At 23.7% G+C, this 72,089-nt stretch overlaps 3 protein-coding genes across 3 annotated transcripts; 2 read left to right on the top strand and 1 right to left on the bottom strand.

Annotated features, from left to right (window-relative positions):
- The first annotated feature begins 397 nt into the window (after positions 1-397).
- LOC128957821 (homeobox protein Hox-B5-like) lies at positions 398-4,817 on the top strand. Its single transcript, XM_054303639.1, has 4 exons — positions 398-957; positions 1,602-1,827; positions 2,269-2,295; positions 4,297-4,817. Exons 1-4 carry the CDS (start codon positions 432-434, stop codon positions 4,610-4,612), a joined length of 1,095 nt encoding a protein of 364 aa, XP_054159614.1. The 5' UTR covers positions 398-431; the 3' UTR covers positions 4,613-4,817.
- An 11,879-nt stretch (positions 4,818-16,696) lies between these two features.
- On the top strand, positions 16,697-17,176 carry LOC128957926 (ubiquitin-related modifier 1 homolog). The gene has a single exon (XM_054303745.1). The coding sequence runs from the start codon at positions 16,814-16,816 to the stop codon at positions 17,126-17,128; it is 315 nt and encodes a 104-aa protein (XP_054159720.1). The 5' UTR covers positions 16,697-16,813; the 3' UTR covers positions 17,129-17,176.
- A 13,734-nt stretch (positions 17,177-30,910) lies between these two features.
- LOC128957810 (transcription factor LBX2-like) lies at positions 30,911-51,924 on the bottom strand. The gene is made up of 3 exons (XM_054303628.1): positions 51,110-51,924; positions 31,153-31,351; positions 30,911-31,093 (listed from the first exon to the last, which is right to left on the bottom strand). The coding sequence occupies exons 1-3, from the start codon at positions 51,891-51,893 to the stop codon at positions 30,916-30,918; spliced, it is 1,161 nt and encodes a 386-aa protein (XP_054159603.1). The 5' UTR covers positions 51,894-51,924; the 3' UTR covers positions 30,911-30,915.
- Between the last annotated feature and the right edge of the window lie 20,165 nt (positions 51,925-72,089).

The following is a 72,089-nucleotide window of genomic DNA, read 5'->3' as shown; positions in this document are numbered from 1 at the left end:
TGGTAGTGAGTTAGACCGCACCCAATAGGCTGTCCAAAGATGAGGAAAATTACAAGTTTTGGTCACAGTTTACAAATGTTTTGCACTTTTGTATTTTGTCGGGTCTTAAAGTATATTCAATTTGAGATCCGATCACATATTAAGTTGTGTTAACGCTTTAAATGCTTTCAAAACAAGTGTTTGTTTAACAGAGAATTAGTTTTATTAATAAAACAAATTGTTTTTTATTCACTTAAATAATCTGTTAAATAGTGATCTCATATAAAATGACATTTGATTTCTATTGATTTTTATGTTGAAAACAATTAGACACTTAATGTCAAGTTTTTATTCATTACTTTGAATGTGATTTTAATTATTTGTGAAATAACACATCTATTGTATTGTTTTACATTTTATTTGCAAATATTGATTATTTAGTATTGAATTCAATGGTAAAAAGTAATTACTCGGAATCAATGCCGCGATCAGTGACTTCAAGTCCTGTTGATTCAGAAGCCAGTATTGACATTAATGACGATGAAGAAGATATGTCTCGTTCACCAAAACGGGAATCACTTATCTCACCTGTTATGCATCCAAACGGTTCAGTCAATAGTAGTAAACCATCAAAATTGTCATTCAGTATCAGTCGTCTATTGGGTGCCAATACTGACTCTAATAAATGCAATCAAAGCGGCCAAACATCTGAAGGAGAATCAGAGTCGCCGTCATCCCTGTGCTCTCAATGTCCGTCAACAGACAACAACGGTATAGGAGTCTCATATCTATCGTCCGCATCGCCGGACACTAAATGTCAATCACATCGCATGACAGTCAGTCCATACGACCACTTATCAGGATCGGCATCTGTTATACGAGTGCCCGCACACAGACCACCGCCAACTATGCCTTATACTACACATTATCCCTGGTTAGGGCCCACACCTCCAACACTAATTAAAGATGGATTGCAAAGTATGCTATTATTATTAATGTATTAATTTTCTCAAATATAAATATTAGATATAATTTTCTCATCATATAACACAATAAATACATATATTGTAGTATATATTCAATAAAACAATATTTATTAGCAACTTGTTTGCGTTTATCAATTTTCATTAAACTAATAACACTTAAACATTAAAACAATGCAAAATAACAGTAAATATTTTTAATAGACAATACATTAATATAGATATTGTAGTTTCATAAATACTATTTTATTGTATAATTATCACAAAACACTATTTTTATATTTTTCACAAATATTTCTAACAATTGCCACTTAAAACAATTTTTTATAAATAAATAGCATTTTATACAAAATAATCATAACAATTAATTATTATTATTAAAATTTATTTTGCAAAAAATGTATTCATCACTTTTGTCAGTTAAACATAATTAAAAAAGTAAATTTACAAATTAAATATAAAAATTATAAATAAATTATTTTGTAATTAAAAAATATTGATAACAAAAACGTTGATCAATTTAAAATTTATAAAATAGTTGCCAAAAATATATTAGTAAACACATAATACTAGACTCGTAATAATAATACTAATGAATTATTAATTAACAAATAGCTAAAAAATTGTTTGTTCAATTAGTGCCGTTCCCATTAGGTGCTGGTTTACCACCTGTGCCGGCTCGACGCATAGGTCATCCCTATCAGAACCGAACGCCACCAAAGAGGAAGAAGCCGAGGACTTCCTTCACTCGGATGCAAATCTGTGAATTAGAAAAGAGATTTCATAAACAAAAATATTTAGCATCAGCTGAAAGGGCATCACTGGCTAAAACACTTAAGATGACTGACGCTCAGGTTAAGACATGGTATGTACTGTTTGTATTGACTGTTTAGTTATTGTTATATCAAATTTAGAAGTTTATATATTTAGTATTTCACACTATCGTAAATACGTTATTTAAAATAGTTTTAATTATAATTTAATTCAGTGGTAAACGCTGTTTAAAACAAAATTTATTTTTTTTAAACAATTTATGTGTTATAAGATGTTTTATATTGTATATTAAATTTATTTAGATGATTTCCGTTTTTAAATAACTAATTTTGAAATTTTGAAATATAAAAACTAATTTACTTTATAATATCTATTAATTTGAAAAATATAATATGATATTATAAGGAGCAGTTAACATATTTATTATTGTATTTTATTATATCAGTTCTACAATTTAATGAAATGCTAAATACAGCCAACAATTTGCTTTTAACAATTGTCTAATAATATATTTTTTCACTGTTTTATTTAGGTTTCAAAATAGAAGAACAAAGTGGAGGTGAGTTTCACTCAATTGTTTTTATTATCCATTTTAAGAGTCGACTCTATATTATAGACAAATAATTAAAATTTAAGTTTGTGTTAAAAAAACACTAAAAGTCAAACTGATAGAGACTGTCTATAACTTGAATTCATTTTGAAAGGTGCGGTCCTTATATTATATATACAGTATATTAAAGCATTGAAAGAAAAATACAAACTTTTTTATTATAATGACTTACATTTAGTATATTTTTGTTTATATTGATGATCTCAATAAAATGAGCCGGGCATAGGCATAGACATAAGTATAAAAGTAGACACAGGCTATTAGATGCCTAACCTCTATATTAGATATTCCTGTATATTAGTGGCACTCATGGAGAGGACCACTGAAAAAGACAACAAGCAATGCCATCACTTTTTGCCGTAATATCATTTAAAGTAATATTAGCACAATATTTAAAACAAAAGTCTTTAAATCGATTTTAACAAAATTATAGCTTTCTTTACTCAATTTAGTAAAGGTATGAATGTAAAGGATATGGTGTTTATATTTATATTTGCAAACCCCAGGGGTTAGTCAAAGATTTAAACACTTGATGTCTGCCGTAAATATACCGGTATACACACTTGTGTTGTATCGCAATGTGTGACACATACACGACTTGTGCAACATTTAGTCGAAAAGTTTATGTCAACTAAATTGAATTGACAGTTATTTTAGAAAATTATATAGAGATTAACATAAATGATATCAACTTTCTTATTGTATAGACTTTTGTTAACAAATGATTGTATATAATACTATACTGTAGTAATATATGTAACGGTCTAAAATGCGGCTCAATTAACCATTTTAAGGTTTATCCTTATTTTTGTTCAAAACCATTGAATAAATATCATATTTAGTAGTAGTGTTTGTATTATGTATTCTTAACTCTACTGACAGACTGACTGACTCTCGGTTTGTCTATTGATTTGAAAGTCTATTATCTAAAAGTACAGACAATATATAGTATAACATTTACCATTGAATCGGGTCTTAAACTTGAAAAAGAGGCTATAATTTAGTTGAAACACACATTTAAAAGACTAAAGTCTCTAAAAGTTATGCTAATATGGCCTCAAATGACGAGGGGGTGAGGAGTGAGAGCAGTGGCACCAAATAAGTACCACTAATATATGGCTATAAGGCATAAGACATTTCCATTACACTCTATTACAGCCATTAGTGCCTCATTTCCTTTCAATAGACCCGAACTTAACATTTATTTTAAAACAATCTTAAATACATTATATTTCAAGATATAGACAGCACTGACATCAAAAAGTCTTCAAACAAAATTTTAATACATATTATTGAAACAATAATATAAACTCTAAATATTTAAACGGATTGACCATATATTTTAAATTTTTTAAAAATATCATAATAATATTATTAAACATTATATTTTAATATATAATATTATATTTTCAAATTTGTCAGTCAAAATACAAATGAATATTAAATGCTTTTCACTAAAATTTAAATGCTATTCAAATAGACAACATAATTAATAAGTAAATTAAGTAACAGTGTATATATTGATGAAATTTAGATTTGTTTGTTTAGATCAATTGAACTTAAATAAATCAAAATAAAATAAATTAACTTTTTTATATTTATCAATTTAAATACCATTGAATACAAACTGATAAAAAATATAATTTTAAATACAAGTTATAAAAGTCGCCAAATAGGCGCCCAAATGATTGTCACGCGTGAGTGGTATCTTAAAAGTATTTGTCTTTTATTATCTTTGAAATCACAAAAATGTGGTATTTATAATACCTCCCAAATTTGATATTATGAAAATCACTTAAATTTGCTTTTTATGACTTAAACAAATTATTTAAAGTATATAATATAACATTTAAAATATGACACAAAACATCACTTATCAAAATAATTTGTTAGATATGTACTTAATATATCAAAACTAATCAAATATATCTAAACTATAATTTGTTTTAGGCGTCAAACGGCTGAGGAGAGAGAGGCAGAGAGACAGGCAGCCAATCGGTTAATGATGTCATTGCAGGCCGAGGTTTCCAAATCAATGTACGGATCGGGACAACCGGGTTCTGACCATCAGGCGGGTATGGCAGCGCACGCGGCTGCAGCACAAGCAGCGGCTGCTGTGGCCGCACGTGAATCGTTATGTTTGAGCAGTTCCTCACTTCATGCACTACAGAACCTGCAACCATGGGGTGGGGATCCACATCACGCTATGGTAACTCATCACCAGTTAGACAGAACACCCTTTCCATTGACACCAGCCATGTGTTAGTTATATAACACAGACATCACATGAGTGTATGTTTTTGAATCACTAGTCGATTACAAATCAAAACACAGCTCAGGACTCACTCATTGGAGACGACACTTGAAGAAGACTTCAAACTTTACTTTAATGGTCTCAATACTACTAATACTGTATGTTATCAATACTGTACTATAGATGCGCTAATAGTAAGCGATAGCACATCATTAGACGCTACTGTTTCATGTATTATATGATATATTTTATAATATATAATACAATAATGTATTCCACTTAACAATTACATCAATTGCAAACATTTTACTTAAATTTAATGTACAAATAATACATGTATAATGTATAACATTATAATTGATATCAATTATAATATTCAGAATGTCTTATTATTAATTTATTATTATTTTTTATCATTACATTATTAATATTACATAAATCTTACTATAATCACCTAAATAATATAGTAATATTATTATTAAGTAATATCTTATATTTTTGTCTTAAAATAAATTGAAATTATAATATAAAATAAACATATTATTAGAGCCATATTATTAGCAAATAATGAGTAAAAGATTGTAAACAAAATACTCAAACCTGATCTGTATTTATATAATATATAGTTACCAAATAGTAATGTATAATTCCTGTAGATTTTTACAAATTAAAGTGTTACTGCCTGTATATTCATTATATAATATAATTATTTGATATTTATTGATATCAATTTAGGAGTAAACTTTTTATGTTTAAACATTATTTAAAGTTTTCAATTATAGACTTATATATAATTTGTTTTTAAATAATTGAAACATTGTGACAGTTATCTATAAGTTTTATTAAAATATGTATTTAATAATAATTAGTATGACGTGTATGAAATTGCATGTTTTAAATTATAAAAACCAAAAAATTGTTTTTTATTTATATTATTGTATATTAGAAAAAATATGCTAATATTAAATAACAATTTTCAAAATCTTAATATGCATTTATTTTCTGTGATGTATTACTACATAACCAGTAATAATAAACAAAAAACTATTATTAATAATAATGCAATTATTGTTGTAAAATATAGATTATGCAATTATTAAATTCAAGTTTTGAATTAAAATTTAATCAAATGTTAATTTTTAGCAAATAATTTGGTAATCAAATTTATGCTTAAGTCGCACAACATAAATATAGCTTCAATACATGCAATATGATTGGTTGATGATTATGCAAATTAATTTTACTTATTATTATTATCATTAATTTTAGGAGTTGTTTGAATCGATTGAATTATTTTAAAATTTATATTAATTTTTGTTTAATATAAGGTAGATATTCAAAATAAATTAATATCAACTTGGTTTTCAGATTATCTAAACATCATTATTTAATTAAATAGTAATTTTTATTTATAAATATCTAAATAAATAAAATAAACAATAAATGAGATTTGTCTAAGAGTTACAATTTAATAGATTAATAATAAATTTGTAAAACTAAGCTCTGAGTTAAATGATCGACAAAACAATTATTTTGATCGTATCTACTAATAGTCGGAACTGACTTTTGTCACTAAATAAATAAATATTAATATATTTTTAATTTTTATTGCAAAAGCTTATAAAAATGATTTGTTATTAATCGCGTGTCAAATGTTTATTACTTATTATAGTTGCGGTTAATATAGCGGCGACTCATTAAAAATGATATCATATTATTTAGTGAAATTGCAATTTGCCTTAATTCGTATGTAACACTTGATAACACTCGACAGCACATACCGTATAAAATATACAGTGCTTTTGTAGGCCTGACTATCATATGGACTGCGCTTCTCTATCATTGCTAACTCATTAAATAAATGAATATTTTTTGAGTGAAATACGTAAATTTGATGACAAAAGTCACCAGAGATACAATAACTATTAACATTATTAGATGTACTCATATTATAATCAACTATTGCACTGTCACCACATGCATACCAGTCTTATGCAATCATTGCTGAATATATATATACAGTAAATACTGTATATAATATACTGTATATATACAGGTATAAAGTAAGTGTGCGCTCATATTATACAATCGCTAAAAACAGTCTGAATATATTTGAGGCATAATTTTTAGATTAATATTACAAATAGAAATGATTTTTCAAATGACATACACTTTCAATCTGTTTAAATGCAATTATGTGTTGTCATTATAATTGACTTTTAATAAAAAGCATCTAAAAATCAATTAAATATTTAAAATTGAATATATATTTAAAAATTGATTTGTTTATAATAGTTAAGTTTATTTTAAAAATCATATTTGTTATTCAAAATATAAATACAATATTTATTTGTTTATTAGTTTGGCATAAAATATATGCGTATAATATGAGATCACCCATACACCACACCATTGCACCCACCGGTGCTCTACCAGTGAGTGTATATAAAAGTGAGTAAAGAATCTATGGTTTGACAAACAATTGATTGTATTGTTGATGACTTTCACATTAAAATAATCGTCGGCGCGTAAAATTAGTTTGGCTTTTATGTTATCACTCAAATACAATTGTTATGCTTCACAGAGTATGGACCACACCTGCCCACTGCTCACTCACAGCACCGGCAGCTTTACTATGTTATGCTATGCTATATCAGTGTTGACTAAACTTTATTAATGCCCCAAAAGACGAGTCACTAATTTGCCAGAAATTAAAACGAAATCATGTATTCTGGTTGTGATAGCGCTATAAAATGCATATTTAAACCATACTTACTATAACTACATTTAATGTTTATTATATTATACTGTATACACAATTACAGGTATATACAGTGCAAAAACTAGTTATATATTTGATGGTCTTTTCAATCAAATAAATACCAAGAGTTTTGAGTCTCTCTCTCTCTCTCTCTCTCTCTCTCTCTCTCTCTCTAAGGCACACACACATACACACACACATAGACACACACACACACATACACACACATACACACACACACACACACACACACACACACACATACATACATACATACATACACACAATCACTCTTTTTGATGGATTCATAACTTGTAATTCAAACCTCCAATTTTTAGTGATCATTGCATCAAATAATTGTCTAAAATAGATAATTGAGGTTTATTTTTAGTTTAACTTATATAGTAGCTGTATTCATTATATTATATACTGTATTATTATTAAGTACTGTATAATAATTTTTAATGTTTTTGAGAAAATTTAATTATTTTCATTTAAACATATTTAATTCTAAATACAAATAATAATTATTTGATAGTTTATTAATTTACAACAATTATTAAAAAACTAAAACAACGCCTTTAATAGTAATTAATAAAAAATATAATATCAACTAACATAAAAAAACTTGTGTTCAAGGCTTAACTTATCATTAAATATGTTTATCATTTGATATAATATTTTTTTAATGAAAAACTATTTATTTATTAGATGCAAATCATATGAATTAAAATCTTATAATAGTATTTATTGTAAGTACTATTATAGTATAATAGCATTGTTACAGTGAAAATAGTAAAAACAATTAATTAAAAATACTAAAACATTAGTTTAAATTTTTTAGATAAAATAAGATTTTGTTCGTAGTTAATTTTAAGTTGATTAACTTTTTATTTTACAATTTTATCAAATTATTTATTTTTTGTTAATAAATATACAGTTTAATATAATGAAATGTTTATTTTTAAAAATTAACTAAATGCCTATAATTATAACATTTCATTGCAACAAATAGCTATTGTTTTTATAATTTGAAAATCAATTTAACGCTGCATATACTTAATAATTCATTTTAATGAGTGTATACTGTATATAATGTATAAAAGTGATGCGAAAGTAATATCATAAAGATTTGAACAGTTGTTAATTCAATGAAAAGCCCTCTCATAGCTTCCCTAATGTAATGATAGCCTCAGAGATATTTAGGTAAATAGAAAAGCTTATAGAAATGTGGAGAAATTTCAAGAAACTTTCTTTAAAAAATCTAACATGAAAATCATATAATAATTTATAAAATTTAATTATTTAATAGTAATAAAGTATTGTTTAATAATATGTAAATTTTAATTGTGAATGTAAATTCAGTTATATTAGCAGAATTAGGTTAGGTATTGGCAATTTTGTAAATAATTTATATTTATATATATATATATAATATTTATTATATTTTAATTTAGTTTTATTTTTATTCAATTTTACTTATATAATGAAAATAAATTTAAATCTTGATTTAAATTAAACATTTAAAAATTGTTGAAAAGTTTTATAAGAAATTTATATTTTCTTAACTCTATTTGAAACAACATTTAATAGTAAATGAAAATTAATTCTTATTTGTTGTCTTAAGGCTCATTCATTTCTCATTTTTTTGCTATTAGTCGATCATAAATGTTGTTTAAAAACTTACTGTTTAAATGGTTAGGACTGACTATATTGTATCGTATATATAAAATGGTTTCTTAAAGAGAGAGAGAGAGAGAGAGAGAGAGAGAGAGAGAGAGAGAGAGAGAGAGAGAGAGAGCTATGTGGAGAATTGGCACCAATGATATCATTTAATTTTAAAACTTAAACGTTTATTTAAACTATGGTTCAAGTGATGCCTATCAGAAGCTAAAAAGGTCTGAAAAAATAAAAAACAACAGTTCCCAAGGTTAGGGTATGTTAGGGTAGGTTTGATAGGTTTGCACAATAAAATGTTTCTTCGATAAAAAACGGTAAGAAAAGTATAAGTAGGCGCTACATAGTAAAAATACATTGAGATAAAAGTTTAAATTATATACAATATATATATATAAATTTATATAATTAGCCATTTTTAATTTGGCAATCATTAAAAAACAAAGCTATTAAAAAATTATTAATAATATATTATGTATTTTGGTGTATGCATTAACACAACTTTATCTTACACTAGATTTTATAATACTAACTGAACTGAAAATGTAAACTACTGTATATTAAATTTGATTTTTAATAGTTAAAAACTAAATATTTATTTAACAATTTTTAATGACTAACATTATTGTTAAAATTTCTCAATTTAAATCAATTGTATAATTAGTCAATTTTTGTGATAAATAATTAACAAAACTATTATGAACTAACATATTGTGTACTTTTCTAAACTTGATTTATATCTTTTTATTAATTAAATGTTATTTAATGTTTTAGTTAATTGATACTTAAATATATGAATTATTTATATTACATTTAAATCCTTGAATTTTAATAAAAAACACTATTTTTAATATCCTCTAAATTGCTATTTATTTTAATAATAATAATAATAATTATTATTATTATTATTATTATTTATAAATTGGTTTATTTAGACATAATCAAACAGCGCTAATTTTTAAACAATATAATTTTAACAACAATAGAAAATAGACATTTTGTATGTATTATAAAATTTGAATTATCCTGGATTATTCTGCATATTTACCAATTCTATTTATTAAACAAATATATAATTAATTATACAATAATATTTAAAATAAAATAATTCTCTAAATTCATAATTTATTTGGATATTGTGTTTTATATAAATTAAGAAATAAATTTTAATATAATTTTGTTTGAAAATTTGAAATTTGTTATCTAAATATATACTCACAATTAAGTGCTCTAATGCACACTAATAGCAGCCACAAAATGAATGTTAGATAATTTTTTTATACTTTATATATGTGATAATCGTCTAAAATAGTGTTTTAATTTATAGACTTTTTAAATTTATATAATATTAAGTATTATTATTCATAAAAAGAAATAAACTGAATGTTTTATATCATCTTTTTCTTTGCTTAAAAAATCCTAAAAATAAATTATTATATTATATTGTTAGTTTCCTATTTATATTACAATATATTGTAAATTAATGTTAAATTAGTAATAAATTAAAGTTTCTGATATTTTAACATTGTATAGTAACAATGTTAAAGTATCAGGAACAATTTGTCAGATAATAAATAAATTAAATGCATTTTACTATATGTTCATATAATTATAAGTCGTTTTTATGTACTACAAAATTAATTTCTATTAAAATTTTACTTAATTATTATTTTATGAAATCCCCATATAAATTGATAATAACTCATAATTTGTTTTTTAAAATTAAAATTCAAAAAAGTCATAATATATGTGATAAAATGTATTAATATTTTTCAATTTAAAAATAAATTAAAATGCTGTTACTAATATTTAAGTACTATTTATAATTTTATTGTATTACATAATAACAAATGTGAGGAAAACAAAATTAACTTTGAGATGTCATAGACAGGCATTTAAAAAAGTTATTTCTTATAAAAACTGATTTTAGATTATAAATCAAAATCAATATTTGTATAGTATGTAATTATATTAAATATTTAAGTTTGTATAATATAAATTTAATTAGTAAATTTAATTAATTAAATACTTTATATAAAAATCATAAATCTAAAATGCAAAATTATAAACTCTTTTAAATTTTTACAAATAATAAAAACTATTAAGATTTGTTTGTTTATAGATATTTTATTATCTTAATATTCTTTATACTACTATCATAACTAAAAATAAATTATTAAAACTGATATTAACTAAATAAAAATTATATTTACTACTACTATAAAAAATAGATAAAGTAAAATCAGTATAATTTAAGTTTAAAATAAAAAACATTGTTGATATACATAAATTTTTATAGTAAATGTTTTATTTGATGAACTATTACTAAATTAACATCAAATTTAAACAGAAAATATTAGATGAAATAATTGTAATCTAATAAAATGTATTGATTATAATTATAATTTATGAACCGGTCATCGATATGTTAACTAAAAGTAATTTAAACTTCAAATTATTATAAGTTTTTTCATCTTATTTTAAAACTTAAATACTTAAAAGTGCATTACACTCACAACTTGTGTTTTATAATTTTATTAACTAAATTATTAAATATAATAATTATGTTTATTAACATTACTGTATACTTGAAATATCAATCAATTTATAAGTTATAATGTTATAAAGTTTTATTTTTAAAACAAACATCATCAATTTTCTAATAGATATTGTTAATAAAAATGTATAATGAGTAAAATTGTTATGATTTACATACATTTTTAGATATAATTTTAAAAATATATTTAATTGATTAAAACAATTAACTTTATAATTTAACACTTTATAATTAAAAAGTCAAAACCTTCTTTAAAAAATAAGTTTCATTTGTTTTAACATTTTGAGTGTATATTTTCAAATAAATGAATTTTAATTATCAAAAATAATTTATTTTATTTATATTATAATTAGTTATAGTTTACATTTATACTTTGCATATTTTTTTAAAATTTAAATACTTAGCTCCGTTATTACGTATTGAATATATCTAACATTTAATTATTATATGATAATAACACTTTAAATTATTTGCATAAATAATTTAAAAGTTAATGAAAGGCTTGTTTTTAAATTAGTTTAATAGCAATTTTATTGGACAATCATTAGATTGTTCAAAGTTTTTATGCAAATAATATTATTATATATATACTGTATATACATATATAAATAAAAATATTATAACCAATCCTATAATATTATACAAATAATTATAATTTAATTTATGAAAATTATGATTTACATAAAGTTAAATAATAAACACAATTATTAAAATAATATTATTTAAATTAAATTGTTGATTAAAAGCAGATAAAATTATATTTGAAAGTTGTATTTAAAAAATGATAATAGTAATTTATATTTAAATCAGCAATTTTATTAATCAACATTATCTTAAATTATATTATATAATATGAACTTTTCATAAATAAATAATTTTTTAATTAATAAAAAACACTCAAAATTTTAATTAGTTATATAATAATATCATTATTGATTTAAGTTATTTAAAAACTATTTTAAAAATATATAATATAATTTAATATATATTTTTTAATTTCTTAAAATTCATATATTCATATAGGAGATATAAATTTAATATATATATATTAAGTGTACTAATATTGTATTGATATATCCAAAAAGTTATTCTATATTTATATTAAACAAGGTTCATTTTATATAAATCTATTTTTTAGAATGTTTTTTAAAATATTTTATTTAAATAATTAATTTTAAATAGTGGTTAATTGATTGATAAGTCTAAAAGTAATTAATTTAATATTAATTTTATGAATGGGAAATTTTAAAACAAGTTTATAGTACTGTATAAGCTAAAAATAAAACACTAGAGTAAATAAAAGACAAATTAACTAAATATAAATTAAAGCTTAAGATCAATAAACTCAATATTAAATTATTCAAAATAAGTTTTTTTGTGTTAATTTTCAATGAATACAATTTTAAAAATGTTTTCTCATAGTATAATACTGTATATAATAAATACAGTATTGAGTAAAAATTAAAGAAATGGTTTGAAAGTATGTTTCTCAGCAAATATAATAACATAAACGTAGTCCAAGTGGTGGGTCAGTCAGTCATAATTTGTGACTAAATTAGCGTTGAATTATAGGTCTAACCCTTTGTTAAGCTGTTGTCTCATATTATCAAACGTTTGCTATAAAATTAATTCTTCGTTTACTTTGTGTTGTTATTTAAAGTTTGGTTGAGAGAGCAGTAAGGCGTCAGTCGACTGATGTCTACCGCAATGGAGGGTATGGTTTGAGTGGCAAACCTAAGGTTAAGTGAATTCAAGGTAAATGAAAGATAAGAAAATTACGAGTTTTGCCGTCATTAACGTGATTATCAACCTAAAGACGGCCCTATTTCCGGATCTTTTTGCTCTCTCTCTCTCTCTCTCTCTCTCTCTTTATCTTAAATGAGAGGCAAATTGAGGAGAGAAAGATAGATAGATAGATAGATAGAKAGAKAGAGAGAGAGAGAGAGAGAGAGAGAGAGAGAGAGAGAAAAGGCCTCACAAAATGAATGGCAAATTACTTCAATGGAAACTATTGAACATAAAATACATGAATGGTTTGCTTCAAACAAACAATCGGCTGAAATCTCTTTGAAATAAATGACTGTTTAAATCATAAGTAGTAAAATAGTAGTGAATGAGCTGATGGATGAACAGTATGTTTGTATTCATTTTTGTAGACATCTCTGTGTAGTGATGAACAAGTGCTTCACTTAACAGCGCTTTTCAATCAGTAAATTACAAGTCGGGACAACCCTCTCATCAAACAACTCACTGACGACTAACTTCTCAAATATAGATAAATACAATCACATAATAAACTAAACATTTTTAGACATCATATTGTAGTGAATGTCTCGAAAGACATTTATAATTTGTTTTCATTTATTACTATTGATTCAATACATTTGACAAAATGTTGTGTGAAATCTTTTATCTAAAGTTAATTTTGTAGTTAATTTTATTTAAAAATACAAAAACAAATAAAATTATATTATTATCATTTAATCTTTTAAGTTTTATTTTAGATAAATTATACTAACATTAAAACAACATGATTTAATTAAATGTTTAAATTTAATGTAGACTAGTATTATCAAAACACATAATACTATTTTTATGACTATCAATATTATTTTTAACAAACAATTTATCAAATATTAAAAGTAATTGAATTATAAGCATAATTTAGTTGGTTTCCATCGATAAATAACTACAATTTAACTTAATGTCTAAATTACTTATCATTGCGTATATATTTTCAATAATCATTTGAAGATTAAAGTCAACAAATCGTTAAGAGAAGAGATGTCCTAAAATAGATGACTCATTGCCTACTTTATAAAAATTCAAATTTTTTTTATTTGCCTTTTCGTTGCATTATATTATATCATATAAGTCTCAATCTTCCTGTCGGTGTCCCTCACATAACAACTTAAATATTTCAACGCTAAAACTTAAGACTATTTAAAAGACATAAAAAAATTCACTTTGTATTTGACTTACAAAACAATAAACAAAATGAATTAATATTTTTGTTACTTAACTTTAAAATTAATATTACTGATGTTTATAAAATAATTAATATTACTTCATATAAGTTCATAAATACTAATGTTTATATAATATTGTATTTGAAACCAATTGCAATATATTATTTTTTCAATTTTTTAGTTTTTGTGTATAAATTATATTTTTAAAAGTATTTTTATCGCCAAATTTCAATTTATTATATTAACCCAAAAGCCGACAATATTATTGCTTTTGCATTATATTATATTTTCTAGTGTATGTATATGTGTGTGTGTGTGTGTGTGTGTGTGTGGCGTCCGTTTTATTTGGTTTGTTAAACAATTGATAAAATATGATATTTATTACTATTTTAATAGAAATGATAAAATCGGGAGTGAATGGGGACTGTATTGTATGGTTTTGATGTATGATAATAGAGTGTGAGAGACAAGTAAATCGACAATATATGAGAGATAGAGAGTCTATGTTTAAATGTAAGGCCCAGAAGAGTATCTGTTAAATGGCTAAACATTAGTAAAACATTCAAAAGACTAACACATATATAATCCCCAAATGACTGTCTTTCTTAATAAAGTTGTACCACTTTTTATAGTGGGAAAGGTATTTGACGCCAAACACATGCACTTACATAATACGGATGATGCCAGTGATGGTTAGGGCTTAACTGTTTGTCTAATTTCTCCCGAGAATTACATCCAAACAATAGATGAAAGATTTGGTTGCGATCAGAGCCGACAGCTCTAGTGATCCCTTGACTCTGATAACTGTGCTCTCAATGCTCACTATATTTGCTATGTTTTCATATTTAGCCTCACATTCAATGCATCGCTTAATGTTAGGGCAAACACAGCAATTAGTTTTCATAAAAATACACTCAATATAGTTGTTATACTATTATATACATTGTGTTTATTACTATAACTTGTAAGTGCTTTTGCCGTAAATGAAAATTAATAACTAATTCAATGAACACTCAGATGAATGACTTAAATGACTGCAATGTGTTATAACTTAATGTATTAAATACGACTATAAAGTAAAACACAGACTTTAGTCATAAAATGAAACAAAAGTGTTTCAAACAAATTATACATATTTTATATAAAAAATATTATACTGTATATTAAGTTAATATTATTAACAATGAATTAAATTTATTACTTTTATTACAGTACTTATAATCATTGATTTGCAATTAACATAAATTAATATTGTCATTACAAATATAGTGCAATGCATTAAACTACTGTAAAATAACAAACAATTTTACATATATTTCAAGAAAATTAATTTCTCTGTAATAATATATCGATTAATTCAATTTGTAAATAAATGTATTTTTATTTTTTGCTAATTTATCGCAATATTAGTTAAAATGTTATATTCTATACATATAGTTATTAGATGTGTAAACTAATTTTACCGGATAATACAATTGTGAAATTGTAATGCAATAGCAAAATATAATATTTATCATATCATACATGTAATTATCAATATTAATAAAAATATTTAATACATTTCTATACAAAAATTTAATCAATTATTAAATAATCTTATAGTAATTATAATACATCATATAATTATATATTGATTGAATATATAATTTTAAAATGATATTGTATTAATAATATAGTTTTGTTTTAATTAAAATTAATTTTATGATACAATGCTAGACAATAAAAATGTTATTCAAATATCTGATTTCCGGCGTCTTATACCTGATCTGTTAACTCTAAACTTTATAATTTATATATATTTAAAACATAATACAATCATACTTTCCATTAATTTTCATTACTAAATATACTATGTTTTTATAGTAACGTGAAAACTACTTTTACATTTCCGCCAAAATCTGTTAACTTTATTGAAAGTGAGTCCAACTTATGATTTGTAAATTTAATTCAAATATTATATTATAGTCTAAATTAATACAATAGACATCTATTGTATTGAAATGATTTCAATTGTAATATCAATGATAACTAACTGAATGTCATCACTGCTGTCACCTATAGTTCAAACATTTGATAACATAAAGCAATAATTGATACTATTTTGTAAATAACAATATTTTCATACTATTTGTGAACATAAGCCCATAGAGTGCACACATAAAAAGGTACAAAATTGGAGTTTTGTTATCAAACAGTAATTACTTTCAAACGTGTTATTGATTTTAGTGTTGATTTGATTGTCATCTGAGATGTCGAGTGAAGACATTGTCGAAGTGTTGGTCCAATTGAGCGGAGGAACTGAACTACTGTTTGGTAATACAAGACAACTAACCATCAAATTAGACAAAATTGCGGACAAGAGATGCGATTTACAGCAATTGATTGATTGCCTGAAGACCGACCATCTGAAGGAAAGACCCGAACTGTTTGTCATCGGAAACACCGTTAGGCCAGGGATTCTGGTTTTGGTCAATGATGTCGATTGGGAACTGTTAGGTCAACTACAATACCAACTCAAACACAACGATAGAGTGCTCTTCATATCGACTCTTCACGGAGGATGACCTCAACAGTCGTAACATTTTTTAGTGATAATATCAACAATTATTTGACACCAATTGTATCACTAATTAGTTTACAATATTTTCTTGTATTATATTATTTCACAAATTTTATTATATTTTTGATTTCAAAAAAAAATTTAATTATCAAATAAAAGCATTGAATTTAAATAATATTTTTTTTAAAAACTATTTATGATAAGTGTTTAAAATGTTATTATATTTTAAAAATAAATATTTTTTATTATTTACTTATGAAAATAATATATTCAATTATAGTAAAAATACAATGTTTTTGAATGCAATTGAATTGAATTACTAAAAATATAATTTATAAACTTTTCAATTATAAAACTGTAATATATTGTCAAATTGTTTAGTGAATTCAAAAATGTTTAATATGAATGTTTAGCGCTGATGGGGTTAAGGGTAAAGGTAGGGGTAGGGGTAGGGGTAGGGGTAGGGGTAGGGGTAGGGGTAGGGGTAGGGGTAGGGGTAGGGGTAGGGGTAGGGGTAGGGGTAGGGGTAGGGGTAGGGGTAGGGGTAGGGGTAGTGATGTGGATTACCTCTAACCAGAAACCAAGATTTAGGACATTAAAAATGAAAATAAATTGACCCATTTAAGGCATTGCCTTAACTGCGGTGAGACATGGGAAGCTTGCGGTCAGTAATTATCTCGAGAACCGATGGTCAGATCTTGCGGTCAGACATATAAAAGTTATAGAGAATAAAAAGTTAGGAACTAAGGTTGACCTTAAAAAATTTTAGGTTCACCAGGGGACACACAAAAAAAATAAAACATGAAAATTTTGTACTAAAAAACCGCGGTCAGTGAATATCTGGAAAACCATTGGTCAGATCTTGCGGTCAAACATATAAAAGTTGTAGAGAATAAAAAGTAAAAAAATGGTTTAATTAAAAAAAATTTAGATTCATCAGGAGGCGCAAGAAAATATTAAAACATGTAAATTTTGTATTAAAAAAGCTGCGGTCAGTAATTATCTCAAGAACTAGTGGTCAGATCTTGCGGTCAAACATATAAAAGTTTTAGACAATAAAAAAATAGAAACTATGGTCTACTTGAAAAAATTTTAGTTCAACCAGGATTTCAACAAAAAAAACATTTTTATTTGACAAAATGGTATTCAGTGATTATCTAAAAAACTAGTGGTCAGATCTTGCGGTCAAACATATAAAAGTTGTAGAGAATAAAAAGTAAAACAATGGTTTAATTAAAAAAAATTAGGTTCACCAGGGGGCGCAAGAAAATATTAAAACATGTAAATTTTGTACTAAAAAAGTGGCGGTCAGTAATTATCTCGAAAACTAGAAGTCAGATATTCCGGTCAAACATATAAAAATTATAGAAAATAAAAAGATAGAAACTATAGTTCACTTATAAAAATTCTAGGCCAACTAGGGGTTCCACAAAAAAATTAAAACATTTTTTATTAAAAAAATGGCATTCAATAAATATTTGAAAAACCAGTGGTCAGATCTTGCGGTCAAACATAAGTTATAAAAAATAAAAAGATAGAAACTATAGTTCATTTATAAAAATTCTAAGAGAACCAGGTGACCTACAAAAAAATAAAACAAAAATTTTGTATTAAAAAAATATTGATCAGTGTTTATCTGAAAAACTAGTAGCCAGATCTTTCGGTCAAACCTTTAAAAGTTTTAAAAAATTTAAAAGTAAGAACAATAATTTAATTTTTTTTGGAACCTCACAAAAAATAAAACCTATATTTTTATTTAATAAAAAAATGTTATATTTTTATGGGTTTCCTGGTAGACCAAAAATTATTTTTATTAACCATTTTATTAATTTATAATTGTTTACAACTTTTATATTTTTGATCGCAAGATCTGACCACTGTTTTTAAAATACTCACTGACCTCAACTTTTTAATAAAAAAGTTAATTTTTTTGTGAATCCCTTAGTTGGCCTAGAATTTTTATAAGTGAACTATAGTTTCTATCTTTTTATTTTCTATAATTTTCATATATTTGACCGCAAGATCTGACTACTAGTTTTCGAGATAATTACTGACCGCCACTTTTTTAGTACAAAGTTTTTGTTTTATTTTTTTTGTGGGTCCCCTGGTTTATCTAAAATATTTTAATGTTAACTTTAGTTTCTAACTTTTTATTCTCTATAACTTTTATATGTTTGACCGCAAGATCTGACAACTGGGTTTTCAGATATTTATCGAATACCATTTTTAAATTGATTTTTTAAAATTTTTTCGTTTGCTTCCTGGGGGTTCTTAAATTTTTTCAAGTGAACTATAATTTCTATTTTTTCATTGTCTACAACTTTTATATGCCTGACCGCAAGATCTGACCACTAGTTCTCGAGATAATTATTGACCGCTGCTTTTTTAATACAAAATTTACGTTTTAATATTTTTTTGCGCCTCCTGATGGACCTAAATTTTTTTAAACTCTTAATTCTCTACAACTTTTATATGTTTGACCGCAAGATCTGATCACTGGTTTTCAAGATATTTACTGAATACCATTTTTTCATAGATTTTTTTAAAATTCTTTTGTGGGCCTACTGGGGGTTTTTAAATGTTTTTAAATGTACCATAGTTTCTATTTTTTTATTGTCTAAAACTTTTATGTTTGACCGCAAGATCTGACAAATGGTTTTCCAGATATTCACTGACCGCCGCTTTTTTAGTACAAAATTTTCATGTTTTATTTTTTTGTGTGTCCCCTGGTGAACCTAAAATTTTTTAAGGTCAACCTTAGTTCCTAACTTTTTATTCTCTATAAGTTAGAACATCTTTAACTAATGAAAATTTAGAGTATTTTTTATTTGTAACATATAATCAATTTTTATATCAATAATAAAATTATAAATTTTTTTGACAAAACTTATTTGGTACTCTTAATACCTTTTGATTTCAATAGAGATAACGAATATTGAGGCTCTATTTATAACTTTTATATGTCTGACCGCAAGATCTGACCATCGGTTCTCGAGATAATTACTGACCTCAAGCTTCCCATGTCTCACCGCAGTTAAGGCAATGCCCGCATTTAAGTTTTACATAATTTTAAAAATGACAATTTTTAGTATTAAATGTTAATTAATTTCTATAATAATAATATTAGTTATAAACTATTTGTCTATAAAAATTAATTATATTACAATCAAAGTATAATTTTAAGATAATGTGATCGACATATAATTATGGAGAAAAAGTTTTGAGTACCTCTGTATATATATATATATTATATATTATTTTGAATTCAAACAATACTATATGACGTCAAAATTTTCACTCAAATTTAATGTCTGATTGTACAGTAATATAGTACACTAATAGAGACATACATTATACATGTATTTTGCTTATAATGTCATTATATAAGTGTAGACAATGTTAATTGAATTGCAAATTAAAATATTGTATAAAATTATAATATAATTGTATTATTGTATTATAATTTAATATAAAATATGTATTATTATTCACTACAATCATATTGTATACAGTTTTTGTGTTGTTTAAATTAATATTTATTGTATAGTATTTATAAAATATTATAATATACAGTAAATTACAATATCATAACTTATGGTCCATAAAATACTTTATAAAATATTATGAATCTATAAATCAAGAGTCAGTTTATATATATATATATATATGTGTTAGAGAGAGACCTTTGAGAGCAAATCTATTATTAGCTTTAGTTATATTTAAAAACATTAGATAAATGTAGAGAATTTAATACATTAAAACTAATATAAAAAATTAAAACAAAATGTAAAACTATATAAAACATTGGTTTAGTTATTCTGAATTTTATGAGACATCTCGAAATGGTTTACATGTATTAGAAAACATAATAAGCGTTTGAAATGTTTGATAATTTTTATTTTAACAATTGTATAAATTTATATAATTAGTTTAATATTGATATGAGAAATTGTAATGATTATAAAAAATTATTAACAATTTAAAATTTTATTATAAATACAACTCTGTTATGTATTTATTGCATTTTTGCTAAATAAAGATTATTATTAAATAACGTATAAAAGTTAATAAAATAATCTATAGTTAGACCAAAGTATGCATTTGATGGCAGCACTGCTTTCAATTCATACATATTTTTCTGATAGTTTTATAAAAATATTAATAAATTTTTAGTCTATTTATTTAACTTTTATAAAATTTATAAAATTATAATTAGAATTATTAGACTAATAAACTAAAAACATAAATTTCAAACATTTATAACGGGTGGCTCATCAAGAGTTATTTTCAAAATACACCATTTATTTCAAAAATTATTAATTGAAATTTATTTTAAAAATATATATCTTATTTATGAATAAATGGGATTTCATATTTTAATAAATAAAATTTTTAAATTGGCGCCATTTTATGGCAATAAATTTACAAAGTTGCAAGTCAATTTTTTTCGAAACTTTTCTAGCATATTCTATAGAATATTTGTGTAGTTTTTCACGAAAAAGTTATACTATATATTTTTAATAAAATTTTAATTATTGTTAAAAATACATTTAGTTTCTTAAACATTATCATTAAAACTAGAAAGAACTTAAAAAATTTTAATTAATAATAAAATTTAAAATTTTGTAAATTATAATATTTTTAAAAATTCATAACTAAACATTGGCTTAATTTTTAACAAATTTTTTTCTATTTAACAAACAAGTATCTATATCCATTTACACTGACATGATAACCAAAATTTTTTAAATAAAATATTTATACTTATTTAACTTTTAGTATAATTTTAGTTATGTTATGTACAGCCGCAATTTTGATTTTTTAAAATTTATTTTTTAAAAATAATAAACGCCAACTACCCCACACTAAATCTACATTAAAATATTTTTGCTTTTATTTAAAGTATAGAAATAGCGCTATTTTTAAAATGATAATAGGTGTTAGGCCAGTCGTTATATACTTTAATTAACATTAATAACTATTATTCATTTTTTTTTAAATTAGTAGTACTGTACTTGCTTAGATATAGTATTTAAAATATATTAAATTAATACTTAAAGTTTGTAAAATAAGTGACAAATTCATATAATTAATAATTTTTTATATTTAATTTTGAAATTATTATATAAAATATCTTATGATTTGGTTTTACTTAACCATTCTTTCCAAAATTTAAGCAAAATTTCTTAATAAAAATACTACTTATACTTAACTTTTAAGTTAATAAAATCTCAAAACTTTGAAAGAAAGTATACTTCAATTATTAAAAAAAACAAAAATAAGAAAAATTACTATTAAATGCATTCGTTAAACATATATTGTATTTATTAATTATTTGCAATTAATGTATTAATATTTTATGCCAATATCTATATCTACTGATTTGTAAATAATAATAATTATAAAAGTAATTTTTGATTAAAAATCATTAAAATGAAAAATAATTTGCTATATATATATATAAGTACAGAATTCCTTTAAATTTTCACTAAAATAAAGCTGAATATAAAAATGATATCAATTGATGTAATTGTGGTTAAACAGAGAATTACTATTTATTTAATTTATGTTTAATATTTGAGATCCCATTCATCACTCAAAGTCAGTCTTAAGTCTATATTGTTTTTTACGGGACGAAAAACTTTATTTTAATTTAGTGTTAAAAGTCATAAATTTAGTTATAAATGATGTTTTTAGAAAATGTAAAACAAGTGTAAAATGTAAATCATAAAAATTATATTTCCATAAAACATATACAGTATAATCATCTAAAAGACAAATTAACAATACTATGAAATTAAATTTATAGAATAATCTATTTTTCTTTTTATTATTGCTTTTATTGTGATAAATACTGTACTGTAAAGTCTGTAATATAAAAATGTACAAATATTTTAATATTTTATTTTAATGTTGAAATATATTTATATTTATACAGATGGCAGTGTATTTATGAATAGACATTATGTGAGACATTGAATGCATAAATTGTATAAATTTAAAGTATATATTCAACAGAGAGTCTTAAACAGCGGCGGAGATGATTGCGGTGATGCTATTAATTACAATTATCTGGTCAACAATATGTTGGATTTAAAAGTGACCAAGGGCAATGTTGTAGATAAGTGTAAATTGGACAAAATTGTGATAGGTTATTTTTTAAAATTAATTATGTGATTGGCCAGATAATTGAAGTCAACTATTATTTTTACAATTTCTCAACAGTCGATTGTAAATTATCAATAAAAGTAATCTTAAAATGACATATAATTTTGTTTAGTTTAAAATTATCAATAAATTTGTCACTTTTAAATTAAAAGTATTGTTCACCAGATAATTGCAATTAATAGCATCGCCGATATCTTCGCCGCCACCACTGTTTAAGACTCTCTCTCTCTCTCTCTCTCTCTCTCTCTCTCTCTCTCTCTCTCTCTCTATCCAAATATATAGAAAACTGAATATATAATTTATATAAATTAATTAATTACGAAATAAAGGAATTGTTGTATTGAAGGAATTTATTTATTAGAAAAAATTATATGTTTTATCATTTCATAAATAATATGTTATAATAGCTATTGTTATTTGAAGGGAGAGGTTCTTAAAAATGTTGATATCTATTATTATTGGGTTTCACTAAATCGAAACTAATTCGTTAGTAATTTGCAAATTCATATCATTTCATATCAATTGATAATTTTTAAAAAATCGTAACTTATTTTAAGATATACTATAAGAAAGAAATTTTAATATCAATGGTAGAGAAGGGCGTCAAACAAACATTTCATGTTTAAAGGTGTGACAGTTTAAGAGCCGCCGTTTTCTCGGGCATAATGTTTACCATATTTACTATATTTGACACATCAAACCATTTACTGCCTTTTTAGTAGATGTACCGGTGCTTAGGACCAGTTTATCAGTAGTTGATAGATGTGATGTACAAATGGGATTGAGATGCCGGTGCTCTTTATAAGTAAAGGTGTTAGTATAGGTCGTCCTTTCAGTTGATGATTATTGTTAGCGCTCTTTAATAATATTGATGTTCACATCACTCGTTAGCTCATGTCGTCAAAGGCCATAACCCGAGGCCACACTTTTAGTTAAAAATTTGCTTTTAATTGAAAATCATTTTTTTCTATCAAAATTTTATAATTTTTTATAAATACCGATTTAAATGCTTATATAATAATAACATGTAATTTATTTAATCTTTAAATGACATGTAATTATTGTATAGTAAATGAAAACATAGTTAATAAAACTTGTGAAAATATTTCCAAGTAATTTTTTATAAAAAATAATATATTAACTTTTTTTTATTGATCTATCTTTATTGGTTAATAAAATATTATAATATTGTTTATTCAATATTTTTAATAAAATTTAGATTTAATAATCATGATTAAATAATAAATATTTTAATAAATAATATTATACTTAATATATTGGTGTATTTTTGTAAAATTTGTTTTTTATATTATGTTTGCTTATATGTTATTTTATAAATTTTAGGACTTAAGTCATGTACTGTTCCGAGATTTTAAGTATTTGATAATAAACGGGTCAGATATGGGACAAAAAATCGGCATTACTTAAAAAAACTATATTATTATTAATAACAATAGTTAAGTCTTTTAAGTAAAAATATTAGTATTAAACTTATATAAATTGAACTTTAAGTTACAAATTAGAAATTTTTCAGAAATTTTCTATTTATAATTTTCTATTTCCTTCAAAATATCTGTAATTTAGCTATTAGTTTATAATGTTATATTTATGACAAGAAAGTTATTAATTATTACCTTTATTTTTTTGCAATTTTTATACTATTTAAAATTTTTTTATATAAACTCGTTTTATAGCTTTTAAATTGAGTATACATTCAATTAAATGATTTAATTCTCACTTTTCAAAAAAACAATTTTTATTATAATTTATCATAAAAATAAATGATTGTCTTTATAAAGTGATGGCTTTATTTTTTGCTAATATTTATATTAATATCGGAAATCACTTTTTTGATATAAACATAAGTTATTTAACACACAATAATTAATACAAAATATAATTTTATTTACAAGTATAAAGTTTATGATTTATACAATTTTACAGCAAAATAATATTTTATTATTTGTATTAATAAAATAATGTAATTTGCGTTTTAAAATCATTATATTTTTAAAAAGATATGTTAGACTTAATTATAAGTTATGTACAGATTTTAATATCTGAGAAAAAAAGTTGGACTGCATTATTTTTATACATTTAAAGACAGGTAGTTAACAATATATTAATATAAATAATATATACTATATATTAATAATTTATAGTGACATTTAAAATTTTTCACTATACTAATTATGATCTTATAACTTATAAAAAGTTATTTATGACTTTTATATATCATTGTATACTATATACAGTGATAGTAATAATTACAGATAATTATATATATTCACTATTTCTAACTATCAAAAATTTGGTTTTCTTGTAGTGTTGTCCTCAAAGTTTTATTAATGTAAATGCAAATCAACAAAATATTGATAAATAAATAATTGGAAAGCAGTATAAAAGTCTTTATTAAATTAATATTTAAAATAAGTAAAATGTGTAAAAATATTTTATTTAAGGAAATAATTATTAATAAAATATTATACATTAAATGTTTTATGATTTACGTAAATCATTATAATATATTTAAAATAATATATACATGTATTATTACATTTTATTGGTGGATATTATGAAATTAATGTAAATTAATCAAAATTCATTACTCAATAAGATTCAAATATAAAATATATTATTAACATTATGAATGTCATGTGAAATGAATATAAATTTACAATTTAGGCAAATGTTTGATATACTGTAATATAAAAATAAAATATATTGAAGGGGTTTGACTATTGATGTAAATATGTAATATATTGTATAATTTTACTTAAACTCTATTTACTATACAGTAATAAACATTATATAAATGACAATATTATTGTAGAGACTATTAGGTTGTAAACTCCAATCACATAAAACAAGAATTTTTTCAAAGCTATTTATAACATCAATATTATTAGTATAATAATATAAAAACTACAATTTTATTACATTTAAATTACTGTCACTTTTTTTATTAACTCTCTTTAAAGTTTATTCATCATTGTTTTCAATTACTTAAACATTTTACAGTATAGTTAATATTTTATACATAAAAATATATTGATGTCAGAAATTTTATGGATCCATAAATTATTAAATATGAGACAATTTTTTCATCTGAATCGACGCGAATCGCATTAAATTAGTCAAAATAAAATTTATTTCTAGTTTTTGTTTTGAAATTTAAAATATGATTTATGAAAACTATTTACTTAACTTAAACACATTTTTAAAAATTTGTGTTTAAATTGAAATTTTAAGGCATAATTTAGTTTGTTATTTAATTATATGCACATTTCAGTCATTATTATTATTACAATTGTAATTTATATTATTGTGCATAAAATTTGTAGAATTTTTACAAAAGTAAGAGAAAATTTTATTTGTTGACTGTTTCTTAAAAAGCATTCAATGCAAATATTAAGTTAATTTTATGAGATAATGTTAAACTTTAAATAGACTTTACATTAAGAAAAATCTACATAAATATAAATATTAGACAAATATTGTGAGAAATAGCTTTAAATAATCAGTTAAAATGTGTTTATAATAAATGACTCATAAAGTGTATGAATAAAATGTTTTTTGAATAATCTTATGGTGTGTTTTAATATATCTAATGATAGCTCAGGCGATGGCATAACATAACACCACCTAAATGTCCATTTGAGACACAAATAAAATAACATTCATTTCATTATTTCAAAGCTTTAATTATTTTCCGGGAATACATACCATCTCTTAATGAGTGAGAGACCAACACTTATAATGAGAGTCATAACAGTCCTAATGAGATATCTGCGTGTCTTTCCCGACATTACTACAGTCTCACTCATTGTTGAAGCCTTTTATAAGGACTAATATAATTTAGTGATAGTGATGATCATAGAGACCTACCTGTCCATGGCTTGGATACAAATTAGCGAAATTGATGGACGTGTTTGGCATTTTTGATTTATCATAAAAAAGTCTTTACTATAAATTTACTGTATTTCATCTCACCATTCAATACTTAATTACTCATGTGTTTGGGGCACAGGTATTACAGATGGGCTCACAAATGCACTATTTTATTAAAAAGTAGCGCTTTTTGATATCAATTATATGGCAGTAAAAATAATTTGCATAAATTGTAATATTAGTATTGAGACACAGTTTTATTATAAGCCCGAGTTTCATATGTCTAACCACTAGTTATCTAACTAACAATTCAATGACCAACAAAAAACACCTCACTATTCATATATCATACATACTATATATAAATATAACTACTTTAATGACAAAACTCTTGATTATTATTGTAATAAAACAATAATTGTATTATAAGAGTATTGAGAGTTGAGATAACATTAAAAAATAAATTAAAGAATAAAATTCATGTGATTTAGTATTCATATCATTCACATAAACTACAGTTCATAGGTATTGAAGACTATAATATTAATGCTAATAATAATAATAATAATAATAATAATAATAATAAAGTAATACTATAAATAAAAATAAAAATAATTTAGCGAAATAACAATATTTTAATACATATAGGATTATTAAAATTGAAACAACAAAACTATACAAATCTAGTGTTGCCAACTCTTTACTTTCTGGTTTTGTATTACTAAAATAACTAAAATATTTAATATTTTAAACTAATGATTGGGTTTAAATTATGTAATTTCATCATTAAGAAAATGATTGTAATTTATAAAATTTTGAAAATTATATTATGTATATACGGTATATACTGTATATAAAACTATAAATTAAATTGTAAAAAATGACACCAGTTATAAAAGTTTACATAAATAATTAGATTTAAATATTATAAAGTATTACTAAAATAAAAACAATATAAATTTTGAAAAATTAGCAAAGTAGTTTATTAATATTTGTAGATAAATATTAATTATTTTATATATTATATATATTATAAATATTAAAAATTGTTGTATTTAAACAAATTGTAGAGATGGGTAAATAAAAAGTTTCTAGAAAGTTTCTCAGGAATAAATTTCTATAGAAATTTAACTTTATTGTTATACTATTGGATCCCATATCTATAGATATTGTAAAACTATAAATATATTAATGAGACATACTGTACTAATACATATAATATTATACTATATAATGTAGATTACTGTATAATACTATTATACAAATGGGATACCTATATAAATAATTATTTAATAATAATCAGTTTTGTAAAATTTTATCAGCATTTTATTATATCATAGTTTAATATAATTAAATAAATTAATTTATATTAATTAATTTAATTTAAATATTACTTATAAAAACAATGTTTAAGATAACAAATATCGATAGAACAAAATTAACCATGGGGATCCCATAAATAGAAATTTTTCTATTATTTTATAAATTTATTTTTTTTGCCAACACTAATGACAATTCATAAATAGGTTGATTACTAGAAATATGGTAACTCTACTCAACATATGTAGTAGTAGTAGTATTGGTGTTACTGACAGTCGTTTGCCAACAAAACATAAAACCAAAGTAATTATTGTATAGTCTATTGTATAGCTCTCTGGACAAGACGTGATGTGACCGTCAATTAGCTAAATATTATTGCCTTTATATCGACATTCAGTCGTTTGGATTTATAATATGTATTTTATTATACTTATACACAGTATATATATATATATATATATATATACGTAATAATAGTCAATATTTTATTAAGTATATATTAAACATTAGTATATTATATAAAATAATTGTAGTATTATTTTTCAGTCTATAAAATAGATTATTTCAATTAAACATTTACCTAACATTACATTAATTATTCCAAAAGCAAATTGAAATTAAAGCCATTGATAATAGTAATAATGTTTATTCATTATATAAAGCGTTAATGAATTACAATATTTAAAATACATTTATAAATTCTGTACATTTGTTTTTAAAAAACATTTTTCATTAATTTCATTAAAACAAAAAATTACAATATAATAATGTTTATTCATTGCATTACATAAAATGATTTTATTCACTCAAATTAATTCTTTCATTTACTTAATATAAGTGTTTGAAATGTTTTAATAAAACTTATAAACATAAATTATTGGATTTTTTAAATTTAGTATTTTATTGACAATTTTTTGGTTAAATTAATTAAGACAATTTTGTTGAATTATTAATTAGGAATATATATATTTATTTATATACATTTATAATAATATTACATAAATTACAGATAATATTAAAAATGTCATACCATTGACCTTAAAAAGTATAGAGTATTTGGTGACACTTTTGTGATAACTCTAACTAAACCATACATTGTATTGTATTTGATGTCTACAATCTGTATATTTTACTATATAATTATTAGTATTATATTAATATATTGTTTATGAATGTCGACACCGGATGGTTTGAAAACATAATTAATATTCAAGACATGTATGTATGGAGACATATATTTAGCCAAATCTTTATTACTCTATTTTTATTTCTGAAATTAGTTTCAATTCATTTAAACTTAAAATTAGTCGACAATAATAATATGAGGAATATATTATAATGTATTCAATTTGGTTTCACTTTGACTAATTTTAACACCTTTTATTTAAAAATATTTTACACAAAAACAAAAATAATTACTTATTTATTATGATTTTCATAATATATTTACTATTAACCAACCATTTCTTTATCATATGTCTATTATTATAGTGTTTAACAATAATATTTATAATATTTATATCGTTTCTAAGATTACAATACTATGTAATAAAGTTATACATAAAATCGTTATAATTGTGATTTATTTCATTATAATACATATATTTATAAACATTTTATTGTAAATAATTTAGCCATTATTTAAATCAAATGTTATAATGACTTCAATTTTCTTAATGTTTTGTGTTTAGTAATATAAATATCTTTTGTATAAATGTTAACACAAAATCAATATCAAAATGACATTAAATATGCAAATATGATAAACGGTAGCAAATAATGTTTGTCATAATGTCTTGAATAACATAAAATACAATACATTAGTTATTTGAATTGCTTTTTAAAAACAGATTACTAGTAAAATAATAGCAATTGTTTTATGGGAATACATGACAAGCAATGAGACGATTGAATTAAATGCAAATTTCTCTTCAATCCAACCGTTTTATTGCTTATAATAAGTATCTCTAACTTTTTGGTAGTAATTATAAAGGAAAAAAGTAAAACAATAATTAACAGCAAATGGTGTCATTTATTAGGGATTTAACGATTATTTCGGGAGAAAAATAACACATTTCTCTCTCTCAATGAATGTCAGCCCTTAGGTTATACAAAGCTTTCTCATTGCTTACAATTGCTTGCAATAAATAATATCATATAAACACTAAACACTGGTCTCTATCTGTCTTATAATAATAACATTAGGATAAACATTGCAATACATACAAGAAATAATAAAATATAAGTAAATATAGTCATAATTACTCGATTTTATATTCAATTACAGAATTTAATAATAAATTCACATAATATCTGATAATAGCATTAGTTTTTAGCTTAATATTAAAAATAAAAATAAGATATTTAAATAAATGTTGATATGTTTGAACACAAAGAGATGCCACAAAACAATTAACTGAGAGACGATTTGCTGTGTTGGTGAAGAACTGCAGCCAATTCAGCCTTTTTTAGGAGATTCAAGTCCTGTATCTCTAATAGACTTTTATGAACCGGAATCAGTTTGGCCGCATCCACGTCCTTCTTCAGCTCCTCCATATCGCGTTTCAGTTTTGCCCTACGGTTCTGAAACCTATATAATAAATAACACATTTTAAAAAATTATTTAATATCAAATGTAATGGTACTTACCATGTGATGACCTGAGCATTGGTCAGTCCTAATGTCTGTGCGATTTCGTCCCTATCGGCCGGCGATAAGTACTTCTGATAGAGAAATCTTTTCTCTAATTCAAAGATCTGGTGATTAGTGAAGGCTGTCCTCGATTTCCGTTTTTTCTTCGACTGCGCCGATCTGTTGCTGAAGAGATTCAAGTGATCGGCCGATGCGTCTATAAATAACAGTATATATTGATTAACTCATTATATAATTTATTATTTTGTTTTTATTGTATTAATTAATTTTTATTTTTATTAAATTACATTCCAATAACATTTAAGTCTATTCTGTCAATCATTTTTATTGATTAATATTTTATATTATTTTATTAACTTCTAATCAATAATAGTAATTATCATAATTAGATGTTATATTTTTATTGTTATTAGCAAATGTTTTTAAGTATTATTTCTTAATTTTGACGCTTATAACTTGTTTTTATTGCTTGATTTGTGTTTAGCAGTTATTAGTATCAATAAAATTTATAAAAATTATAAACCTGTTACGGATACTATACATTCAATATACTGTATATATGATTTTGTATGAAATGCCTTAAATACTTTTAATTTATTTTAATTGAATTTTTAAGATCAGTGTAGCCAAGCGCACAATTATGGAGTAAATAAAATTTAGATATGACTTATTTGATGAGATTAGATGAAAAATTACTTATTTAATATATAAATATATTACATGTTAAAAAAATTAAAAAGCAAATATAAATAAAATATTATGATATGCAGTAAATTACTGAAAATTTTATGACAATACATAATTTGCTTTAAAAGTTGAATAATTTTAGATTTGAGTGAAAATTATATGAGTTTAATAACAAGTTTATCAAAACAAAAATAATATTATATTTCTATTAAACAAATGGGTAATATTATTTTAATCACTTTAATTACACTCAAATAGTTAAGATTTAAATTGAATTATTATAAACATTTATAGCAATTAATGATTCAATCAGTTCAATGAAATAAATAAATGGAAAAATTTCTTATATAATATCAAATTATAGCCTCAGACTCATTGCCCTCAAGAAATTGAATACATTATCTTAAATATAAAGAGATTGAGATTTAAATGAGAAATCAAGTCATTTAAATCATATGAGAGATACAACAAACTGATGCTTACAATCCTTGTTAACATAAATTAATAACAAACAAGTGATACAAGATTTTCAATGAATAATTATCATAAATTAGATTTAAAGTTATTATAATAATAGTTTCAAATACTAAAACATATGGACTGTTTGTGTGTTAATCATTAAATTATATAAAACCGACACTTCTTACATACAACTGTTTGAATTATTTAAAATATAAACATTTGTTTGTTAATCTTGTTTTTATACAAAATTCACTTTAATTATAGTCAATCAAATTTATTAACTACAATCACACAATCTTATAATTAAACATTAATTTTTAACAAACATATTTTATGGTTATGTTTAACTATTTAATTACCGACAATAAACAAATGAGTGCATTGTCTTAAGTGTATTATACTATACAATAAAGTTTTTAAAAAAATTATTTATTTAAATAAATGACTAAAATTATATGTAAATTATAAGTAACTATTAAATGCAATATATGTTGAATAGATTGATTGATTGACAACTAATTAGAAAATATTGGGTCAAAAAACATGTTATTTGTTTGATAACTGTTTGTAGAATTAATTTGAAGGTATAAATTGATTTCAACAATCAATGAAATCATATTTTAAAAGATTGCAAACTTTGTATAACTATTGCAAATAATAGGAAAAATATAATGCTATTAATAAAACTAAAACTGTAATTGCATTCATAAGATTTCAATTGTGAGTAAAATGTTGTAAATGTTTGCCACCCATGGATGTAAAGGTAATGTCTAGTTATAAGAAGTGGTCATTTTGTCATATTTAACACAATATCGGTTCAATTACTTGAATGAGATTCAGTGTAATCAGTTGTCAGTATCTGCCACAACAAACGGTGCCGACACTTACTATTAGTTACACCTGAAGCCTGTATTTGCATCTATTTGACTGTTTATGGCTCAGGGATATAAAACATCAAACGCCTAATGTTTTAATGATTTACACTAACTATTATTTTTTATATTGTATAATATTGTAAAGGAAATACTGATAACTTTAATATTTAAAATGTCAAAATCTATGGCCGCCCTCTCAGACAATCTCACATATCATAAATAATTTGAAATTTAATCTTTAATGCTATACTTATTGATAATACTCGGGTTTTTAAGATACAATGAGTTGATTTAATGTTTAAGAGCTCAATAATTTCAAAACTTAAATTTTATATTATTTACTCATTACTTACTTATATTAAGTACCACTTATTTCTCAAGATTAACAATAATGTGCTCCAAAACCCTTTACACTCTTTATTATATTTCATAATATATAATGATTTCAGTGGATATAATTAAAAATATAGACTATAAATAATTTACAATAATTAATAAAGCTTTTAATTAACTTTATTATTAAAAATCATTATCTCTAATACAATATATAGAGATAAATAGAAAATCGTGTTTATTTAAGGAGAGCCCCATTGATATAATGATTGCGATAATGTCTTACATTAATTAATGAATGAGTTTTTCGAGAAACAAAAATAGATTTTTTGGCCAAAATTATTAAGATTATAGAATGAGATTATTATATTTAACAGATTTTTTTAAATATTAATTTTTTATATTATTTGCACAATATTTTCCATGTTTTAATATGATTTCCCTTTTAATATACCGATAATATATAAATTACTTTAAAAATATATTTATAGAATTTTTTTATAAGATCTATAATGTTTGTCAGCTATCTTTACAATTACAGGAAAGACAATAAAAAGACAATTTTGTAGCGTTTTGTAAAATATTTTGTATGAAATGTAAACCGCAAATAGTGTTAACAGGGAATTGATTTTTTAGTATCTGTTTTGTGTCTCGATTTACTTATTGGTTAATAATATTTCAAATCGTATTATTTGATATGATGTATAGTACAGTATATATATATATATATTGTTATAATAGTATATTTTTTATATCATTTCCTTCTCAACAATAAACGAGTCTATAATTTGTTGACTAAACACCGGCTGTCAGTCTCGATGACTGATCGAAACTCAACGACTAAACTCATAGAAAATGAGTGAATGAGTGTGTGTGTGTGTGTGTGTGTGTGTGTGTGTGTGTGTGTGTGTGTGTGTGTGTGTGTGTGTATGTATGTATGTATGTGTGTGTGTGAGGCTATGAAAACATATAATCTATAAAAGTCACCAAATGCTGCAATTGTTAGCCAATTGTGTGTCGGGAGTGAAGGCAACGGCGCATTGGGTGGCAAACCAGACATTATCAACAAATATATTATATTCTTCATAACATTAATAGTGTTTTATAATTTTCAAGTTTTTTGCTCTCCAAATATTATTATATATACTATTATTATAATATTTAGTTAGTTTTATTTACTATCACTCACTCACTCACACACTATATTTTAAATGATTATACAAAAGCTTTTTCTATAACATAACTGATTGCGTGAATATAGTGTGTCTCCCAAAACACATATTCAGTACATTAACTATGTATTTGACAAAACAGATTGTTTTACTCATTAGACGCTTATCATTAAACGTGAATTTTATTTTACTGTTAACTTAAGGCTATATAACAATTATTTCAATTGTTGTCATCATTATTGTTATCCTCACATTATTAACACAAAGATAAACACAAAAAGCCACTCTAAAGCTGTTTAAAGATAGTATGATATTTGTATAAAATTAATAAACCAGTGCTGAGAACTTGACAAATACCAGTCCTCTATCTTAGAGACCCTCTCTATGTTATATCAGTGCTCTCAATAAGATCTAAGATTTTAGCAAAAATATCTAAATAAATAAATAACAAAATATTAATGTTTGCATTCATATTGTAAACCTTTCCCTTCTTTCTCACCTTATTTTCAATGGTATAACACATCACTTATTTGACACTTTGCTTACAATAGCGTTCATAACTCACAAAATTAATATTATTTTCTATTTAAACTACAAATTATAAACATTTATAAAAGAGATAGTTATTTATTATTAAACAGACATAATAATTATATTTGATTTATAAATTTAATAATTGATAAAAAGCATATTTAAAGTCAACTTATAATTGTTTGTTATTTATTTATTAAAAATAATAATTAAAAATAATAAAGTTTAATTATTATTTTGTTTAGTAATACTATTATATTACTTAAAAATCTAGTCAATGTCTGTCATTTTGATCACTTGTTTGATAAATTTAATATAAAAACATTTTACATATAATTGATTGCAAATTAGTTTGTGCAATGAATAAAAAATAAACTTAATAATTTAAAAGTCATTATAAATTAATTTTAAAATCAATTTTCATGAAATAAACAACATTGAATGTTTTAAATAATATGCTTATATATTATGATATAATTGAATTTTTTTATATATAATTGAATTCATTCACATGTCTTATCAAAAGCTCTTAAATCAATTTTATTTTAAAAATATAATTCATTTGACTTTTTATTAGTACAATAACAAACATTTATGTCAATTAAATAAACAGATAATTTAAAATTTATATATCCTTTTAGGAAAACTAAACATTAAGATATTTTATAATATATGATTGATAAAAATAAATGTTATAAACATTTTATTCTTTTTTATAATATTAGCCGTTAAACAGTTAAGTAATAAAAAAACAAAGTATTTAAATATTCAAATATTCAAAAATAAAACAATCAATTATTTGCATCAATATTTTATTTCACTGAATAATAAGCGTATAAATTAAATGCAGTGTTTTAACTATTGGTATACTGTATACGCAATGATAGCTTTATTTGAATGACACGCAAACCTATAACTCAAATAGTTTTCACCAACAAAACGATAGTCCCATTGATTTGTTAAAAATGTTGTTAGCAATGGCTGATAATGTTATCTGAAAAATGGGAGTGTTATCAAAATATATATGTTTGGACTACAAACTAACTGTGCAGTGAATTAGTGCCTAAACTAAAATATATTAACTGCATATATTATTTTATAAATATAATATAATATCATTGCAATATAATATAGATCAAAATACATATGCATCAAATAAATTACTATTAGAATTGATTTATTATATTAACTAAACCAATAACATGTAATATAAAATATATACATTTATTACGGAATAATGTAATATTGTTTTGAAATTCATGCTAAACCTAAAACCTAACCTTAAGCTTAAAACACATGAATGGTTAAATATAGAGTATATATGAATTATAATACATTATATTGTTATTAATAACAGGAATGTCATACTTTACATATCGTAAGAGGTATACAAAAAATTGTGATTAAAATATCAAAAACCAAAACCAAAGACTTATCTTCGCTGATGTTTTTCAAATCACTTAATACGACCGTAATATTTAAGCTTAGCTTTACACCAGACATTAGACAACACATCAAAACTCATCAATTATTAAAATTGTAATCACTTTTAATGCTTGTTTCACATGTTATATATATATCGGCAAAAGCGCTCTCAATACTAAATCATAGTATAATAATTTAAGTGATTTGTAGAGACGCTTAACTAATAACAAAGTACCGAAAAGTGGCAAAAATTATGCCCAAAACTCATTTAATAAAATTCACGTTAAACGTGTTGTAGTTTAAGACAAATTAACAAATTTATTAAATAAAAAATAATTTATCGATATATATTTATACATAACATTTTAATTTATATCTAATATTTTTTTATAAATATAGGCTTTTAATCAAAGTTTTCACTCTTACAGTGTACTCTTATAGTCAAAAAAACTAATAAATCATAAATACATTTCACTCTACATTTAATATGTGTTTAAATAATCGATTATAAGTTATTGTATTATACTTGACTTAATTTAATAGCTAATAATGTGATCATTAGATTAAGTATTATTTTTAATAATATGATTTGCTTTAGAAAATAATTTTAAATTGTATTTTAGTGTTTTTAATTTTATTAGCAAAAAAAAACTATGAAAATAATGATATTGTTTTGCTGAAAACCAATGAAAAAATTAAGAAAAGTTAATCTTAATGTAGAGAGCACTGGTAGCATAAATAGGATGAATGAGAAACAGTAGACTAGTATTGAAGGCATATATCCTCACGCATTAGCACTCATTTAGGAGAATTGGTAGTTGTTTTGTCCGTCCGTTTGATTTTAAGTGCCATTATTACTACTATTACTCGCCTCCCAGTGCTGTCAATCTTGAGGCAGATCTCAGCGACAGTTGTATAGTCTATGATAATAATTCATTTACCATTTGACGCATGTTTTTCAGTGAAAACCGGAAACACTGCCATAGTTTTCATTTATTGTTTGCCATAAATTAAATTGAATTTTCTGTGTTTCACTTCTTTTGACAATAATTTTACTGATATTTTATCCGATGAATGAATAGACTGACTATTTTATTGTACACTTGTTTTGGTGTCACTCAAGCAGACAATTGTATACAACTATTTAATTAAACGCTTTATTTCAATAGAAATCAGTAGAAAGAAAACTATTTCACATGAAAAGCATATATTCTAACACTTAAAAGACACACTTTTTTAATCAATAAATATTTGGCACTAATTTTTCTAACACTTTATTTCTGAACTCTCTCTCTCTCTCTCTCTCTCTCTCTCTCTCTCTCTCTCTCTCTCTCTCTCTGTTTGTTTGTCATTTGAAATAAGAGTTTAGACAACAAATTGATAGATATTTGCCATTATGTCACACATATGGATGTGGTCCATAAAATGGCATTCCTTGAGCTCATGGTTTGTATCACATCATTGCAAACATTTTGTAGCATTTAAGACATCTATCATTCATATGAATCACAATTCATTTAATACATTTGTCGATGAAATATGATAGATAAACATTTATGTTATTTCAATAAATGTAATATTATTTAAAGGAATGCCTATAAACCAAAATTTGTCATTAATTTTAGTAAACAATTATATAATAAATTTATAAAAGACTTAAACTAAAGCAATCAAAACAAAATATTACTGTATTATAAAAGTTTTTTTTTTGTTTAAGTGTTATTATATTGTGTTTAGAATAATAAAATTTAATTAATTAAAGCTAAATGAATTTATAAAATAAATTTATACACTTCGAAATTTAATAAATCTTTTATATAATATAATTTTTTTTAATTTATATATTTAAAAATTATAAAAATACATAATTGCAATTTTACATAAAATTTGTCAGACATTTTAAATTAAATGAATAATTTAATTTTATTTAAATTATTAATAGTTAATTTTGAAAAATGTGTAAGTTTTAAAAGTTGACATCATATACTACCTATCGCTAAATTATTATTGTAACTTAATATAATTTATGAATGAAATTTGAAAAAATGTTATGTATCTAACTTTCCCAATAATAAATAGGGCTTCACTTTACTTTGAAATGAGTTTAAGACTATCCTCTGAAGTGATGAACCGCTATATAATCATAACACACATTAATTTTATCTTTGATCTTCACATTTGACTTCAATAATATCTTTAACGTATCCCTCCCTCCCTTTTCTATCTATTTTTCAGTCCATCTATTAATTTAACAATTTTTATGATTGACTGCTATTTATATTATAGTAACCATTATGCGTGACAATTGCTTTAATTTAGGTTTTGTGTAATAATTTAATATAAAACAAAAAATACAATTATTAGATTGTTGTTTTTATTTTATTGTCGATTATTAATATTAAGAATCACAAATTAACACTTAAAATGTTTACTAAACAAATCTAATATAAGCATAAAAATGTTTACTAAGAAAATCAAGTGTTGTTAAGATTATAATTTATAAACATATCGTCATTTGATTAAATGGTAGGAACCGACAGACAATTTAAAGCTCAGGGCTATCTTTAAGGCATATTTATAATATAATATCATTTCTTTTATATACCTATTCAATAAATATGATATATTGTTTGGTTCTTGTATTAAACAAAAACCGCTCTCTGATTGAAATAAAATAATAGTGATTTCAAACCATATTTCATATATAGTAAAAACTGGTGACTTATTTTAAAGCTTTTATTTGGCACTAAAATGATGTTCAAATAAATTTATAAAAATGTTGTTACAGACAACTTGTTAAACATAATCTAAATATACACAAATCTATATTATCTTTTATACTAAACACATTTTTTTATAGATTTAATATTCAATTATTAATATATATATTATATTCAAATATTTTTAGAAAATATTTTTAGAAAATATTTAAAAGTAATCTTAATATTAACTATTTATTTCAAGATCACGTTTTTATATGATTTATGTAGTAATAGATTTTTATTATTTTCACAAATATATTCACAAGATTTTATAACTTAATTTAAGTTTTATATTTTCAGGTTTTTTAATCAATTAATCAACATAATATTAAATTTAATTATTGATTTTAAAAAATATATTTTGCAAACAAGTATAGATAAATTGATACTAATTATTTTTTAATAAAATATATAAAAATATCGATTAAAAATAATAGATATACAATAAAATAAATTATATTTAAGTTGTATTTTATAAGTCAAGATAAAAATGAATTAATTTCTAAATATATTTTTAAAAAATTATTGTTTGCATTAGGATTAATAATTATGTTAAACAATGTCCTTAGATTAAATATCATAATACTGTATATAATATTACGTTAAATAAATAAATGTAAGCAAAAAGTTAAATTTTATTTTTATACATAAATACTATGTATTTACTTTAATTTTGCTTAAGTAATAAATTAATATACGTATTAATGACTATAATTTTTTATAACAATATTATTATTGCCAAAATATTTTACTCTATAAAGGTATTAATTATGCAAAATATAATAAATACTGAAAAATATTTAATAATAGTATACTTTAGTATTATACAACACGCAATTCAACTAAACATAAAGATATACTGTATTTCAATTTTATGTACACTTATTTAAGTTTAAAAATAACTAACATAATTAAAATTGAAACATGAATTATATATCTAATAATTAATGTATTTTATTAGTTAGCCATATAATATAAATTGATATGTTTGATACAACTAAAATAATTACAAAATAATAATATTTTACTAAAACACGCAAAAATTCATTAAACTTTGCATATTGAAGTTATACAATATAGAATTGTTTTATGTTTATGTTATGAAATGATTAAGTTAAAAACCATAAATTTTAATATTATAAAAATTGGTGAAATATATTAACAAAAAACACGAAAAATTATAAAACAATTTGTTAAACAACAATAAGAGTGTATTTAAAATAACGGTGAATAAGACTCGAGTAAATGGCAAATGAATTTATGTTTCAAATGTAATGTTCAGTCAAAGACAACTCTAATATTATATATTATAGTGAAAGCGAAATACAAAAATTAGTCAAAAATAAATTTAAGTCAAATGTAGTAATGAACGACAAGAAAAATAACTGTTTTTTCAAATATAACACATGAGTTAATGATATGAATTGCAAGATACGAATAATGAATAACTAAATATATTTATAATAGAGTCCGAAAAGTTAAGACAAACTTTGCCAACAAATTGTCGATTTAAGAAATGGACGGTAAGAGGAACTACATGTCTGATGTATAATAGTTATTATACTAACAGTATGACTAAAACAAGACTATTAGGACTGGCACTGGTATTGAATGGCAGTGTGTTTGAAGGGCAGATTCAGTGATCCCTAATTCATATGAAACTAAGTTATGTTTTGAGTTTGTGTTCATCACTGTTAGTCTCTCTCATACATGCAATGGATGTCTGTCCGGATGGCCCGATGTGTGCATCTCTGACCCCATCCCAGGTGCGAAACAAGTCAGCGGGGCGTGAATTGAGGCAAACTGTTGGAGGCAACTGTCGGCCTCTTTTGTATATATGTGTGAGCACTACTCGCATCACAATTCATATGAATGAGAACCCGGTTTATAACATCAATATGCATACCATTCCTCACGAATCTCCTGATCAACTCATATGAACAACTATATGAACTAAAATAAATTTAGGCATTTATTGCAGTAACTCAACAAAAAAAGGTCTAAAATTGAGTCGATTTTTGCCCGCTTTTACCCTAAGACCCATCACTTTTCCCGTAATAGACTCCTATAATGACTATTTCTGAGACATCACTAAACAACTTATCATTTAGTCTCTCATTTTATGTCATAATTAAGTACTCTCTCTCTCTCTCTCTCTCTCTCTCTCTCTCTCTCTCTCTCTCTCTCTCTCTCTCTCTCTTTCACACACACACACACTCACTCACTTTATTTTAATTTAATGAAAGATAAATTATTTTTACTTAAATGTTGTTATCTCTAACTTAAATTAGTGTTTAATTTTGTTTTTCATAAATAAAACTTTGATAAGACTAATATCTTGTTTTAAATTAATGAATTAACTGTATCACGGAATCAGTCAATAGACAGCTCATGAAAAACTATATGTTTATCACATTTACATCAAATTTATCACAAAATTCATTTAGTATTAAACTTAAATAAATACAACTTACTATATAATGATAAAACAGATATAATATAATATTAAATATATTATAAATATATAGTTAAAATCTTATCTTTAATATAAATTGAATATAAAATATATGATATACTATAATAGTATACAATAACATAATAATATTTAAGTGTTTCATATATTATTTATGTTACTTGAGTTGAATCACTTGATTTACTAGTTATTTGGTTAATGTAGTGTTCATTGGATGCAATAATCACCCACTCATTCACTTAAACAGATAATCATTGAAGAAAATAATATTACTATTAGTTATGGGAAGCGCTCTGATTAAGTATAGTAATCATTATATTGTTTGGCATCACATTTAAGGTAAGCTTACAATATGTGGCCAAATGAAGTCAATCATTACTTATATACAGTGTTTTTGTTTTATATACCGTATATATACTATTTATATATTTTTATACTTAAACTTAAGATAACATTTGTCTTAAATGCTATTATCATAAACAACACTTTTATAAACCTCGCCTTTCTTTAACTTATTTAGTTTTCTCTATTAAACTAAAAATTTATTTATTGAATGCTTTTAAAAACAAAATAATATTTATTCTTAAATAAAAAGGTAATCAAAAACAGTATATCTTAAAGTACTGTATAGTATATAATAATTTTTTGTTTTTATCTTAATTTTTAGTCAATTAATCACTATTTAAGACTTTAAGTGAAACGAAAATTACTTTTACAACAAACGATTTGATTGTATTCATTACATGCATTCAAGTGAACACCGAGAGAGAGAGAGAGAGAGAGAGAGAGAGAGAGAGAGAGAGAGAGAGAGAAAAAGTAAAAATATTTTTGAGGCAAATAATTAAAAGCTTAAAACTTGCGACTTATGTGTTAGTTATGCATACATTTGCAGTCATTTGAGTGAATGCTATGTTTGTTTGGATCAGAAGTGGGAATCATATCAAATCACTCGTTAGTATAGACAGAGCACTGTTGTCTCTAAACGATTGCCTCATTTATTGCATATAACTCTAATTTACTGTTTATTCCTAATCGTAATACCGGTGCAAACTGTCTTTCTTTCTTTTTTGTCTTTTAATGGTAATCATAAACTTTAGTTAATTTATTTGTTTTTGTGATACCATATTATAAGTTGTGATTAATCTTAATTGTTTTCGGACCAGTTGTGCCCACTCTATGCTCTCTTTATATACACAATGTCTTAACATATGAGTTGAATGTGTTAGCTGTCACTCAACTAACTTAAGTTAAACTCAATTCCTAGTGATTTCTCTTATATATTTTGTATACAATATAATTAAGGGTTGTTATTCATGTAATTTAGGTAAATTACCAATGTAAATTACATGAAAATTACAAAGACAAAAATACATACATAAATTCGAAATTAGGTCATCACCTAATTATAAACTATTAATAATTAATTAGAAGGTATACTAAAAAATTTTTTATATATAATCAGAATATTATTTTAAATAAAATTGTTAACACATTATAAACACATATTTTTCAATATTCAATGATAAATATCATAAAAATTGTTTTAAATAATTATATTAATAAGATTTTCCAGCACTTTACTGTAGATTACATTGAAAATAATAAATTACTGTAATTTATCAACCCTAAATATAAAACAGTATATGTTATTGGTTATTATCAATTACAATCATTTAAATTCAAAATAAATAATTATATATTTTTCAAATAACATATAAAAATAAAATATGATTTACACAAAAGTGATTTATATAATACCGGAATATCGTTATTTATTATTGAATATAGAAATAAAAGGTTTATCTCACTGTTAAATAAAAGATATTTATTTGTCATTTGAGTAATTAAAACTCAATGCATTTTAAATGCATTTTGTTATCATATATACACAATATCTTAATATAAATAAACTCTATTTAACTTAAAATTGATTTATTATAATTATCACATTTGATAATTACATAAAATGTTTTTTTAAATTTTGTATACAGTTATTTTATTACATTATTATTCACTAACTTTATATATAAATTAAAATAATATATTAGTAACTAATAGTAAGTACTTTCACTATTATTTTAATAATAAAATTTAATATTATTTAACAATGTAATTAATAATATAATTTAAAATAGTTGATTTAATTTTAATAATATTATTACTATTAATATTTACTAAAGCATTTTATAGCTACAAAATTGTGTACATTGAAATTATTTAAAATATTTAGCATAAAAACTTATTATTATAATTATTTTATTTTTAAAAACAATTTTAAAATGTGATAATTTATAGTCTGATTATTACTTTTAATAATGATTAATATTGCAAAATATAGAAAATAAAATTATTTTTATAGAGTTTTTGCTTTAATATTTAATCAACAAATAACTTATTTATAATTCAGAATAAAATTGGAAATAATTTTTGATAATAAATATTAATTATATCTTAATTAATATTTAAACTAATATTTTCATTCATTAATAATCAAATTTTCTTTATTCACTTCAATAGTTTTTATATTATGTGAACTATAAATGAAAAATCAGACAAAACACAACACATTATAAAATGAAAATAAAAATATGTTATAAAAACAATTTAATTACAATAACTTACTTTTAAAAAGAATTTAAAACTAATTACTTTTTATATTTATATTCATTTGTATAAAATATCAAAATTGTGTTAAAAAATAAATTTAATTACTTTTATATTTTATGTTTTTATCAGTTAAGTTGAAGAGTATTTAGCAAATAAATTTTTTAAAATATATTAATTTTGAAATATTAATTAAAATTTATGCAAAATTTGTGTTTATTGCTTCAACAATCTAACAATTCATTGATTTAATTGAAGTGAAAAATATTTTATTAGTTAAGGTTTATAAAATAACTATAATGCTATAAAAAGCAATAAAAGCTATTTGTTTAATAATCATTGTATAAATTTTTTAGTCAAACAGGGCTCTGATATTTTGTTTGATATTCAACTTTATGGTTAAAGTAATGCCATTATGTTGTTATGAGTTTGCAAGTGATTAATGACAATAAACGTTTATAATGGCAATATGTAGCACAGTTAGCTCGGATCGGCTTAAATAGCCTCGAAATGATTGCTCAAACACGTGGAATGAGTGGATCGGATGAAAATATATTTGATTTAATGCCTGTGCTATACATTAGAGATTGCTTTAAAGGTTAGGTACTTTGTATCAAATTATTATTCACAAAAGCTTATGTAGCTTCTGTAGCTCAAGTGATGCCTTTTTATTATATGGCTGTATATGAATGTACACCTATTCATGCTTGTCTTGCTTATTGGTGTATCAGTTATTTAATACTTTATACTATATATGATATTTTATATAATATATAGAAATAAATGAATGTATTGATTGTGTTAGATATGTTGATGTCATGTATTTGCCATTCAAGTGGTGAATATAAGTAATGAATCACAAGTCGAGAGCAGAGGAAAGTATAGTTTTTGTGTCCAATTGTTGTGAAACTCATAGAGAAACTCAATTTTGTGAGGAATGTCGGGAATGATTTGATTTTCCTCCACTCAGTCACTGCCATCACTGCTATATCAGATCCATTAAGACGTGCTAAGCCTAATGAAGTAGACGACCCAACATTGGTAGTCAACCTATTATCACCATAAATACCAAATATTATATGTGTAATACAAACTACAACAAAATGTTTGCATAATTTGTAAAATGCTTTCATTTAATATTAGATATAATGTAAATGTTATTAATGTATGTTCAGAGGACCAACACTTTTGTTATATAAAAGCACATTAAGGATGGATGGCATCCAATGTCGACACCATTACATTCCAACATTAGTTATGCCAAACAAAACACACAAACTAACCATATTTACGAATATTCTGTTATTAACACTATATATATATAACAAATTATTATATATATATATATATATATAAATTTAAATATACAGTATATACGTCTGTGTGTGTATGTGTTTGTATGCTTTTTTGCCTTTAAAATGCCTTTTCATCCAACAAAACATAAGAGTTATTACATTTAAGACCACTTTCAGTGAAGCAAATTATTTATCACTTTTACACATAGAGTAGTTAATCATTTTGTGTTATTCACCAACAAAATAGTATATAACATTTCAAACAGCAAATGACATTTAAATTTATTTTTTCAATTGAATAACAATCGATATTTTATTGTTGTTTTGTTGTGTTAAACAATTTTTTATAATATATGATTAAATGTTTTTTCCAAAATGAATAATTCAAATCTTAAATGAATTTTTCAATGGATTAACTTATCTTATAGTAAGAAATTCTTTAGATTTTTAAACATTAAGTGAAATACTTGAAGATATGTTTTACTGAATACAATAGAAATCTAATATTATTTATATCTATTGAATTCATAACATCCACACTAAAAGATAATAATGTTTTTTATGATATCAAATCATTCATCAATTTTCATTATATAGAAATATATTTTTCATTCAATTGAATACAATGTGTCGGAAAATATATATCGATTTAGCACTCGTTTATGTATCAATTGATTGTCTCTTTTAAGTTAAATAAAGGCTTGCAATTGTTTACGGTATATGCTGTATATATATATATATTGTGCTATAGTTAGTGAATATTTTATAAAAATGTATTATTGAATAATTATTATCTGAAAAATGTAAATCATATCAATAACATAGTAATAGCACTTATATAAAGGCCTCGACATGACTTTTCAAGGCTATTATTGTGGGTAAAGTACCCCTCACTTACATAGTCTAAGAGGTGCCGAAATTGTCATTTGTTAGGTATGCGGACAGAGAGTACTTGAGGCTCACTTGAGGCCATCACCACTGTTCTCTACATAACATAATAACTATGGGAACAATGAGGTCTAAGGTTTGATTTGGTAGTTTGTGCCGCCATTCACACCGTTTACTCGTATACACCGTTGCAATGACATCTCAGAATCGAAGAAATGTAGAGTAAGTGAATCTTAAATATAATTTAGTAAAGAGTCAATTGAAAGGTCTGTTGTATAGTTGTTTAGTGACTGCTAGTGTTTGGATGTGTTGTTCATCACAATCACCCACAACGCCAATAAACAGCATCGTTAGGAGTGAGATGTATTGATAGCCTGAAGCCCATCCATAGGAGCACTAAAGAGATGCCAGTATTTGCACCAAAAATGGTTTCTCAAAGAAATGCCGCTCCGCGTGACTATTGATGCCTCAGTTGCCGGCATATAATTAAAAGCGACCGGAGGTGCGAATTATTACTACGACTCCTTATAATAGACTTACATTACCAGCACTGGTATCAAACTAAGGCTATCATACTGGATATAAAGCTCTATCTAAGCATTGCAACAAACAATGTGCACAACAGAGACACACACCTCCAATAAATGCCAAGCCTTGTGAACCACTAAATACTAAACTCATCTTAACTATTATACTCTCTCTCTCTCTCTCTCTCTCTCTCTCTCTCTCTCTCTCTCTCTCTCTCAAACACTCACTCGCTAGTAATTTACGGCTATTTTAAATCCTCTTTTTAAAAGTAAAGTAATATATTTATAAAAATAATTTACTATATTTTCGGAAATAGAGTCTTACAGTTAAATGTAATAAAACACGTTATTTAAGATCCATACGTTTTGAAAAATATTTCATGCGATTGGATATGAATTTATGGTTTATATATATATAATACACAGTAAATATGCGGTATATACTGAATGATAGTAAAACTATTAAATAAAAATTGGGTGCCTTAACATAAAAATATGTTTAAAATATTTCATTCATAAAGTATTGTTATATTTTATTATCATCTCTTGTATACTACTAATAGTAGTGATAATATCGAATCATAAAATATTTTTCACCACAATTTTGATCATATCTTCAACAAAAAAAGATTTAATGCTATCTTTAAATCGAAAAATTCTTTATAAACAACAAAATAACATCAAATCGGATCTCGTTTTTTAATGTTTCTGATAAAAATGCTATCGTTTTCATCATTTATATCGATATAAAGATTGTTGTTTGAGATATATTTCTTTACTCTAATTATCTCTCAAGTTGTTGATGATTGCGATCGTAAACTCTTTAATCTTCATCTCTTGTCTAATATCAGCCAACAATCAGATTTGTATCACTTTTGTGATATATTACTTGTGCTGAGGTGTATGCCTTGGCCTAAGTACTAACCTAACGTTCCCCTCTATTTCATTATAATGTACAACACTTCATAAACATAAATCTCAGTATTTTTTATTTACTATTTTTTATTATATAAATGAGTTTACGCTCTCAGTAAGTAAATTATACTATCAGTTAATAAACAGGTGTATCTTTTTTAAGTAATAATATTTAGAAGACTTCATTACGGCTCATACCTAACCCCCTCCTCCATCAACTTAAAAGCATAGATGTGTTTGCAAATAGAGGGCTCATAGCACAGCAACTCTGGGAGTTTGTAACCCGAGTCACAGCTCCGGTCGGTCACGATATTGCGGTAATACATCAAAAGGCAACACATAGCCTGTTGGCTGCTATGGACCGACATATGCCTCGACTATTAGGTAACTAATTCTCATATTATAATATGATTGTCGATTAGTTGCGGGCAATCATAAACACAGTGATGAACTTATTGCACGACTGCAACTGCTTTTTGCCTATAGATTTGTTATGTCAGCTCATATATGGATGCGCTAACACAACAACAATATTGAATACATAGTCAGTCTATGTTAAGGTACTGGAGGGTCGATCGCTCAATGAGCTGTTTAATGGCACAAATCATTTCATTTAAATACCTTATTTTTGTATCGAATTTGATTAATCAAAAAACTATTGTAAACTGCAATGAAGTTATTATTGAATTTTAAATTTATGTATACAATACATGAGATGCACTTTAGTGTCAAATGTCACCAAATTATTTATAGTGTTTATCTCAGTCTTTAAGATAACATTAAGTTAGCAATACTAGTATGGGAAAGGAAGATATAATTTACATACCAGTCCTATCCTTAAGTATTCACACGACAAACATTCAAGAGTTAAATCACAGAAAATTTCAGTAAAATTAGTAAAAAACCATTTAATGGACCTTTAATTTTATACTCTGTTATATACTGAATGTATTCAAATTCAATTGGTTATCTGAGAAATATGTGATGTTATCATTTTTTTGTGGCCAGTCATCTGTTTAGAGGCCACTCAATAATGTAATAAAATTTAAAAGCATATACGCATATGTGTTTTTAATATGAGACTATTTTTTAGTAAATTTAATATAATTACTATTCGTTATCAATAAATTAGGAGAGAGAGAGAGAGAGAGAGAGAGAGAGAGAGAGAGAGATGCAGACTAATAGTGTTTGAGGAATGAGGTCTGTCTTCGAGATGAAGGCAATGAGGGTCTGACATAAGGGTCTGCCATAAGAAGCTCTCCGACAGCAAAGAGACGCACAATTTGGTACACAATAAATATCTATGACTGAGAAGACTGTAAAAAGCAAACATTGGGTACAAACCCGAGTATCGGATAACACTTACAATAGTAGTGCTGAATGTTGTGACAATTTCGACAATTTATAGCTAACGTGTTGTTTGTATGCCAAACAACTACTATAAAGTAAGTGAGTGAGTAAGAGAAAGAAAGAAAGAAAGAGAGAAAGAAAGAGAGACTAATTTGGTGCCTTTACTTTGTGATGTCTTAACAATAATTTAAGTCTTAAATCACTTGTAGAAAAGTATTTAGACTGAAGAAGTCACATATACTGTATATTATATATATATATATTACAAATATTTTACTTTAGAGAGAGAGAGAGAGAGAGAGAGAGAGAGAGAGAGAGAGAGAGAGAGAGAGAGAGAGAGAGAGAGAGAGAGATAGTTCTTAGTTTTGAAGCAAAATGTCTAATATATTGTATATATACATTGTATATGTTGCTTAACTAATGGCATATCGTATATAATTTGTATAAACTTTATTTAGTATTTAGTAATAGTCTATTGCAATGAAGATTTACTGCCTGATTCATCTCCAGCTATGATCAAAACAAACATTTCTCTTTAGGGGTACACCAAACACACCAAACACACCAAACACCCCAATCACCCAAAGACTGGTATTTTATCTCAAATATATAATTAAATTGTTAGCTATATTTCCAACTATTTATATGATATTAATTGCCACTTATTGCCACAAACTGATACAACACATTATTTTTAAGAAATATGTTTACACAGCAAATGTCTCAACAATTTAATAATAAGTTGTGATATGTTTGAAGCATATGTTTGAAAAACTATATAAATGATTTTTGCATATTTAACATGTATTCATTGTTTTTATGATTATATATTTTTATTATATTTGAATTTCTATTGTATGCAATAATCAACTAAATTTTATGCCTCAAATTATGTTTAAATGTATAGCAAACAAATGGCAAACCTAAACCCATATCGATATTTATCATTTTTATCAGACAAATCGACACTTATATAACGCCCTACATATCAACATTTAATGAGAAATTTAATCTCAATTTATGATAACAATTAGTTTATTTAAATTAATCATAATATCAATTTCTAATATACAAAAAAAAGTATAACAAAATGTAAAAATATAAATAATTGAAATAATGTTTTTTAAAACATAATTTTATGTGGAAAAGTGGGTGCAAAATATAAAAATATAAAAAAATAGAGAATTAGTTGAGGAAAAGGAGCAGATGCTTGGGTTTGGGATTATATATTGAGAAAACCCGTATAACTTATAATGATAATACAAATACTATGTAATAATCATAATAATAATAATAATAGTAATAATAATACAGTGCTTTGTTTTACAGCTCACGCATTGAGACTTTCAATCATTTCTTATGTCAGTTTGAATTGATATTATAAATGGATAAACAAATTAAAGACATTAAAAATCAATGATAATTGTAATCAATTTTGTTTTGAAAATCGCATTTAATATCAATTTAAACTTTAAAATAGTGACCGCAATGACACTGATAATTAAATAATTATGTTATAGACTTGAATTTCAATGGTGTATCATATGATTACTTATTATATAATAGTTATTGGATTGTAATTTAGTAAATGAGTGCTAAACAGCACAGACCTCCAAACGTGTGCAACAAAATTATGTTTGAATGCAATGACTTACCCGAAGACTTCTCACTTCCGTCGATACCATCAAAGGCTTTGGTTGTCATCTGGAAGAGTGCATCGAGAGGTGATGTCAATGCATTGTTTGTACCACTAATGGTCGGACTTTCCGATGAATCACTTTCAGACCTTTCGGATCGCGAGTCGTCGTCAGCCGAACGCGGCCTTCGGTTATGATGTGAAATGCGATCAAAATTATTGATGTGATGGAGAGTATTGTGTTGTGAAGTATCTAAATCCCAGGGCCTAACTATACCACGGGTTTCACTATTAATAATGTCTGTACACATCTTTGGTTTGTGTGATAATATGTCTTTAATAAGGAAAGAAGTCAATGGTTTGTCGCTTTCGTTGACCTCATCTACCGGTGATTCGCGTCGTGGAGTAACTGTTTGTTTCATTATTGACTTGTCTTCGGTATCAGCACCGGACGATTCTTGCATTCGCAATCTTTTATATGGTTTGAAGTAATCTTCATCTAATGAACAGTTTTCTCTCTCATCTCCCGGATCTATGATTGATGAAGGCGTAGATGTGTCCCTATTTAACATTGTATCGCACTTATTGTGATTGTGTCCAACACTGGGCGGTGAATGACTCTTCAAGTGTGACACAACACTAACTGATGTCGAGTTAAGTCCGGTTTCAACACTTGCAATGCTCTGATAGCTGTGATTGGAAGCGTTGGGAGACAACGGTTCGCTAATATCAGGAGATTGTACTGATAGTGGAGAGCGCGGCGATTGCACCGATATTGCCGATGAAGCCGACGAATGGGGCATAACTGAACCAATTTGAATAATTGTCCGCTTACTGGTCAATGTCCATAATATGTATAGATGTTATTGTTGAACACACTTTTTTAATTAGTTTATTTAATATTTCAAACTTTATTTAGTTTATATAACAAACAATTACTCAATTAATTATATCTCTGTTTCAAATAATGCAATGAATTCAATGACTTTTAATGAAACAGAAAATTATGAAAAGCGTTAAACAAGAGATGGCTATTGTTTTTGACAATAAAAGCGCAAACTCTTCTAAATTCTTTGATATCATTCAAGTGTTTATCTCAACTGAAATAACAAATAATTTTTAACTGAACTTATCATTAAATTAAAAAGTTTTATATATGTCTTCAGCTGTTTGTCTTTAGTTTATAATGACAATTGGATTCAATCCAAATGACTTTCTTGTAAAACACGGCTTTAAATCAAACTAATATATGATATATTAATATACTGTACATACAAATAATGGGCACTAATTTAAAGTACACTTCAACACAACAGATATAAACACGACTGTAGTGTTGGACATATGGAAAGACTGCCTTTCAAATAGTTAGCTATAGTTTTGATAGCAATTTCCATGTTATCGGTAAAGACATGGCTAATATGTAAACTGATTCATATTTTTTAAGCACATCCCAAATGCTTAACAAATGGGTGTTTACTTTAGACTAACATGTATTGCCTGAGTACAGACCAACCAGTTTTCCAATGTTTCTACCAGTGCTTACAGCACTCAATTCATCGATTGATAGGCAGGCACTTTATGTTTGAGTCGCCGCCAATTGGGTGTTGTCCTTCATCACAGTACAAGTAATTATCTTTTGACTGTTGAAAATAGGGGAACAGGACTTACATTTAGATGGTTAGGGATGAGAAAATTGAAGATAAACTACCACAAGAGTGATTGCATGCTCTCATATATTTCACTTAACTAACATTAAAATTATGCACAACTACTACAGTACCGACACTAACATTAACAGCACTGTTAACACACAACACAGCCTAACAATCATTATATATATGTATATACTGTACGTGGGATTCAACATGAATTCATTAATTCATTACACAATTGAATAAGACATTAAAATAAGACAAACATAAACATATAGCAATCATATACTTAATGATTCAATCAAAACTAGCCTTTAATATATGCTTATATAAAACACAACAATTTAGCAAAATCTTCATAAATATATTTTCATTAAGTCATACATTAGATGCCAATCGTATGGTATAATAGTAATTACATTATCACTTAAATCAATATATATTCTTTTATTTAATTATTTAATGATTATTTTTCCTAATTTTTATTTTACCACATATTCTATGCCATTATACCATACAAATAATTTATTAAATCTATTATGTAGTCATATAATTGTTATTTTATTATTATTTTTATGCTATTATTTGTCATTAGTGGAGAAGTTAATGTCAAATATTTATAATACTAAACATTTGTAAACAATATTTTATTTAATAATTTTATTATTATTTAATTTCTAAAAGATAATAAATAATATACAATTTTCTGGTAATTTTATATTTTGTTTATTTATGTCAACACAGATGCTGACTATCAAAACACGTTTATATAATAGTCTTGATTTAACATTTATTGTACAATAAAAAAATAAATATACAAATTTTAAATATTGATTTAGACACAAAAAAGTGTTAACACAACAGAAATATAATAATACAATATATAAAAAAAGTTTATAAATAACTTGAATTATGCATAATTTATTGAAAATTTATCAAAAGATATAATGTTTTCAATTGTATGCCTCAAAGGAAGTCCTTTGTATGCCATTTATATATATACTGTACTTCATGTTGTTGTTGTTGTTGTTGTTGTTGTTGTTGTCCACAAATACATTGTGATAATAGAATATTATATATAAAAAACCAACAAATTTAATATAACAATAATTATATTTCTAATATTTAAATAAAATTTTAGTTTAGTCCAATAAAAGCAATCTATTTTTATATTAATTTTAATAATAAAATTTCAACTTTATTTAATGACATAATAAATATTATATTTTATAATTTTAAAATTAATTTATAAAGATATAAATGTGTTTGTAAAATGTCTTTCATAAATATGACACCATTTATTCATTTTTAATTAACTTTTTAGATTTTAGAAAAATGTCTAAAATAATGTAAAATAAATTTTGCAATATTGAAATATAATTCAATAAATTAATTTTATTGAATTATTAGACATTATTTTATTCAAAACACAATGCATTACATCATAATACTAACTAATAATCACTAATCTCATTGATCTTTCAATTCAATTGACTTTCACCTGAAATAAGATTTATGTCTTTTAACTAATATTAAGTGATTGTATGTCTTTATAAAGTGATTGTATTGCCAATGAAATCATATGAAATGTTCACAAATTGGATCCATTGTGTTGAATACAAAAAATAATATTCATCTTAAAAGTCAATGGTATAACTATTGGCCACAAATCCGCCTCTTTTTTCATCTTTTGCAGTCAAAAACTATTTCTTTTGTAATCACAAAGACTTCATAAACCTTTAATGGACTCACAAAAAGAGTGTGTCATACAAGTAGTTGATTTAGTATTGATGTTAGGTTTGCACCGATAGCTTCATATACCAGTGCAGTCGATGAGTGCCCCAAGTCTTAAACTGGGCTTCTCTTTGACAATCCTTTCCGATTGGAGGCACACAATGGGCTCCTGTAGTTCATATACTGTTCATCTATTGTTCATACAGTTTCTTATTGTAAACGTCTCTCTTATTTTTCATATTATTAATGATTTAATGAGCCGTAAAGTGTACTAACGCTTCAATATATGCAGTATATATGTATATACTTACTATATATATATATATTTATATATATATATATATATATATACACTGTATATAAAGTAAATGTTCACACAATTGGTTGGACACATGTAGTGTTGCACACATAGACCGTCATCTATCACCCAAATGACTATTTTAACCACATTTACGTTTCCTGTCGTGTCTTCAAAAGTGTACAAATTTACACCTTAGCCTTCAATTCAATTATAAACTTAACAATTGATTATATAGTTTATAGTATATCTATACAGTCTATAAGCAAATGTCTCGTTTGCTTCACTATTATTGTAGACTTTTGTTACAAAAATCACTAAATCCAGTGCTCGACACACAATATTCTTCATTCATTTTGCAGATATTGCTGAACACGTATTGTACAGATTGTATACTATAAATAACTACTAAGAGTCACACAGTGAGTGAGTGAGTGAGTGAGTGAAAGAGAGAGAGAGAGAGAGAGAGAGAGAGAGAGAGAGAGAGAGAGAGAGAGAGAGAGAGAGAGAGAGAGAGAGAGAGAGATGAAAGAGCATACCATAAAAATTGATGTGAAAGCAGTACTAGAAGTTGACGTCCAAAACGGCAAACTAATTGTAAACTAAAATCTCGTTTAAAGGAAAGCATATTTCAATTGATGTTGTATTAAGCATTGAATTTAACAGTTATATTCATATATTCATTAGCCATCATAAAGAAAGAAACGCTTTGTTGTCTCACATCTCAATCTCAGAGCTATAACCGATGCCAATGAAGAGCCAAATAGAGACTCTTTTTATTGTTTGCGGCATTGCTTTGAGTTAAGAGTGAGAACACTGGTAAGGAATAGTAAGGAATGGTAAGGAATGGTAGGCAATGGTAGGCAATGGTAGGCAATAGTAGTCAATAGAAAGGAAATTAATTTGCAAATCATGTCATATGTGTAGAGCATATCAATTGCTGAACACTATCTCGTTATAGCCGTTCAGTCAAAGCGTGTGACAGACAAGTGATGGGCGCCGTTGTGACTGACATGAGTGTCGTCGACGGCTTAACAATCCCATACAGTCTCTGTTTCACCACTAAAGCACATCTCTGGTCTATTGAGTGACACTTTGGCTTTCAGTGTGCCATAAAAAGACATATCTTTTAAAAACATATCAATATATGATTTTATGTCCACAAAAAATGATACCAACTGAAGAACAGATATTATTAGAGAAGTAGTGGTGAAGTGGGTGTGAGACACAAATCATAGCACCACTCATATGGTGACCGCATGTGAAGTCTTCATCAATTTGTTACTCATTTGCGACCTCTTACTTAAGGTTAATACAACCGAAAGGTCTTCTCATAACTCTTGTAAAGAGCGGTTGAGTCGGAAGGGCTTTGAAATGAAATGAAGCTCAAGAAAGGCATTACTGATCACATATACCGCCACTTCTTTAGTCTTTTGTTAGCCATTAATACCCACACCCTCTGAAAGGACGGACTACTACTTGACTCTATTAACGAGTCGGCATTTTCTGCAAACTTTAAATTATATTTAAAGTCATCGTATGTCAACATTTTTGCTAAATATTTAGACTTCTAATTATTAGTTTTTAATTAGACTTTAAGGGATAGGGAGAGACAAATGGGAGACAACGTCACTGACACACCATTTGGTCTAATAAATTAAAATAAGTGAAGAAAAATATATTTTCAGTCAAACATAACATATCAAACAACTAATGATTTATTTATATAATAATAAAAGTTTTGAGTTGAGATATTTAATTTGTTAATAAAATGTTTGCTTTTGGATTTAACGTTAACTTTTATGGCTATAAAAGGCAATAAAGCCACAGGAGTTTTAGGCTATTTTAATATACTATTTATGGGCGACTTAACTATAACTTTAAGCTCTGAGATAATATATAAATTTATATATATATATATACTGTATATATAATTTATATACAAAAGTGATAGAAAACTTAGTGAAAGTTGTCTCAAAGTTTGTCCATTACTTTAATAGGTTTTGGTGTTAATTTTTGTCAAGAAATTGATCACTTGTGAGACTTTGCATGAATCTAATGGTCAGTTTCACTATTTATTTATCTAATGTCAGCCTTAAATGTGCTTTTCTTCCGTCATACGGTTTAAACTACTGATGAAATAGTAAATCTCATAACATTGGCATCAATGGCCAAATGGCTATCCACTGTCAGTGCGTCTATTAAATGGCCAAAAACTATCATAATTGCTGTAACGGAAATTACAATCATTTTATCACTATTTGTATTGACCTCTGGCTCTGACTTAGACTTATTATAGTCGTCAACACCGGTATTACAAATGTAATACAAGACTAGCATATATTAAATAGCAAATATATAATACAAATTGAATAGAAAGTGAGAGCACTGGGAGTTATGGGACTTACGCTCTTTCGTTCCTCATATTCAACCGGAAAGACTCACAATATATATATATAGTCATCTGTTTGTCCTTTTGTGTACAACTTATATATTAAATGGTATTAATTATAACAACTAACTAATCAAATGTAATGTGTTTTATGTGTGTTAACCCAATTGTCAAATGAATAATAATAATAATTTTTTATTTAGCATTAAGATAGAGATACATAACAAGTTGTATTCATATAATATTAAACATTGAAAAAATCGTATAAATAATTTAAAAAATTGTTTATAATTACATTCATTTCTAATATAGAGTGGCAAACAATTAAATATATTTATACAATAATTAAAAAATATTTTATCTATTAATACAATGCGTTGAAAATTTGTTTTAATTTTTATACCATTTCGTGATGTATTATAAAAAGTTAATGACAAACCAATTGTTAGAAATAGTGTTATAATTAGATTTAATTTTGAACACATGTTTTAATATATTTATTTTATAATTATACTTCTAGTTTCTAGTGATTTTAAATCTATAATTTTTAATCGGTTATTATAATCTATTATTATGTCATAGCTTATAGTATATATATTTTGTAATTTTTCGTTGTATTGATTCAATTAAGATTAATTGTTTTTTAGTTGGAGTCCAACACATATTTGAGTATTCAATGATCGGTAATATATTAATGTTTTATACAAATTTAAAAACGTTTTTCAACTAAATTTTTTACAAATATATTTTAGTGAATGAAATTTAGAAATTGCTTTATTGTGAATATCGTTACAATTATTATTAAAACTCATTTTACTCTCATAACTAATACCTAGATGTTTGTGTTAATACGATATCTATTTTCTTATTGTTCATATAATATGTGTTTAATTAACAATTTTTAAGAGTAATCCTAAGATGTTTTGTTTTATTTGCATTTAATTTCAAATGTTTATCATTACAATAATTTTCAAAAATATTCAAATCATTTTAAAATAAATTAATGTTATTTGTATTTTTAACAATCTTAACAAATACCGTATCATTAGTCCATTGAAATGTAGAACAGTTAATATAATTAAGTAAATCTAATACATAAACATTATATTCAATAGGACTTAATGTTATACTATTGGCGATATAATTTGCAATATCAATGATCTTTAATATAATATAATTTTTATACAAAATTTACTTATTTTTACATATATTTGTTGAAAAACTAATGATATAAATTTAGTATAAATGTATAATACTGTATTACTGTACTAAACAATAATATATAAAATCTTTTTTTAAACCACATTACTGTATTCAATACAATACAGTATTGTATAATATATAAATAGTTTGTCAAATATATTATAAATTTATTCAATATCACAACTAATATATTTCTACATTAATTAATATTAATGATAAGTTAGTTATAACAAACTGAAAAAATTAGTTTTGAAAAAATTTCAATTTTCAACTAATTATAGTATTCTTATGTAGTTTTATAATATGAATAATGAATGAGATGTCATGTATAAGATATCGGAGCAGTTGTTGATTGCTTAGTGATGACTATAACTATGACTGAGCTATGAATAAAAAGCATTCACACCATTGAAAAATAGTGTCCTAAAAATGATGAGCAAAACTCTTATAACTAATAACTAACAAACTTATTGAATGATATGCTTTGTATGTACAGTATGTATGGTTTGGCCAAAACACACACTCATGTCTAACAAGAGAGTTAAACAACACTTTTAACTCTTACTTAAGCGTAAACATAGGTTTCAAAAATCATTTTTTTGATTCTAACAAATGATAAACTTGTTGTAGATATTTATTTTTAGTAATTGACTCTTAAAGTTATATCTATTTTTGACTATTTTTTCACTACACATGACTATCATATAAGCCTATATTCAGTATTATACTGCATATTATTTATATTTTTATTATATGTATGACTATGTCATAGTGTAAATTATATATAGTATACAAAAGATATTAAGATTTTTATTAAGATTTAGATACTCTACTATACTATACATATTACTTATATAAATTTACATACAGTATTTTCAAACGAGCCATGTAATAGTATTTTATACAAACATTTTTTAAATAATTTTTTAAGCAAAAAATATGCAAATTTTAATAATAAACATTTAGTTTAAAAACAAAATAAATATTTCAAAATATTTGTGTAGTTTTATATATTTTTATCATAAATTTTGGTTATTTTCGCATTTAAATTGCTTTAAATGAGATCAACACAATTTATTATTAAAATTTTTTAAAGTACAGTATTGTAGCCTTAATTTAACAGCCCATATATGATGTGTAACATAATTTTAATTGCTTAAAAATTATAATAAGTTTAATTAATTTATCATTATTCATACATAATTATAATAATATCATATATTCATTAAATATTGTCTTATTTGCAAATATGATAAAAATTGTTAAATTATACAATAATTGTATTCAATTATTGCCGTATAAACACATATATACTAAATATATAGACTTACAGTGAGATTCATGTGCGCCATCTCTTGAAAGCCAAACATTTATATAAATTTAATTATTATATTCATTCAATTAAATTATACTCAATTGACCAACAAATATAACAATTGTTTAAATTAATTATATAAATATTTTGCACATATTATGTATAAATATGTAATCTAGATATTGATATATTTATATCTATACAACTTATATATATATATTTAATAAATAGTGTAAAATATAGTTATATAATATATTATATAGTTAACATTTTATAAATTGTTGATATTATCGTATTTTTTAATTAACTTTTATCTTATAATTATATATATATCATAGTATTATTTTTGTCTTATATTTATTAATTTTTATAATATTATATAAAAATGCAAAACAATAATTATTGCGTTAATACTGTTTTTTACTAATAAACATATATATTTAATTTTAAATTTATTTTATAATTAAGATATAAACTTTATTGTTATTAATAATTAATGACTGACCCAATTATCAATTTAATGACAAATTGAAATCATTCACTAATTTTATGTAATTTTTTTTTGTAAAATATTAATTTATTGTTTAAATTAAAACATCATTCGTGGAAAAGAGAGCATAAATTATTATTTAATGTCTTATAAAACCATATTTTAAATTTTATATCTTTTTGTTTTAATTATTAATTCAAATAGTTTATTTATTCATTGTTTTTAAATAGCAATATAATATAATAACTATATTAATAATTAATAAGCTTTGAACCATTTTTAATACTCCTTAATAGATGATGTGATCCATGCCTGAGATAATAAAATAAAACACGAATTACTCAAGTTTTAGTAATAATTTAATTATCAATAATATGTAATAACAATAAAAATAATAAATAAAAGCATTAAAAAGTTAATGCAATTTATCATATATTTGAAGGCTCCTTAATAATAATAATTTATTAATTTAATATTATTATAATTATTATAATAATAAAATATAAAATTTATAGCTATTTATACCATATTACATAAAATAAATTAACATAAAAATTCAAGGATTATAATAGCAACTTAAATTTAAAATATAATTAACTCATTGAATACATTGAACCATATTTTATATTATCTTAATAACATATGTTAAACACAGATCGTTAATCACTATACACTTAAATAATATTTGTTATTTTTATTATAAAAATATATATATATATATAATTAAACTAAATATCTATGATCTATTATTTAACTCAAATACTGTACATATTTATAGCTAAAACATTTGATTTTATGTTTAAATTAAATGTAATTTGTTATTAATTTTATAGCAATTTTTGTATTTATAAATTATTAAAACTTTACAAATTATTTTTAATATTTTATAATAAGTTTAAATAAATGTAGCATAGATAAATATCTCAGATATTATTATAAATTATCAATATATTATATTAAACAATGTATTTATTAAGATATTTAACTAATTTCTCAAAATTACTTAAACAAATAATTATAAATTCACAATAAACTATACAATTAATCTTCTCTTTAATACATTAGTAAAGTATTGTCAGCCGCACTATGTTATCGTAAATTGCTATCAAAAATCACATGTTGACCAACATTTGTCATCAAAATAAAATCAAAAAGTTAAAAAAGACAAATTTTAGTAAAAAAATATTTAATAACAAACATAATGTAAATTATTACCATTTTCTTCATAATTCAATTTAACATTTTATGAAATATATAAAAAATAATTATTTAAAATATTTGTGTTTCATATTAATATTTTGATACTAAATTAATAGAATCTAATATTAAATAGGATTTTGAAAATTAAATTGAAAGATAAATCATTTTTTGATAACAATAAATATTTATTTCATTTAACATTATTGTATTTGTGAGTGAATGTGTGTGAATAAAATGGCTTTAATATGATATGATATGCTATGATATGACCCAACTCTATACAAATGATGACAAATTTGATATGAGAACTGATAGTATGTGTAAAACAGGCAATTTTGGCACAAATACAGTATTAACACATAGAGAACAAGTATTGATAATACTGTTTGCAGTTTACAGTATGTCGGGGATGCCATGATATAATGGTGCAACCATGCAAATCAAGCAATATATATATACTTTAAACATTATTTCTAATATGAGAAGCAATGAGACATCAAATGAATGTATCGTTTAGTGAACGCGTTATTCAACTTTTAAGCCCAACTCTGTTGAGGCAAACAATCGGTTTGTTTGGCGTGAAAACTGCGATTTTCGGGCAACTAATAGACGGCAATCACTGTTTAGTTAATGACTCATTATTTCATTATAAATACTGTTTTTATTGTGTAAGTCATATAACAAACACTGGTTTATCAACATTAAAATCTTTGGTTAATTACTATTATATCCATATATCATGTTTTTAATACTATTACTACTAAAACTGCATACTTTAGTGTATTTTGAATTAAATAGTACTAAGAATTTGTTTATTAATGAGTTTTTATTCTATTATCAAATTTATAATACTGTATATAATTTTTATTAAAAAAAACATTTAAATAAAGTAAATAATAATATTTTTTTTGTATAATTATAAAATGTAATGTTAAATTATTAACAAATACAGTTTAAACTAGATAACAAATAATTTTTATTAAATTAAAATATAAATTCACTATTTAAAAAATCAAAAAATTATTATTTGATGATTTAAGTATTAAACAAATAATTATAAATATATATAAATGTTTAATTTTTAAAAAGATTTATTTGGTTGAATTGATGGAAAATTACAACAAAAAAGCATAAAACAAACTTTTAAAATTTTTTTTAATGTAATAATACGTACAATAATTAGCATTAATTTGATGACATCAAGCGTTTCTTTGTTTATATATATTAATATCTATGCATTCATATTAAGACTTAAAACTAACGACAACAGCACAGGAAATGCCAAATAAAAACTTTAATAATAAATTACTTAAATATATATATATATATAAATGCATACTTTGGATAAAATTCAAAATATTTAAAACAAAGCAAAAATAAAATACTTTAGTTCTTTGTAAGCGATAATGTGATGCAAACCTTATTATTAGTGAAAATCTCTGCCTTAATAAACAGTGTGTAATAGTCTTATTGCTAACGAGTGGAACTGTAGCTGTTGTGGAAAAAATATATATACAATATTTGTATGATATGTATGAAGTGCCAAATGTATAGCTATGACGCCCAGTCTTCATATAATTCATGAGAGATCGTAATTAATCAGAGAAACAAAAAGTGTCACAAATACTAACAACACTAACAACACTCTGTTTTCTAATAACAACACTTAGTAAACCTGTTTTCCAAACGTTAATTGTCTTATTTTACTAAATTGTTATTTATTTATATATTATCAAACAAAACACAACACACACACAATATTATGAAAAATAATTAACATCTCAATTTTTAACATTTACATTTACAAAATAAAATTAGCAATATTTTTTATTAAATTTTATAATAAAAATCCAAAGCTTAAATATTGATATATAAAAAAATATATTATTATTTAGTATTAAAATACATGTTATGGCTGTGTCATTTATACTATGATTTAAAAAAGTATATTTATAAATTACTTTCTTTAATTTGAAAAATTTATATTTTGAATAAAACCATATAAATGTTTAGTTAGAATTTTTTTTCTCTCTCTTAAAATTATAATCAAAACAAAGTTTAATATAAAGATAATGTTGTAAATCTGTAAATATATGCCGGCATATACTGTATATATGGCATTCACGATGTAATGGCTATACAATACTATAATATTTGAGATGAGAGGCCAAACATAAAATGTTGTTTTGATGAATGACAATATAGCATGCAATGCAATGTATACTACAATCTATTGTATGGCATACTATATGGACCTTAAAGACTATGGCATAGATCACCAGCCATTTACTATAAAAACTATTAAGAGATATACATTGCATTAGTTTGTGTGTGTATTAACTTTCCAATTATGCTTTATATACATTAAGACATTAAATATGACACCAAATATTTTATCATAAAGTGATTTATAACAAATGCATTTTATTTATAATGAAATATAATAAATATAACATTTACCACAAATTATTAATGAGGAATACCTTTTTATAAACTCTTTTATATGAACTCATCGCAAATTGTGGATAAATTTTCATTAATTTTGACTAAGTTGTGGTGCCATGTGTTAGACACCGCCTAACTATTCCGTGTATTTAACTCACGATTGCTTTACACCCAAAAGTCTCACACTTTTTAAAAAAGTCTTTCGGAAAAAGAGACGGACGGGTGGATCGCATTGCAGACACTCATTGTATTGTAAACTAATGCCATATATTATTTGAAAAGTCAATTTACTATTGAACTATTGAGCATGGACATTTATTATAGTATTATAACTAAATCTATAATAAGTTATTCAAATTTTTATTATAATAAAATTGCATGTTTTCATCACAGGTTTTTTGTTTTTATTAAATATCAATTCTCTGTGCTTAACAAATAATTCTTCATTGGCTTAAAAATTTATGAAAACAATCTTTATTTTATTTTAAATAATACTATAATTTATTATAAAATTTTTATAGTTACTAATACAGTACCTATTGTCAATCATAATTTGTGATACTGTTTTATCTTATAGTGTCATCTATTATTGAATATTTTATATATTATCTAGATTATATTATAAAACTTATAAGTTATTTTAATTTTCTTTATTATAAAATTGTAATTATTAAGTTTTAATTCATTTGTTTTTCAATTTATATTTACAAATAACAAATTTTAAAAAAATGAATATATATTCATTATTTTTAAGCAATTATTTGTTAAAACTACTTTTAATAAAATACAATTATATATAATAAATAATGAATTTAAGTATAAGTATAATAAAAAATAATTTGAAGTCATATTAAAACTAGTGATGCGGTGTCTGTTATGACTGTCTCTCAGTCAATGTTCAGATGAGAATGAAATTCAATTAGAGTTGGAGTCAAATGAAACCTATGATTATGACACCAACAGAGCAGATGGAAACCAAACACTGGTTATGATCTCAACATTCAATACATTATTATGTTATTTGCCTCTCTCTCTCTCTCTCTCTCTCTCTCTCTCTCTCTCTCTCTCTTTCAAAACATATATACACACATTACTTAATAATCAAAATATATCCCAAACATAGTATTAAACTTTGGACTACTTTATTAGTGTATTTTTTATAAGTATTGAGTCAAAACTTGGATTGAATTACTACTAGAAATATTTTATTAGATAAATTATATTAAATTAATGTCACGCTTTTTATATTTTATAAATAATAATACTACTAATAATAATATGTAATTTATAAACTAAATTATTATAATTATAGTTAAGAGACAAAAATTTAGCGGAAATTAATTATTAAATTTGAAATAACAATTTTATGACAATCTTAGAAATATGTGATTTGATTGTTGTATTGAATCAAACTTTTAAAATAAATTATATATTGATATGATGTTTGCTTATAAAAAGTGATTAATTTAATTGAAAACAGAGATAAAGATAAGATGGATATAAACATTGGATAGTTTTAACGTGTCGTACACTAACAGTCTATACGATTAGGAAAGTTGAGTCCAATGCTGTCTAATTAGAGATTGGAAAATAGAAATTTATAATAAATTTTCCTGAGAAAATCTATAGAAATTTTATTTTATTATTATACTTTGGGATCCCCATATCTATGGCTATTATAACATTAGGTATTCTGTACACTACTATACAAATGGGATTCCTATATATAAAATCAATAAAATTATCTAATTATAACTAGTTTTTATAAAATTTTATTCATCGTTAAATTAAGTTTAATGTAATTAAATAGATTTATTATTTTTTTAAATTAATTAAAACACTTATAATAATATTTAGTTATTATTTGTAATTATTATTTATTGTTACAAGTTAAGAAATATCGAAATAGTAAACTTAACATGGGCATCCCATTAACACAAATTTCTTTGAGAAATTCACTTTTTTGCCAACACTAAGTCCAATGCAGTCCAATACAGGTGGTCCTACTTTGATGGCCCTCAGGTATAAGCTATCAAAAGAGAGCCGCTATTATGAAACATCAAAATAGTGTTTCACTATTTCATTACAATTGCAATAAACTTATATATAAATAACAATATTTATTTAAATTAATTCTATACAATAGAAAACAATATTTGAGTCGACATTAAATAAAATAATATCTAATATTTAATCAAAAGGGATATTACTTAATGGACGTCCATAAGATTAAGAAGTTACTGTAGTAAACGGATAACAAAAGTGATATTTAATGTATATCATAGATATAAGTAATAATAATAATATGTATAATATTGTGAGATAAGCCTTTATTGCAATTTGTGAAGAGGGAGGAGTAGATAAAGTACTAAAGTATGAAAATTATCAATAAATATATACATTAAATTATTTTATATCATTTAGTTATATATTTTGGAGTTAAGTAAATTCTTTATTGGGTTTATTACACAATTTGATTTAAATATAAGTATATTTGAAATTGTTTGGTAAGTTTTCAAATTAATATAAATAATAGTTTTCATTAAAATATATTAATGCAATTGATGTATAAATATGTTATTAAACAATAGTTTATTAGTTGATCATTAAAGTGATGTCTTAAGTTTTATTGATAAGTAATTGTATAGACCGTTATGATTATGAGTTTATAACTTGAAAGACAAGCAATTTATTCATTTAACTTAATTGATAACTCATTTGACTGACAATCATGTGTTGGCACCGGCTTTTTTAGCCTCTATGCCCGTCAAAAGCCGGTGCTCAGCATATCTTATATTACATCAATTATTCTACAGTTAAAAAGCTGTTATTTTTGCATAACATTAATATTTTTTGTAATTATAAAATATTTAGCAAAATAATTATATGTTACATAATAGATAAATTCATTTTTAAGTTATAAGATATCGACTCTCTCTCTCTCTCTCTCTCTTTCTAATTTTTTAATAAATAGTCGATGATCATCAAAAATTGGATATACAGTTGTGTTGCAAATGATGTCTAATATATAGTGAAGTCATGAATCTTAACAAAAGGGCGTAACTGACCGTTTGGGCGAAAAATATTTGTGATGCAAAACATATAAGCATTAAGATTATTGTGATGCCACCCAAATAGATATACCAGTGCTTTAACACATGATATGCTCGATCAGTGAGTCCTTATTATGATATCTTTGTTTCGTTCAAATTGTTATTTGATGTCCAATGAGACCAATGCTTCCTTCATGTGTCGGTTCTCTCATTCATAGAGTTGATGTGCTGTTTGTTACCCACTATGATGTCTATTAAAGCTATAGACATATAACGTGTTGTAAGTGATGTTATGTAACACGACTTGATCCCCACTTCATCACAACATCTCATTTAACATAGTTTTTGAATCAATTCATAAGTGTAACCGATATTTAGAGATACATCAAAATTAGTAGTTTATATAAATATAATTATTATCTTTAACTTTATAACCTTTTATCTTTATTATAGCAATTCAAATAAACCAAAAATGCCATTAAAACATTTAAATTACTAGTATTTATTTTATAATAACTTATATTAAAATATTAAATATAAATTTTTATTAAATTATGTTTTAAATAAATCTGAAATTATTAGAGCATTCATTTTTACTAAATTGATTTTTTGTTATTGTATTTATATGTAGTTTTAAAAATGAATTCAATGACCACACACCGACATACACTTTATAATAATGGTTTGCATTTCAAAACAACTTTTATACATACAATCAAATCGATTAGGCATTTAAACTCATTAGGACACACACACACACACATGGGTTATACTCATTGATATCGGTGCTTAACCAAGACATGACAACACAATTAGGTTTGTCTGTCAAATGATTATTATGTAGATTTATAATGACTTTGAATTTGTGTTGTAGTTTATAATGAGTTGTAACTAAAATTTATAGTTAAGTGATGTCTAAAGACGTCATATGTATTGTTCACCCGATTTATGGTTTGCCTCTACTGTATGGTTGTCTTAATGAAGGCTCAGTTGGTTCTTAGGCATGACTTTAGACACAAACATTTTCGCCGCTTTTTATTCTGGTTTAAAGTTTATGCTTTAGGTGTGAAACGGGAGGCAACACAACACACATACTATTCATAAGCTCTTTGATTGCTTTTTAGCCGCCTATGCCTCATGACTCTAGGCTTAAACATTATATATAATATCAAATATATATTTTCACGTTTTCTAACCTAAAAACCCTACAAATATATCCAGTATGAGAGCACAGCCACTCTCAAAAATACCTTTAAAACACTACAAATCATATAATTTTTATTAATATAATTTATTAAGCTTTTAGGCAATGTTTAGTAAACCGTTTTAATAATGTTTGTACTGTATATTGTTATGTTGTGAAACCAAGTCATCTCAATTAATCAATGCCTTACTTATGATTAAGACATTGTAACTTATAAACTGTTTAGAATAAAAGCTTAAATACCATTTTACATGTTATATATATATATTCTATCAGATCTTAATTTTATATAATTAAGTCATTAAAATCTTTAAAACATTAGATATACAATTACACTCATAACATATTATCTATCTAAACATTATATATAATTTGTAAGTAATATTAATTTATAGCCTGAATAACCACTTAACATGTCTAATATATTATAAAATATTATTGGCATAAAAACTTTTATTAAAAATTAAAATATATTTTTGATTTATTTCAAATCTTGTTAAATATAATCTTGTTTTAAATTTAAATGATAAAACAATTTTAAATGATGTAACTATAGATAGTAGTTTAGGAATTTGAGATAATTAAATATTATATTTTTATTAATAATATATTTGAAATTATATTACTATAAACTAAACTTGAGTTAAATAGTTTATTTATAGTGACAATTATAATTAATTATTATTTTTTAATAAAAAGTACAATGATTATAAAATGTTATATATTTTCTTGATATTTTATTTATGAATTAAAACAATTCTCAATATAATATTAAATATCTTTTCAAAATATCGAAAAATTTAATTAAAAATTTGTAAGTTTTTACTTACTTCAATAATACTTGCCATTAACTTTAAAAATCTTATTAAATTATTAATTAAAAATAATATATATATATATTAGTGATGCAAAATTCAGCTGAATTTATTTTTAAGTTGAATATTCAATTGGAAATTTTTTAATTAAGATAATTTATTAAATTTATAAAACAGTAATTACATTAAATTATTTTATTTTATTTTAATTAATTTAATAAAATATCTTTAAATAATCTTTGATTTTCAATAAAACATTAAAATAAATAATAAAACGATTAAAATAATAATTATTTGTGTAATTAAATTAAACTAAAATTTTATATTTACTTTAATAAGATTAATCTCAGTTTTAATTGCATTTATCTTCTATTTTTGAAATTGTTTTTCTTGATAGTCGTATATTAATTTGAAATATTTTATTAAATTTAAAAACATTTTAAAACCTGAAATTCATATATGTTTTTATCTAATTTAAAGTTTTCCACCACAGGGTTCCACAAGTGACTGAATTAATTTATTTCTCAACTTTTACATCACTAATATAGTGTATATATATACTGTATATATGTATAACTATTAGTATAATAGTCACTACATCTAGTTTAAGAGGTTTGACTGTAAATGGGTTCGGGCAAATTAACTCCGTCATTTTATTTTCCAAAAGTTTCCTAATTTCCCTGCTCTCTGGGAATTTAAAGGGAATCTATTTCATTGTATTGCCAATTATTGAATCCTAAACATAAATTTTATTATAAGATTTGAATAACAAATGTTGTATTAAACTGTATTTTGAGTGATATTGTTAGATATTATCTCTAAATTCATTAAATTTTTTTAAATATTTTAATCAAATTTTATGCACAAAAAAAAGTTTTGGTATTATTTATTGTAGAAATATAAAATATATTTTCCTTTCTAACGGGTAGGGTTGGGAAATATTTTATTTACCCTATTTTCCGGAAAACTTGGTGGGCTTTTATTAGCGAACTTTCCTCCTTTGGAAAGTTGACCGAACTTTAACTGTAAATAACTCCAAAAACATTTATTTTTAGAATCAATTTATGTATAAATATATATAATTAAAGTAAAACTACTCAAATTATAACATTAAATAAGTAAAAAATATTTATAATATATTAAATTCTATATTTACCTAGATTAAATCATCATTAAAATTAACTAAAAATTTTATAATTTATAATAGTTTATATGTAAAGTATATAAAAAGAAATATTATTATTATTTATTAGAATTATGTTAAAGAATTAGTCAATAATACAGTACTTTTTACTTTTACTCGAATGTCTTTCTATTATTCAATTAAATATTTATTTAATAAAAATTATTTAATTATAAATTACTGTAATCAATACTATTAATTACATATTAATTATATTATATATTTTTTCACTAAATATCTGTTTTCACAAATGTTTTTATCTAATAAATTATTATTTATAATATAACGTACATAATCAAATATTTTTCTAACAATAAAAATTTTTCTTTTAATAATATAGATATTATATATAGATATTATTGTATAATAGAAAATAATACAAACTATTTGCTAAATATAGATATAAAAATGTAAGTATTTGCTTGTTTTCTAATTGAATACATCGTTAACATTATTTCTCAATAATTTGGTATCATTTCTCAGTTATGTCAACTCATATCTCATTTATTGATCTTTTTTGAAGATTAAATTACAGAAGAAACGGAAGGACAATACGATAATGTAATCAAATATACTGTATGTCTGTATAGTTTGCAATTACTTTCTCTTTACAGTCTTATAGTCAATGCCATTGATTTCATTAAAATATATAGTGTTTGAAATGAGAGTAACTGTTCATATAATATAAATTTATATACCGTATATATACAGTATTATATGGTATATATTAAAACATTGTTAGTATAATTTATGTAATGTTATGGGACACCCAATTTGTTATATAACACCACAAAATGTTGTCTTTAGAAGTAATAGTTAGGAATTTTAATGATAGTAATGCTTATCTTTTTCATCTCTATAATGACTAAATTTGTTAACTCTTATGCAATCATTATTACCGATATATTGTATGCTTTTTTGCACAATAAATAAGTTTAACTTAATGTCTTTAAGAGATCAAAATTGTTGTTTATTTTTTAAATGTAATATTGGAAACACAAATGTATTTATTTAATTAATTAACATATTCTTTAAAAATTTATATCAATTTTGAATTTGAATTTGAATATCATTATAAATGTTGCAAATTGTGATTAGAATTTTGTTACAACAGTATTGAAAATTGCAAATAAAAAATTGGTATTTAGATATTATAAAATGTTATTTATACAAAATTAACTAATATAATACTGTATGATTCATATACTGTATATATTATAGTAATGCAGACAAACTATTATTATTATATATTATTTAATAGTATTATTTATTAGTTAAATATTTAAAAATTGCAATTTGAAGTTGAAATTTAATTATATAAAAAATTAACCCGTTTTGGGGAAAGTCACTCAACTTGATATGTAACCCCTACTGCCAAACCTCACTAAATAAAATGATTGTCTTAATTGTCTTGTATGTCATGAGATTATTTTTCTGTCTATTATATATAATATATACAGTTTATATATTTATTTATATTTTTATATTTTAATCATTATTTAAATGAATATCATTGCACTGAAATCACTTTAAAATATTGTTTTTAAATGAGTCGTCGATTAAGATGTCTAAACATGAATAGCAAGTCTGCCTTTTTCTTTAGAGTATTATTTGAAATATAATGTATTATATTATATTAAATATAGGTTTACTATAGAATATGAAACATACTATAAATATGATATTTATTCAAATGTCACATTAGATATTGTATAATACTATGTGTATTATATAGGGATTGCCATTTGAATACTAATGAGCACTACTTATTAATAATAATAATATTTGAAAGTTAAGTTTAAAATGTCGACATAATTATCATTATAATTATTATCTAATTTTTTAAGATGAGTTTTAGTTGAGATAATGACCAGAAATTTGCATTGAAAGTTACTGAAAATACAAAAGTCATCTTTACGTTTGACTTTACTTCTAATATACAGTATTGTATATATGCTGTATATATATATATATATATATTAGATTTGAATGTTTAGTGCAATTTGGGAGCA

This window comes from Oppia nitens, unplaced genomic scaffold (assembly GCF_028296485.1).
Source record: "Oppia nitens isolate AA-2021 unplaced genomic scaffold, nextdenovo-longstitch-racon4-pilon3 scaffold13_pilon_pilon_pilon, whole genome shotgun sequence".
NCBI classification, from domain to species: domain Eukaryota; kingdom Metazoa; phylum Arthropoda; class Arachnida; order Sarcoptiformes; family Oppiidae; genus Oppia; species Oppia nitens.
This window is presented reverse-complemented; position numbering and strand designations above follow the sequence as displayed.

Excerpts from the sequence above, each read along its gene's own strand:
- LOC128957821 (XM_054303639.1), top strand. The coding sequence starts at position 432 with ATGGTAAAAAGTAATTACTCGGAATCAATGCCGCGATCAGTGACTTCA. Across the intron at positions 1,828-2,268 it reads GACGCTCAGGTTAAGACATG|GTTTCAAAATAGAAGAACAA; the intron begins GTATGTACTGTT and ends TGTTTTATTTAG. Across the intron at positions 2,296-4,296 it reads AATAGAAGAACAAAGTGGAG|GCGTCAAACGGCTGAGGAGA; the intron begins GTGAGTTTCACT and ends AATTTGTTTTAG.
- LOC128957926 (XM_054303745.1), top strand. The coding sequence starts at position 16,814 with ATGTCGAGTGAAGACATTGTCGAAGTGTTGGTCCAATTGAGCGGAGGA.
- LOC128957810 (XM_054303628.1), bottom strand. The coding sequence starts at position 51,893 with ATGCCCCATTCGTCGGCTTCATCGGCAATATCGGTGCAATCGCCGCGC. Across the intron at positions 31,352-51,109 it reads CGGAAGTGAGAAGTCTTCGG|ACGCATCGGCCGATCACTTG; the intron begins GTAAGTCATTGC and ends TGTTATTTATAG. Across the intron at positions 31,094-31,152 it reads AATGCTCAGGTCATCACATG|GTTTCAGAACCGTAGGGCAA; the intron begins GTAAGTACCATT and ends TTTATTATATAG.